Here is a 72089-nt window from a genome sequence, read left to right as displayed (position 1 = left end):
ATCTCGCTGGAGGTCCTCATCCCACCCCCCCCTCAAATAAAAAAGACCACAGTAAAGAACTTCTCGAAAGCCGACTTCACACTTCTAAAGACTAGTGTGGTCTCCTTTAAGGCCCCCGAGCTGGCGGAAAACAGTACTCAAGCCACTGAATCACTTACAAATGCCTTCTACCAGCACCTGCAGGACTGCATGGATAAGGCAATCCCAAGCAAAACAAAGACTCTTTGTACCAAAGGCAAGCGTCCAGTCTGGTGGACCCCAGCCATAAACAAACTCTACAACAAAAGGAGGAAGCTACTACAAGACAGAGCAAAATCCTTAAAAGGTAAGACACCTTTGATCACTATAAGTAAAAAACTAAGAGCTCTCATAAAATCATCCAAAGCAAATTTTGAGAGAAAAATAGCTAAAGACTCAAAAGACAATCATAAGGCCTTTTTAGCTATGTTAGAAACCTGGGAGGAAACTCCCAGATATGCTCAGAACTAGTTCAAAATGATGTGAAGATTACTGATCCTACAGACATTGCCAACATACTGGCTGACAGGTTCAGTGCAAACTCCCCTCCCCAAAGGAGAGATATCTATACCAAATGATTGCAGCCCCCCAAACATCTCTAACGCCCAAGTGAGAACTTCTCTCTCCAAGGCAAAAAACAGCATCCATGGGACCTGATGGTGTTCCCGGCTGTGTGCTCCATGAACTCAACGAGGAATTAAACCCACAGCTATGACAGCTGTTTAATCATAGTCTCACCTCTGGATACGTACCCAGGGAGTGGCGCACTGCGACTGTGGTCCCACTTCACAAAGGCGGTGCCTCCACCGACCCTGGAAATTACCGGCCCATTAGCTTGACAAGTCTTATCTGCAAAGCCATGGAGAGGATCATAATGGATCTCATAAATAAAGACATAGGGAATTTGCAGACTTTGGATCCAACCCAGTTTGGCTTTGTCAAAGGCAGATCATGCCTTTTAAACTTGGTTGACTTTTTCGAAACAGTCACCAAAGCCATTGATGAGGGAAAGGCAGTCCATACAGCCTACCTTGATCTGGCGAAGGCCTTCGATACAATACCCCACTCAGGTATCATTGAAAAACTCATCAGCTTAAATGTTAACCCATACATCACAAGATGGGTTGCAAACTGGCTGAGTGACAGAACCCACAGGGTCAGAGTTGCTGGCGCCATGTCAGACTCAAAGCCTGTCACAAGTGGTGTCCCACAGGGCTCAGTCCTGGGCTTACTCTTGTTTGGCATCTACTTTTCCGAAGTACAAGCAAACACAGGAGGGTTATGGCTGACAAAGTTTGCAGATGACTGCAAACTGGCCGTAGTCGAAAACACATCTGACACAGATATCCTTCAGAAGGGTCTCACAGAAATGGATAACTGGTTCCAGAGCCATGGCCTAAAGTTAAATGCCAAAAAATGCATAGTCATACCCTTCGGGAAAAACAAGGTTACCCCTAGCTACCATATAGGTGGCAATCCACTGAGCACAGAAGAAGTTATCAGGGACCTGGGGACCCAGGTTGACAGTAGCCTGTCATTCGACACCCATGTAGCTAAAGTAGTTAGGAAGACCTTCTACATTGCCCACCTTATCATGAAGGGATTCACATCTAGATCAAGGGAGGTCATAGTCTCCCTATACTCATCACTCATCAGACCAATGATTGAGTACAATGCCCCATTCGGAATGTATCTGACCCGACACTTGCAGCAGCTGGAGAGGCCACAAAATTTCCTCACCAAAAGGATAAAGGGTCTCAAAAATCTGTCCTATGCTGCCCGACTGGAAGAACTCCAGCTCTATTCAGTAAACACCTTGCTCAGAGGTGACCTGTGCCTGACATACAAGGCCATGTCAAACCCAGATTTGATGAATATGCTTCACCTCAAAAATCTAGATCCGTCAGAGCCACAAGGCGGAGACTTAAACCTCGACACGGCTATTAATAGGACGTGCTGGAGGGATAGATTCATCACCCAAAGACTCCCTATGCTGTGGAACAAAATCCCGGTATATGTGAGGCAGAGCACCTCGCTGGCCTTGTTCAAGAGAAATCTTGACCAATGGATGGGAGATCACAGATATACCCCAGGGATTACCTCAGTGTCACTGCTCGACAGAGGCACAGCAAAATAATGGGTATAGTTCCCCAAACTAAAGGGCTGGCGTAAGCCACAAAACTATGGGCTAGGCTTGTAAATGTCCTCGGGCAGATAGCCTAGTATGAACCTATGAACCTATGAACCTATAAAAAATGTGGTCGTCCTGTTGATGTAATCTATGAATTCCATTAAACTTTGTTCGTTTCCCATCCACATAAAGGAGATATCGTCCAGAAATCTTCTATAGTATAAGATGTCCTGATACCATGTACTAGTAAAAATATATTTCTTTTCCCATTGGTATAATACCAGATTTGTGTACATGGAGGCACAAGAGGCACCCATTGCCACACCTTTTTTCTGACGATAAAATTCCCCCTTAAAGTGAATGAAGTTATTTTCTAGAACTAATTCCATAAATTCCAGAATTAAATTAGTAAACTTGGCCCCCAGTTGGACTTCATTAGATAAGTAAGTTCCTAACCACTCCAGGCCTGTGTTGTGTGGAATACTAGGAAATAAGTCGACCACATCCACAGTGACCATAAACATTTCAGGTAAAATAAACTCTGATCCACTCCTTTGAGGTAGTCCCATGAATCCTTACATATGTGTTTAATTTTCTCTACATGTTGTTTTAAGGAGAAGTCGATAAATTTGGCTAAGGGTTCTGTGACACTTCCACCCCCTGAAACTATAGGTCTAAATTTCAGGGGGTTCAAATTCTTATGTGTCTTTGGAATTCCAAAAATCTGGGCAACCTTGGGTTTTTTTACTAATAAATAGTTATATAACTTTTCATTAATGGCGTTTTCCATTAAATGGTCATATAGTGAATAATTTATTTTAGCTTGAGCTATATTAATCTCATTTCTTGAGACAAGTTCATATTGTTCAGTATCCTGTAACACAGTGTGCAAGGCAGCCTCATAGTCCCAGGTGTACATCAAGACAGTACCTCCCCCCTTGTCCGTTTTCATAACCCTACACCCCTCCATTTTGAGCTTTTTAATTAAAGTCAACTCATCCTCAGTAATATTGTCAGTTGTTTTAAAATAATCTTTCTCCTTAAGTTTCCTAATGTCAGTCTCAACCAACTCCTCAAAAATTTTAATGGTGGGGTGGACAGGCGGGTTGAAGGTACTTTTTCTTGTAAGAGTCTTTTCAAAGTTTCGTTCATCTTTAAACAATAAGTTAAAATTGAGCTGCCTCATAAAAAGCTTTAAATCAATCAAGGTTTTAACCATGGGGGAAGGCCTAAGGGGAACATAATGAAAACCCTTGGAAAGTAAACTAAAAAAAATTGTCTGTTATTGATAGATCGGTGTAATTAAAAATAGTAAAATTGTCTTTCCGATGTTTAATTTGTTTCCCTTGAAATAATATTGTGCTATTGTCCTCATTCACTGTAGTTCTTGAAATTAGTTCGTCGGGTGATTCCAACTGTTGTATTGTTCCTTAGCCCCTCCCTCTCTTCTGGGGGTAATGAAAATCCTGGGTAGTTACATTCCTATTCTTCTGTGCTATTCTCTCACTTCTTCTGAGATTATCATTTCCTTCACTTGTAGGTTCCCCTTACCTATTACTTTCTCCCCTTTCATAAAAGACATTTTCAGTAGTGTTGTTGCTTCTTCCTTTTATAATTGGGAGGGGGTAGGCTCTACCTTCCTTATATTCAATTAGGTCCCTCTCTAATTTCCTAATTTTTCGATTAAGTACCCTAAAACAATGCTGGTCTACATCACTAAACAACTTATCATAGTCCCTCTTAACTGAGTTAAAAGTTACATCTTTTAACATATTTGCGTTGAGCTCATCTAAATCTTTTAACAGAACAGTCATTTTTTTCTCATAGTCCATCACCATGCATTTTAGCATGTCTAAACCTGCTTTGTTGAAAATTTCACAAAGTTGGTCATATAAATCAGAACCATATTGTACATTGTTAGGGAACTTAAAAAACCTCAAGCCCTTAGGAATTCTCTGTACATTAATACACTCATTTAAATAATCAACTTCCATCTGTTTGTTATTATAAGAATACAGTTTGTCTTTAAAATCAAAAAAGACATTATCAAGATTTTTATAATTATCATGAAGCACAGTACCTTTTCTAAAATTAAACTGTTGTTTTGTCCAAGATTTGAAGTCAAAGGACTTCCTCTTCTCATCTGACACAGGAGCAGTCTGGTTGTTTGATTTAACATAGTCAAAACAATTTGAATTCGAATTATTGTGATTGCCCCCTCTCTCAGCGTTCTTTGTAGCATTTCCAGACCCAACCACTTCAGCAAGTGTTCTGGGGGGTTTGTTGAATTGTTGTTGGTTCCCAGGTATCTGGGAAACTGTTAGTTGTGTCTGCTGTTGAACCATAGAAATCAATTGTGTCAATAATGTTAAAACCTGTTTAAATTCAGCCCTAGAAACTGGGGCTGTTTCAGCATCTTCACAATCGGCTCTCAGTACTGCCGGAGTGTGGGTGAAGCCGCTGGCTTCCGTTCCTTCTGCCATGTGTAAAAGTCGACAAAAAACACCAAAACTAAAAGCAAAATCAAACCAAGAATGAAAATCACTTGGCACCACAGGACCCGGAAGCACGTAAACAAAGGCTTTCAAAATAAGCAGATGAAGAAATCAAACCGCTGCTAGGTCTCCAAAAAGATCCTTTAATGTAACCAGGCAAAGTAAAAATCCACAATATCATCCAAGCGCTTTCACTCGACCACATGCGAGCTTTCTCAAGGCAAACAACATTGCTGGAAGTTCATTCACATTAAATACTTCCAGAATCATTACATGACTTCCTGTGAACCTTTCCCAACAGGAAAATCACCATATAAGGAAATTCTAAAATACATTCTTATTATCATTAAAAATAATTCATTTTCTAAAAATAATTAATTTTCTAAAAATTAGGAAATTAGAGAGGGACCTAATTGAATATAAGGAAGGTAGAGCCTACCCCCTCCCAATTATAAAAGGAAGAAGCAACAACAACACTACTGAAAATGTCTTTTATGAAAGGGGAGAAAGTAATAGGCAAGGGGAACCTACAAGTGAAGGAAATGATAATCTCAGAAGAAGTGAGAGAATAGCACAGAAGAATAGGAATGTAACTACCCAGGATTTTCATTACCCCCAGAAGAGAGGGAGGGGGCAAAGGGAACAATACAACAGTTGGAATCACCCGACGAACTAATTTCAAGAACTACAGTGAATGAGGACAATAGCACAACATTATTTCAAGGGAAACAAATTAAACATAGGAAAGACAATTTTACTATTTTTAATTACACCGATCTATCAATAACAGACAATTTTTTTAGTTTACTTTCCAAGGGTTTTCATTATGTTCCCCTTAGGCCTTCCCCCATGGTTACAACCTTGATTGATTTAAAGCTTTTTATGAGGCAGCTCAATTTTAACTTATTGTTTAAAGATGAACGAAACTTTGAAAAGACTCTTACAAGAAAAAGTACCTTCAACCCGCCTGTCCACCCCACCATTAAAATTTTTGAGGAGTTGGTTGAGACTGACATTAGGAAACTTAAGGAGAAAGATTATTTTAAAACAACTGACAATATTACTGAGGATGAGTTGACTTTAATTAAAAAGCTCAAAATGGAGGGGTGTAGGGTTATGAAAACGGACAAGGGGGGAGGTGCTGTCTTGATGTACACCTGGGACTATGAGGCTGCCTTGCACACTGTATTACAGGATACTGAACAATATGAACTTGTCTCAAGAAATGAGATCAATATAGCTCAAGCTAAAATAAATTATTCACTTTATGACCATTTAATGCAAAACGCCATTAATGAAAAGTTATATAACTATTTATTAGTAAAAAAACCCAAGGTTGCCCAGATTTTTGGAATTCCAAAGACACATAAGAATTTGAACCCCCTGAAATTTAGACCTATAGTTTCAGGGGGTGGAAGTGTCACAGAACCCTTAGCCAAATCGACTTCTCCTTAAAACAACATGTAGAGAAAATTAAACACATATGTAAGGATTCATGGGACTACCTCAAAGGAGTGGATCAGAGTTTATTTTTACCTGAAATGTTTATGGTCACTGTGGATGTGGTCGACTTATTTCCTAGTATTCCACACAACACAGGCCTGGAGTGGTTAGGAACTTACTTATCTAATGAAGTCCAACTGGGGGCCAAGTTTACTAATTTAATTCTGGAATTTATGGAATTAGTTCTAGAAAATAACTTCATTCACTTTAAGGGGGAATTTTATCGTCAGAAAAAAGGTGTGGCAATGGGTGCCTCTTGTGCCTCCATGTCCATAAATTTGGTATTATACCAATGGGAAAAGAAATATATTTTTACCAGTACATGGTATCAGGACATCTTATACTATAGAATATTTCTGGATGATATCTCCTTTATGTGGATGGGAAACGAACGAAGTTTAATGGAATTCATAGATTACATCAACAGGACGACCACATTTTTTAGTTTTACTTATAACATCAGTAAACACCAACTCGATTATTTAGACATTTCACTAGTGAAGGATTATTCAAATAGTTGTTTTCAGTCTAAGATTTACAGGAAAAGCACTTTTTCAAATGCATTCCTGAATTACCACAGTGGACATCCCTTCTATCAAAAGAAGGCAATAGTGAAGGGTCAACTAATTAGGGCTTCACGAATGTCCAGCACGGATGAACTTTTCAATGAGGAGGTTTCCATTTTAAAGGGATTCTTTATAGACAAACAATATCCGGAAGCCCTGGTAGAAGTACTAGTTTTAGAAATTTCTGAAAAGAGGGCAAATAAATATCCTTCTTTATTGGGGGTGGGGGTTAAGGAGATGTCCCCAAACCCTTCAAAACACATTTTACAAGGAAAAAATAGTTTTATACACACTTTCTCCAACAACTCAGATCAAATCGAGAAGATTATCAAGAAATATTGGCCCATTCTCAGACTTCATGAAGATCTTAAGAATTCTATGCCCAGTTACCCCTCTTTTGTTAGGAAAAGGGGCAGGAATTTGAAAGAACTTTTAGATATTAGGTTAGAGGATCCACAGAATCACAATAGAAAGAAATTAGGCACTTATCCCTGTGGGATGTGCAAGCAATGTCACGCTATGCTAACTTCGGGGTCCTACTACCTTCCCTCTAGAAGATTCAAGTTCCGTTCCAACAAACATTTTAATTGTGGATCCAAGGGTGTTGTCTATCTTGGTTCCTGTATTATGTGCCATGCTTTTTACATTGGGAAAACCGAAAGGATGTTTAGGAGAAGGGTTTACGAACACTTCAATGACATCAATGTAAGGAAGGAAAGTAATGCCTTTTATGAACACTCCTTGACGTGTAAGGACATGGACATAAAGTTTATGGTGTTGGAACAGGTACAACCGGATATAAGAGGGGGTAGTTGGGAGTCAAAAATTAGAATACCGTCAGCTATTTTGGCAGCTCCGGTTAGACACTACTAGATACCTAGGTCTGAATGACACCCTCAACATCACTAGTGTTTTGAAATTGAGACAAGCTCGTCTATAGCACAGTTTAGCAGAACATGACATCTATTGTTTTATTCAGTTTTGAATCCATAAGATTTTATAATATGATATATGGAATGTTATACATTGGCAACTCAGATAAGAAAGGTTTTACAATGCCAGTTAGTAACTCTAGGTTTTAAATTGGAGTTTTGATTTCACCCCCGATGGTTAAAAGGGGTTACTGCACTTATTTGTATTATAAAACTATAAAAATATTTTACTGAATTGTTTTATGACATATTTTAATAGTTTGTATTCAATTTCAAGTTCATTATGCTATTCAGTCGCCAAGACATTTTTAGAAAATGAATTATTTTTAGAAAATGAATTATTTTTAATGATAATAAGAATGTATTTTAGAATTTCCTTATATGGTGATTTTCCTGTTGGGAAAGGTTCACAGGAAGTCATGTGATGATTCTGGAAGTATTTAATGTGAATGAACTTCCAGCAATGTTGTTTGCCTTGAGAAAGCTCGCATGTGGTCGAGTGAAAGCGCTTGGATGATATTGTGGATTTTTACTTTGCCTGTTTACATTAAAGGATCTTTTTGGAGACCTAGCAGCGGTTTGATTTCTTCATCTGCTTATTTTGAAAGCCTTTGTTTATGTGCTTCCGGGTCCTGTGGTGCCAAGTGATTTTCATTCTTGGTTTGATTTTGCTTTTAGTTTTAGTAACAGGATAGATGATACATGATGAGCTTGGTAACTATAAGTGTCACTAATAGCACAGATGGCATTTGGTGGGATTGGTAACTATCAGTGTCACTAATAAGGTAGGTGGTAGCTTGTGGGATTGGTGACTGTTAGGTTCACTAACAGGATAGGTGTCACATGGTGGGATTGGTAACTACCAGTCTCACTAACAGGATAAATGTCACATGCTGGGACTGGTAACAGTGTCACTAACAGGATCGATGGCACCTGGTGGGATTAGTCACTATCAGTGTCACTAACAGGATAGGTGGGATCTAGTGGGATTGGCAACTATCAGTGTCACTTACAGGATAGGTGGGATCTGGTGAGTTTTGTAACTGTCAGTATCAATAACAAGATAGGTGGCACCTGGTGAGATTGGAAAGTATCAGTGTCACTAACAGGATAGGTGGCACCTGGTGGGATTGGCAACTATTAGTTTCACTAACAGGATAGGAGACTCCTGCTGGGATTGCTGTCAGTGTCACTGAAAGGAACAATGGCACCTGGTGGGATTGGTAACTATCCATATCATTAACAGGATAGTTGGCACATGGTAGGATTGGTAACTATCAATATCACTAACAGGATTAGTGTCACCTGGTGGGATTAGTAACTATCAGCATCACTAACAGAATAAGTGGCACCTGGTGGGATTGGTTATTATCAGTTTCCCTTACAGTATCATTAATACGATAAGTTATACCTGATGGGATTGGTAACAATCAGTATCACTAACAGGATAGGTGTCACCTGGTGGGATTAGTAACTATCAGCATCACTAACAGAATAAGTGGCACCTGGTGGGATTGGTTATTATCAGTTTCCCTTACAGTATCATTAATACGATAAGTTATACCTGATGGGATTGGTAACAATCAGTATCACTAACAGGACAGGTTTCACCTGGTGGGACTGGAAACTATCAGTGTCACTAACAGGATAGGTGGCACCTGGTGGGATTGGTCACTATCAGAATCACTAACAGGATAAGTGGCACCTGGTGGGATTAGTAACTACCAGTATCATTAAGAGGATTGGTGGCTCCTGGTGAATTTGGTAATAATCAGTATCACTAACAAAGTAGGTGGCACCTGGTGGGATTGGTTATTATCATTTTCCCTAACAGTACCACTCATATGATAAGTCATACCTGATAGTATTGGTAACAATCAGTATATGTGGCACCTGGTGGGATTGGTAAATATCAGTGTTACTATCATTGGTCACTATCATTGTCACTAGCAGGATAGATGATACATTGTGAGTTTGGTAACTATCAGTGTCACTAATAGGATAGGTGGCACCTGGTGGGATTGGCAACTATCAGTATGACTAACAGGATAGATGGCACCTGGTGGGATTGGTAACTATCAGTGTCACTAAAAGGCTAGATGTCACCTTTTGGAACTGGTAGCTATCAGTGTCACTAACATGATCGGCAGCACCTGGTGGGATTGATCACTATCCCTGGAGGGATTGGTAAGTATCAGCTTCACTAACCAGATAAGTGGTACCTGGTGGGATTGGTGACTATCAGTGGCAATAAGAGGATAGGTGGCAACTGGCAGGATTGGCAACTATTAGTATTACTAACAGGATAAGTGGTACCTTGCGGGATTGGTAAAAATCAGTATTATAACAGGATATGTGGCACCTGGTTGGATTGGTATTTATGAGTGACACTAACAGGATGAGCGGCACCTGGTGGGATTGGTAACTATCAGTATCACTAACAGGATTGGTGGCACCTTGGTAATTGGTAACTATCAGTGTCAGTAACAGAATAGGTGCACCTGGTGGGATTGTGACTATCAGTGTCACTAACAGGATAGGTGGCACCTGTTGGGATTGGTAATTATCAGTATCACTAACAGGATAGGTGGCCCTTGGTGGGATTGGTAACTACCAGTGTCACTAACAGGGTAGCTGGCACCTGATGGGAATGGTAATTATGAGTGTCACTAACAGGATGGATTCCACCTGGTGTAATTGGTTACTATCAGTATCACTAACAGGATAGGTGGCACCTGCTGTTATTGGTAACTATCAGTGTTAGTAACTGAATAAGTGGCAACTTTTGGGATTGGTAACTATCAGTGTCACTAACAAGATAAGTGAAACCTGGAGGGATTGGTAATTTTCAGTGTCGCTAACAAGATAGGTGGCACCTGGTGGGATTGGTAACTATCACTATCATTAACAGGATAGGTGACACTTTATGGGAATGATAGCTATCAGTATTATAACAGGATATGTGGGACCTGGTTGGATTGGTAGCTATCAGTATCACTAACAGGATAGGTGGCACCTTGTGGGATTGGTGACTGTGAGTGTCTCCATTCCCACCAGGTGCCACCCATCCTGTTAGTGATAGGAGGCACCTGGTGGGATTGGTGACTGTCAGTGTCTCTAACAGGGTAGATGACAAATGGTGTGACTGGTATTGATCAGTATCACTAACATGATTGGTGGTTCCCAGTGGGATTGGTAACTATCAGTGTCACTAACAGGATAGGTGGCACCTGGTGGGATTGGTAACTATCAGTGTCAGTAACAGAATAGGTGGCACCTCATGGGATTGGTAACTATCACTATCACTAACAGGATAGGTTGCACCTAGTAGGATTGGTAACTATCAGTGTCACTAATAGGATAGGTGGTACCTGGTGGGATTGGCAACTGTCAGTATTAGTAACAGGATAAGTGGTACCTGGTGGGATTGGTTATTATCAGCTGCACTAACTGTATCACTAATAAGATAAGTGGCACCTGGTGGGATTGGTAATTGTCAGTGTCACTAACAAGATAGGTGGCACCTGGTGGGAGTGGTAACTATCACTATCACTAACAAGATAGGTGGCACTTTGTGGGACTGATAACTATCAGTATCACTAACAGGATAGGTGGCACCCAGTGGAATTGGTAATTATCAGTGTCCCTAACAGGATAGGTGGCATCTGGTTGGATTGGTAACTATCAGTGTCACTAACAGGATAGATGATACATGGTGAGTTTGGTAACTATCAGTGTCACTAAAAGGATAGGTGGCACCTGGTGGGATTGGTATCTATCAATGTCACTAACAGAATAGGTGGCACCTGGTCGAATAGGTAACTATCAGTATCATTAACAGGATAGGTGGCACCTGGTGGGATTGGTAACTGTCAGAATCACTAACAGGATAGGTGGCATCTGGTGGGATTTTTAACTATCAGTGTCACTAACAGGATCGGTGGCAGTCAGTGGGATTGGTAATTAACAGTGTCACTTGCAGGATAGGGGTTACCTGGTGGAATTGGTCATTATCAGTTTTACTAACAGTATCACTAATATGATAGGTGGTACCTGGTTGGATTGGTAACTGTCAGTATCACTAACAGGATAGGTGGCACCTGGTGGGATTGGTAAATGTCAGTGTCTTTAACAGGGTAGATGACAAATAGTGTGATTGATATCTATTAGTATCACCAACATGACTGGTGGTTCTCAGTGGGATTGGTAACAATCAGTGTCACTAACAGGATAGGTGGCACCTGGTGGGATTGGTAACTATCAATGTCAGTAACAGAATAGGTGGCACCTGATGAGATTGGTAACTATCAGTATCACTACCAGGATAGGTAGAACCTGGTAGGATTTGTAACTATCAGTGTCACTAACAGGAAAGGTGGCACCTAGTGGCATTGGTAACTATCAGTATTACTAACAGGATAGGTGATACCTGGTGGGATTGGTTATTATCAGTTACACTAACAGTGTCACTAATACATTAGGTGGTACCTGGTTGGATTGGTAACTATCAGTATCAATAACAGGATAGGTGACACCTGGTGGGATTGGTTACTATCAGTGTCTCTAACAGGGTAGATGACAAATGGTGTGATTGGTATCTATCAGTATCACTAATATGATTGGTGGTTCCCAGTTGGATTGGTAACTATCAGTGTCAGAATAGGTGGCACCTGATGGGATTGGTAACTACCAGTGTCACTAACAGGATAAATGGCACTTGGTGGTGGTATTGGTAACTGTCAGTGTCACTAACAGGATAGGTGGCACCCAGTGGGATTGGTAACTATCAATGTCCCTAACAGGATAGGTGGCTTTTGGTGGGATTGATAATTATCAGTGTCACTAACAGTATCACTAATATGATAGGTGGCACCTGGTGGGATTGGTGACTATCACTGTCACTAACAGGATAGGTGGCACCTGGTGGGATTGGTCACTATCAGTATCATTATCAGAATAGGTGGCACCTGGTGGGATTGGTCACTATCAGTATCACTAAGAGAATTGGTGGCACCTGGTGAGTTTGGTAATTATCAGTATCACTAACAGGGTAGTTGGCACCTGGTGGGATTGGTTATTATCATTTTCCCTAACAGTATCATTAATACAATAAGTCATACCTGATAGCATCAGTAACAATCAGTATGACTAACAGGATAGGTGGCACCTGGTGGGATTGGTAAATATCAGTGTCACTATTGGTCACTATAATTGTCACTAACAGGATAGATGATACATTGTGAGTTTGGTAACTATCAGTGTCACTAATAGGATAGGTGGCAACTGGAGGGATTGGTAAATATCAGTCTCACTAACCGGATAAGTGGTATCTCGTGAGATTGGTGACTATCAGTGACAATAACAGGATAGGTGGCACCTGACGGGATTGGTAACCATTAGTATTACTAACAGGATAAGTGGTACCTTGCAGGATTGGTAAATATTAGTATTATAATGGGATATGTGGCACCTGGTGGGATTGGTAACTATCAGTGTCACTAACAGGATGAGCAGCACCTGGTGGGATTGGTAACTATCAGTATCACTAACAGGATTGGTGGCACCTTGTTAATTGGTAACTATCAGTGTCAGTAACAGAATAGGTGCACCTGGTGGGATTTGTGACTATCAGTGTCACTAACAGGATATGTAGAACCTGCTGGGATTGGTAATTATCAGTATCACTAACAGGATAGGTGGCCCCTGGTGGGATTGGTAACTACCAGTGTCACTAACAGGGTAGCTGGCACCTGCTGGGAATGGTAATTAAGAGTGTCACTAACAGGATGGATCACACCTGGTGGGATTGGTAACTATCAGTATCACTAAAAGGATAGGTGGCACCTGCTGTTATTGGTTACTATCAGTGTCAGTAACTGAATAGGTGGCAACTTTTGGGATTAGTAACTATCAGTGTCACTAACAGGATAAGTGGCACCTGGTGGGATTGGTAATTTTCAGTGTCACTAACAAGATAGGTGGCACCTGGTAGGATTGGTAGCTATCACTATCACTAACAGGATAGGTGGCACTTTATGGGACTGATAACTATCAGTGCCACTAACAGGATAGGTGGCAGCTGGTGGGATTGGTAACTATCAATGTCACTAACAGGATAGGTGGCACCTGGTCGAATTGGTAAATATCAGTGTCACTAGCAGGATAGGTGGCAGCAAGTGGGAATGTAATTATCAGTGTCACTAGCAGGATAGGTGGTACCTCGTGGGATTGGTTATTATCAGTTTCACTAAGAGTCTCACTAATATGATAGGTGGGACCTGGTGTGATTGGTAGCTATCAGTATCACTTACAGGATAGGAGGCACCTGGTGGGATTGGTGACTTTGAGTGTCTCTAACAGGTTAGATGACAAATGGTGTGATTGGTATCGATCAGTATCACTGACATGATTGGTGGTTCCCAGTGGGATTGGTAACTATCAGTGCCACTAACAGGATAGTTGGCACCTGGTGGGATTGGTAACTATCAGTATCACTAACAGGATAGGTTGCACCTAGTAGGATTGGTAACTACTAATGTCACTAATAGGATAGGTGGTACCTGGTTGGATTGGTAACTATCAGTATCACTAACAGGATAGGTGGCACCTGGTTTTATTGGTAACTATCAGTGTCAGTAACTGAATAGGTGGCAACTTTTGGGATTGGTGACTATCAGTTTCACTAACAGGATACATGGCACCTAGTGGGATTGGTAATTGTCAGTGTCACTAACAAGATAGGTGGCACATGGTGGGAGTGGTAACTACCACTATCACTAACAGGATAGGTGGCACTTTGTGGTACTGATAACTATCAGTATCACTAACAGGATAGGTGGCACTCAGTGGAATTGGTAATTATCAGTGTCACTAACAGGATAGGTGGCATCTGGTCGGATTGGTAACTATCAGTGTCACTAACAGGATAGATGATACATGGGAATTTTGGTAACTGTCGGTGTCACTAAAAGGATAGGTGGCACCTGGTGGGATTGGTAACAATCAATCTCACTAACAGGATAGGTGGCACCTGGTCAAATAGGTAATATCAGTGTCATTAACAGGATAGGTGGCACCTTGTGGGATTGGTAACTGTCAGTATCACTAACAGGATAGGTGGCATCTGGTGGGATTTTTAACTATCAGTGTCACTAACAGGATAGGTGGCAGCCAGTGGGATTGGTAATTAACAATGTCACTAGCAGGATAGGGGTTACCTGGTGGGATTGGTCATTATCAGTTTCACTAACAGTATCACTAATACGATAGGTGGTACCTGGTTGGATTGGTAACTGTCAGTATCACTAACAGAATAGGTGGCACCTGGTGGGATTAGTAACTGTCAGTGTCTCTAACAGGGTAGATGACAAATGGTGTGATTGGTATCTATCAGTATGACTAATATGATTGGTGGTTCCCAGTTAGATTGGTAACTATCAGTGTCAGAATAGTTGGCACCTGCTGGGATTGGTAACTATCAGTGTCACTAATAGGATAGGTGGCACCCAGTGGGATTGGTAACTATCAATGTCCCTGACAGGATAGGTGTCTCCTGGTGGGATTGATAATTATCAGTGTCACTAACAGTATCACTAATACGATAGGTGGCACCTGGTGGGATTGGTGATTATCAGTGTCGTTAACAGGATATGTGGCACCTGGTGGGATTGGCCACCATCAGTATAACTGACAGAATAGGTGGCACCTGGTGGGATTGATAACTATTAGTGTCACTAACAGGATAAGTGGTACTTGGTTGGATTGGTAACTATCAGTGCCACTAACAGGATAGGTGGCAGTGGTGGGTTTGGTAACTGTCAGTATCACTAACTGGATAGGTGGCACATGTTGGGATTGATAACTATTAGTATCACTAACAGGATAGGTGGCACCCAGTCGGATTGGTAACTATCAATGTTGCTAACAGGATAGGTAGCACCTGGTGGGATTGGTAATTATCAGTGTCACTAATAGTATCAGTAATATAATAGGTGGCACCTGGTGGGATTGGGACTATCAGTGTCTCTAACAGGATAGGTGGCACCCAGTGGGATTGGTAACTATCAATATCCCTGACAGGATAGGTGTCTCCTGGTGGGATTGATAATTATCAGTGTCACTAACAGTATCACTAATACGATAGGTGGCACCTGGTGGGATTGGTGACTATCAGTGTCGTTAACAGGATATGTGGCACCTGGTGGGATTGGCCACCATCAGTATCACTGACAGAATAGGTGGCACCTGGTGGGATTGATAACTATTAGTGTCACTAACAGGATAAGTGGTACTTGGTTGGATTGGTAACTATCAGTGCCACTAACAGGATAGGTGGCAGTGGTGGGTTTGGTAACTATCAGTATCACTAACTGGATAGGTGGCACATGTTGGGATTGATAACTATCAGTATCACTAACAGGATAGGTGGCACCCAGTCAGATTGGTAACTATCAATGTTGCTAACAGGATAGGTAGCACCTGGTGGGATTGGTAATTATCAGTGTCACTAATAGTATCAGTAATATAATAGGTGGCACCTGGTGGGATTGGGACTATCAGTGTCTCTAACAGGATAGGTGTCACCTGGTGGGATTGATAATTACTAGTGTCACTAACAGGATAAGTGGCACCGGGTGGGATTGGTAACTATCAGTATCAGTAACAGGATAGGTGGCACCTGGTGAGATTGGTAACTACCAGTATCGCTAACATAATAGGTGGCACCTGGTGGGATTTGTAACTATCATTGTCACTAGCAGGATAGGTGGCACCTGGTGGGATTTATAACTATCAGTGTCACTAACAGGATAGGTGGCTCCTGGTGGGACTAGTAATTATCAGTATCACTAACTGAATAGATGGCACCTGGTGGGATTGGTAACTGTCAGTATCACTAACAGGATGGATGGCACTTGGTGGGATTGGTAACTGTCACTGTTACTAACAGGATAGGTGCACCTGGTGGGATTGGTAACTATGAGTTATCACTAATGTGATTGGTGGCACCTGGTGGGATTGATAACTATCAATTTCACTAACAGGATAAGTGGCACCTGGTGGAACTGGACACTCATCAGTTTGATCATTGGGTATCAACACTAAATCTGTTTCTTTGATGAAATTACAGAGACACCGTGGGAATTTGCATCAATGAATGTCAGTAATGGAAGTATTGTCCCTACAGGACTGGATGCACCCTCGTTTCATTTTAAGAATGTATTTTGATAGGTAAGCACAGCATGTTTAATATTCAAGCCATACTTTCAGATAGTAGGAAATTGTTTTTTTTTTAATTTCAAAGACTGACTCTGATTTTGCAGTTTACATAACTCACTTTGACAAATTACTGGTGTTATGGAGTCATACTTGCCAATTTTCTGGTATTTGCTGGAAATTACCAAATTTCATAGCAAAATAACAGGATGCCTTGAAATTCTAGTAGCTGCTTTAAATCACAGTTTGTTTACATTTGTTTCCCTTCACCATTCATTGCATCATCAGTCTGCACCCACAACTCTGACATTGGCCATGATAATGATGTTATTAGAGACACAACCACAATGGATGAGCATGCTTAAGACTGAAAGCAATCTTTGTAAGTTAATCAATTGTGTTTATATATTGTATTTTCTAAAGCAAAAGTGTCATTGCAGCTATTTTTTGCATGTAGTGTGCAAGAAGGAAGGTATCCAAACATGTTTCCAGCAACAAACAAAAACTGAAGAAAATATTTTAATAACTGCTTTTATCCTATATAGCTTTTTAATGACAAATTGTTTAACTCCTACTCGTGGCCAGAATAACAAGCAACAGTCAATCAAATATATAAAAAAATTGTATTTAGTGCTTTCACCCAAATCTTACATATCACTTCATTAGAATATACATAACATTCACTTAAAAGTAATAACTTAGTAGCTGTCATTCAATAAATGATTGTTATAAAAGCATAAGCAAGCAGCCCCTTGAAGTCAAGAGGCAATAAATCCAGGCTGAGAATATATCCAAAGATATAAATAAAGTCCACAGAAGATAAATCAGGTACCAGTTTAATAGAAGACACAAGCGCTTTCACATAGCTTCATCAGGTGTAACCATTTCATCTAAAAACACACCTTTATACATGCATTAATTGATCACATGACTGAAACTTTTAAAGAGACAAAACTCATTTCATACTAATATAATATAAACAAATAACTAAATACAAATAACAAATACAAATACAAATAAAAATGTATAAACAGATGAATTATATATATATATATATAAATATAAATATGAGTACTACTATTAAAACGTAGCTTAAATAAAACTCAAGTGCCTAAAAAGTACATCTCCTATTTAGTGGTCTGTTATGGGCTTGATAGGAACACATTCATTGAGACCATGTCCTATATGGGATCTCAGTCTAACTATCCATTTTGCTTCTGTCTCTTCAGTTTTAACTCTCACATCACCCCCTCTATTATTCTCATAGATAACAGATAGAACTCTGAAAGTAAATTTATGATGTTCACCCATGGTGCCAATATGTTTTGCCAAAGCATTGATTCTAGACTTCTTTCTAATGTGATATAGGTGCTCTCTCATTCTCTCTCTAAGAGTTCTATCTGTCTTGCCTATATAGAAGCAATGACATTGTTGGCACTCAGCCAGATAAACAACATGTATGGTCTCACAAGTGGCACTTACCCTGATATCAAATGTTCTTGTTGTGTCAGGGTGATGAAATATTATAGTTCATGTGGCCACATGAAGATGTGGCCTGATGAGAAATCAGAACGATCTCTCTGTAGTTTTTTCAATTTAATTTGTAGCAGTTTGCGCTTGTAGGTGTCTACATTGCTTATAGTATCTATCATCAGTCTAGTGAGGGAATCACCATTGTAGTTGTTATTCAGGTATGCATACTTATTCTTAATGTCATCAAGGAGTTTAAACTCACGTCTCTCAGCAGCTGCTATTAGGAGCTTACCTATGCTAGAGATATCAAGTACTATACAGACATTATTAATAGAAACTGGCAGGTATTGGTTACTGAACCCACAATTTCCTCTTTAATTGGTGCTAGACCCCAATATACATTCAAGAACAAAAAGAACTTGTATAGGAGATTATGTGGGGTAAGAACAGAGAAACCTACCATGGAGTTTAAAGGCACACAACCTTGTGGTCACTGTCCACAGTGCCCACACATAGATACTTCTATAATATTTCATCACCCTGACACAACAAGAACATTTGATATCAGGGTAAGTGCCACTTGTGAGACCATACATGTTGTTTATCTGGCTGAGTGCCAACAATGTCATTGCTTCTATATAGGCAAGACAGATAGAACTCTTAGAGAGAGAATGAGAGAGCACCTATATCACATTAGAAAGAAGTCTAGAATCAATGCTTTGGCAAAACATATTAGCACCATGGGTGAACATCATAAATTTACTTTCAGAGTTCTATCTGTTATCTATGAGAATAATAGAGGGGGTGATGTAAGAGTTAAAACTGAAGAGACAGAAGCAAAATGGATAGTTAGACTGAGATCCCATATAGGACATGGTCTCAATGAATGTGTTCCTATCAAGCCCATATTACGTAACAGACCACTAAATAGGAGATGTACTTTTTAGGCACTTGAGTTTTATTTAAGCTATGTTTTAATAGTAGTACTCATATTTATATTTATATATATATATAATTCATCTGTTTATACATTTTTATTTGTATTTGTATTTGTTATTTGTATTTAGTTATTTGTTTATATTATATTAGTATGAAATGAGTTTTGTCTCTTTAAAAGTTTCAGTCATGTGATCAATTAATGCATGTATAAAGGTGTGTTTTTAGATTAAATGGTTACACCTGATGAAGCTATGTGAAAGTGCTTGTGTCTTCTATTAAACTGGTACCTGATTTATCTTCTGTGGACTTTATTTATATCTTTGGATATATTCTCAGCCTGGATTTATTGCCTCTTGACTTCAGGGGGCTGCTTGCTTATGCTTTTATAACAGTTGTTCTTTTGGCTCTGTTTTTATCAATTCAATAAATGATGTCATAAAATGAACAATCAACTATAAAAGTAAAAAAAAATTACAATTTTGCTGTTCTACTATTCTAAACATGAATTATTGAAACTGGCTCATATAGCTGCAGGGTCAAACTCAAAAAAGCATTTGCATTTAAAAATTTCCACAAGGTAAGCTCACAATATTCTAATAATTTTTTTTCCAGTTGCCTCCCCTGTAACTTCTGTTTACTTTTTCCAAAAAAATGTACATTTTGTTAAGACCCTTAAAAGCAAAGTGTGCTTGTCCAATGTATTGTTTTTATCAGAATTCGACTCAGAATAAAGATGTTCATAAACTCTTTCTTGTCAGCATTCTGTTTTCCCCGAGTGACTGGCTTCACATACTAAACACTTAGGCAGGTAACCACTCCTGCTGTGTCATCTTTAAATTTGGCACCACAAGGAATAAGGTGAATAACGACGTTCTCATGTTTGGTCCTTCATGTATATAAATGCAAAATCTGTATTTTCCACCTTTTTCTTCTGAAGATGAAAGTGATAAAAATGTAAAACAGATGCAGTCATTCTGTTTTTTTTTAATTTGTGGCTTTAATAACACAATGCTCCAGAATTTTCTTTGTATGTAGACAAATGCTGACATAATGTAAAAATTGTATATAGTACAAAATTAGTCTTGATTTTTAATGACGTGTGTGGCTAGGCATACAAATTGTGTGTTGCCTAACAGACTAATTTGTCACTGGGCAGTGCCTTTAAAGCTTATATATATATATATATATATATATATATATATATATATATATATGTGTGTGTGGGGGGGGGGGCACTGCAGATTGTGTTGTATAGTCCAGTCTTTTGCATCTAGACAATCAGCCAAAGTTTATTAATTAGCGTCCAAGGTATTTTCTGTCACAGCGGAAGTAATTTTTCTTTTTGATACGTAGTAAGGGTTGAGCTAAGATCGATAATAAGTATTTAATTAGCTTAGTAAGTGTGGGTAAACTGAGTGTGGAGCAGGTGTGAAGAGTCAGTTTTTTATTATTATTATTATTTGGTACTACAGTGTGGGGAAACTTTGGGTCAGGGTCATATTCTCCTCCCATCAACCCTCCCCTTTTCTGTGCAGAATCTTACAGAAGGCTCTGATTTCTGTCTGGCACACTTGATCTGGTCATTATGGACTTTGTGGTTTTGGTAATCTATGGGGGAGTGAGTTGCATTTGCGTTTTGCACCTTGCGTCCCTCAGAGATACATGTGGACAAACTCTACGTGTCTGGTTGCTTTTGTAAGTTTATAGCAGCAATGACTGGGAGAGGATGGTGGTATTTGGGGAGGTGGAGTGTGCTTGAATTTTGGATTATTTTGAGTAGATTGTGTGTTGGTTTTTATGGTTGAGACAGGGATGATTTATTCTATTGTTTTGACTTGTTGTCATTGGACAACAGGGTGGTAGGCCTGTATGCATCCTGACATCTTGGATACTGTTGGATCTGTGCATGGAATTGCTAGGTAATGACAAGCATCTTTTTTGGCAGCTCCTATATGTACAGTATAGTGCTTGGCTGTTTTTCCCTGCTACCTGTTTCATTGGGGGTATAAGCCACATTGTAGAGCAGATCGCAGGATTTTAGCTTTTAAATAAAATGTGAGTTAATGCAGATGGATACATAAGGAATGGCAGTGAGGGGGGGGGTTCGAGACAGCTGCACATTCTTACTTTATTGGCCACACAATCTTACGGTCTGACAAATTAATTCACAAGGTAGGATGATGGCAGAGGGTCAAGGCAGTTGCTGGGTACAAGATTTGATGCCCTCAGGCTTTAAATAATAAAAAGGAGAAAACAAACATCAGTTGATGCATGCAGACTAGCACAGAACTAATCATCAGAGCAACCTTTCAAGTCAGACTATGTCATTAGCTCAATAGGTAGTATACTGCCCTTAGATATAGATGTTTGTGAGTTCTATTACCACACCAGCTAGTCTAATTAATTTTAATTTTGAGCACAAATTCAAGGGATGGCTTTATATATATATAAATAGAGAGAGAGAATGAGAGAGAGAGAGACAGTGTCTGTATTTTTAAGGAGGAGCCATATTTCAATCAGTTTCTATTGTAGGGCCTTTGCCCCCCAGGTAGGATGGACATCAGCCTGTTTTTTATAAATAAAAAAAATAAGAGGAAGGATCATAATTAAAAGGGACTGGCAGTGGGGAAAGTCAATCTCAACAGCTAGGGTGCTGGCCTTGACAGCACTTAGACCATTAGGGTGTGGGGCTGCTGGGAAAAGCGAGAAATAAAATATAACAAAAAAGTGGAATGAAAAAAAAAAGTTGGCTATGGCTGACCGAGTTTGCAGATGACTACAAGCTGGGCAATGTCATCAATTCCCCTAGTGATGTGGACATCCTCTAAGAGGGTCTCACCCAAAAAAAAGACTGATGCCAGAAACATGGCCTCAAGCTAAATACCAAAAATGACATCATCATCTCCTTTGGGGAGAGTGATGCCCCCACAAATTATCACATTAATAACAATGTCCTAAGCACACAATCAGTTGTGAGGGATTTTGGCACCCAGATTGATAGCAACTTGACTTTTGACCACCATGTTACTTCCATTGTATGGAAAACCTTCTACATGGCCCACCTCATAAGTAAGGGTATCTCATCCAGGGACAAGGAAGTCATAACATCCCTGTATTCTTTCCTTATAAGGCCCATTATTGAGTACAACACCCCATTTGGCATGTACCTCACAAAGCACATGCAGCAGCTGGAGAGACCACAGATGTTCCTCATGAGGAGAATCCAGAGCCTCAAACATCTACCCTACACAGATAGGCTAAAAGCCCTGTCCCTCTACTCAGTTTCATACAGATCCTCAGAGGTGACCTCTGTCTGGCATAAAAGATGATCTCTGACCCTGCCTTGATGGGGATGGGACTGCTGCATATCTGCAAGTCAACCTCCACTTGACTAACCCACACGTGTGGCCTCAACCTAGTCTGTCACAACAAAAGGACTTGTTGGTGGGACAGATTTGTGTCCTAGAGACTCCCCCATCTGTGGAATAGACTCCATCTCCATGTCAAGCAGACTACCTCTTTACCCCTTTTTAAGTGCCACCTGGGTAACTGGATGGGAAATAGAAAATGCATCCCTGGGATTCCACCCGTGTCCCTGCTGGACAGGGCATCAGGTGCTGATTTGTCTAAACATGGGCTAAACTCTTGGCTAGGCTTATAAGGGCCTCAGGGCCAATAGCCTAGTAACGTCCTATGATCACTCAAATCATAGTCTCACATCAGTCTTTGTGCTCAGTGAATGGCACACAGCAACAGTTAGCCCACTCCACAAAGGGGGAGCCACTACTGATCCCGGGAACTATCGCCCTATTAGCCCGATGAGCCTGGTCTGTAAGGCCATGGAACATATCATCATGGAACTCACAAACAAAGACACAGGTAACCTCCAAACTCTGGACCCCACCCAGATCGGATTTGTGAAAGGCAAATCATGCCTCCTGAACCTGATCGACTTCTTTGAGGCAGTCACCAAAGCTGTAGACGAGGGTAAAGTTGTTCACACAGCCTATCTTGACCTTGCCAAGGCTTTCAACACCATCCCCCATTCTGGAATTATAGCTAAACTCACTAAACTAGGTATAAATCCCTACGTCACAAGATGGGTTGCCAATTGGTTCACTGACAGAACCCAATATGTAAAAGTTGCAGACTCCAAATCTGACTTCAAACCAGTGACAAGTGGAGTACCACAGGGTTCAGTCCTGGGACCTCTCCTGTTTGGTATCAATTTCTATAAAGTACAGGCTAACACAGAAGGCCTTTGGTTAACAAAGTTCGCAGATGACTGCAAACTAAGAGCCATAGTTGAGTCCCCAAATGATGTGGACATCCTACAGAAGGGCTTCATTAAGACAGATGCCTGGTGTCAGAGCCATGGCCACAAGCTGAATTCCAAAAAGTACATTGTCATCCCATTTGGTAAAAACTCTGTACCCATGAACTACCACATAGACAGCAGTCTTCTTAATGCCAAATGTGTGATAAGAGACCTGGAGACCCAGGTGGACAGTAGTCTCTCCTTTGATAATCACATGGCAACAGTAGTCAGGAAATCCTTTTATGTGGCACACCTCATCACAAAAGGGTTCTCATCCAGGAAAAAAGAGGACATTGTTCCCCTCTACTCGACCCTCATTAGACCCATTATAGAGTACAATGCCCCTTTTAGAATGTACCTCACAAGACATCTGCAGCTGCTAGAAAGGCCACAGAAGTACCTCACAAAGAGGATTACTGGCTTCAAACAGATGCCCTACACTGACTGTCTCAAAAAACTCCAGCTTTTCTCTATAGGATATCACCTAGTCTGAGGTGATCTCTGCCTAACATATAAAGCTATGTCAAACCCAGAGCTGTTGGAGATGCTACACCTAAAGAAATCCCAATCCCTCTGAGCTACATGCTCTAGGGACCTAAACCTTGTCACCACAATAAACAGGACAAGCTGGAGGGATAGATTCCTGTCCCAGAGACATCCCATACACTGGAACAAGCTACCCATCTATGTCAAGCAAAGTTCCTCATTAGCATTCTTCAAGAAAAATCTTGATAAGTGGATGGGAAATAGGAAATACACCCCGGGGATCACTTCTGTGGCTCTGCTCGACAGGGGCACAGGAAAATAACTTTCTTGGGTGGCATAAGCCAGGGAACCTTGTTGGTTAGGTTTACTTAAGCCCTTGGACCGATAGCCTAGTACCTAGCTATGAACCTATGGGATAGTATTTTGTATTCTGCAGGTTTTCTGACTCACTGCTGTGTTTATTTTATTGCACAATGGTGCAGAAATAGGATTGAGCTTGGACGTGGCAATTAAATATGTTAAATGGGATCTGCTTTACAAGAATGAAATTTTACTTACCTGAAACCCATAACACCAAGACAAAAAGGCCGATGACTGCACAACACCGACTTACCACTCCAGGTAAGTAACTGCTTGGCCACCCTAAACAAAAATGTGAACTGAAGAAAACCAAATCCACCCACACCCCGCTAACTAAATATATCAACTCTCAGATCACACTACCATGGGGGTAAGGGGCAAAGTTCAACAGGGTGGCCAAGTGGTTACCTACCTGGAGTGGAAAGTCAGTGTTCTGGGATGTCAGTGTTGTGCAGTCGTCAGCCTTTTCTTCTCGGCTTTTTAAAAAGTTGTGTAAATGAACATTCAGGTTTCTGAAGGGGACCTATTAAACGAGTAGGCAAACGGTGTAGTAATTCAGCAGCATACATTCTAAAAGAGTAAACGACCTAACCACCTTGCAATAAATTTTTATACATTTACCAAAAAGAAAAGTAACATATTTAATTAATCACATGACTGATTTAAGGGTATTTATTGTAGTTGTATTTAATTTAATTTTACTTTGATGAAGCCCTAGTGGTAGGACGGGTGAAAGCACCTAGTTTTTTTTATATTTTCTACATTAAATTGTGGTTCCCGCTATACTGCAGTCTGGTACTGTTTGTTTCTTTTTTGAATTACCTATCTTGTGGATTAATACTATGTCAGATGTTGAGTTATTTACAGTATTGCATGATTTGAGTTCAGGAGATAGGTTCAGATTGCAGAGTTAGCTTGGACTAAAAGCATTGGAGGGCACTTGGGTGATGGGCCTGAGGCACTACAAGAGGTCCTAGAGTTGAAGGAGATTGATAGTGCACTGGGGAGTACATGGATGTTATGCTTTTGCCCACAAAGAGGGTGTTAAGCATAGAAGGTCAGAGATGGTTTTACATTCCATTCTGTTAAGTGGGTTAATTGGTAAGTCAGTTTTTACTACAGCACACATCCTGTGAGACTTAAAACAGAATATTTGGCAGGGAGACTTTGTCAAAGTTCTTGATCACATAGATGCAAATTGTGTTCAGTAGGTGGCAGAGGTGGAGTCACCTGGTGACTTACGGCAGCCTGGGTGCACTGGGGAAGAGGGGCACAGGGAGATACTGGGGGGGCTGGGGTATTTGGATTTGAGGGTTTGATTATTTCATGGCCATTATACTTGAGAAGGAGCCCCAGAAATCATTATCTCTGTTGTTTTACTTTTTAATGCTTATGGAGGCACAGAGGCTTGGGGGTGGTAATGAACAGCTATTGTATGATCAATGTATTTTTGTAAGCTCAACACCATGGATAAGTCCTGTCTGTGGGAGCACAGATATCCTAATTCTTGGATGGAGACCATGCTCGATAGGTCAAGCAATGTGGTCCAGGATCAGTTGGAAGGAATGGAACCAAGGTGAAAACTTCTTGGGCTTTCAGTTTCCTACATGTGAGTTATCATTGTACAGAGCAACATCTTGAAATCCATTGTTGGAGCAAGGATGTGTTAAGTGGAATGAGAGTTGATGGTGCTGGGACAGGGCAAGGTATGGAGACTGGGGGAAGAGGATGGGAGGGATAGATGGGTACTTGGGGGTATCCATCCTTTCATGCTGATACCAGTCAGGGGACTAGTGCATTCACCTGTTAATGTGAGTCAACTAGAGTATCTGCTTCAGGGCTACCCTAACAAGGAGGTGGTTCATGAGCTGGGGGGGGCACTGAAGGGGTTCATTGTGGGGTTGTGGTAAAATCTGAGGTTGGTGGTTCAGTTAATATTTGTAAGAATTTGAAGTCTCTGTTAGGGAGGGAGGAGACAGTATAGACATGGTTATACAATGAGCTGGTTGCAGGTAGGTTATTAGGTCCCTTTGAAGTTATCCATTTAGCACATATCGAATAGCCCCATTGGATTTGGTGCCCAAGAAGTGCCCAGGGGAATTTAGAGTAATACATCACTTGTCTTTCCCAGAAATTGATTCAGCCAGTGTGCATGTTGACAGAGCATATGTTAAGGTTCAATATTTATCTTTGGATGAGGCAGTGAGGATGATCAGTGTATAATTTGGACAATTTTTGAGGATCAGAGAAGGAAAGAAAGGAAGTTCCTAGGTTCATAGCTTCATAGATTAGTATAGGCTAACTGCTCTTATAGACCATTTCAAGCCTAGACAATTACACCATGTGAGAATCAAACCCTGCAACCCACCTCATTATGCCAATGTGCCATTGTTGTGAAAAGGCTGAGTTTCTTCAAGCAGTTGTGTGCAGAGCTTGGAGTGCCATTGTCTAAGGACAAAGTGGAGGGTCCAGCTAAGGCTCTATCTTTTTTTGGGTTTAAGAGTTTGACTCAGTCCTAGAAATGTTCAAGCTGTCATATGCCAAGGTGGTAAAAGTCTGGAAATGTTCAAGCTGTCATATGCCAAGGTGGTAAAAGTCTGGAAATGTTGAAGCTGTCATATGCCAAGGTCGTAAAAGTCTGGAAATGTTCACACTGTCATATGCCAAGGTAGTAAAAGTCTGGAAATGTTCAAGCTGTCATATGCCAAGGTGGTGAAAGTCTAGAAATGTTCAGGCTGCCATATGCCAAGGTGGTAAAAGTCTGGAAATGTTCAAGCTGTCATATGCCAAAGTGGTAAAAGTCTGGAAATTTTCAAGCTGTCATATGCCAAGGTGGTAAAAGTCTGGAAATGTTCAAACTGTCATATGCCAAGGTGGAGATAGTAAGAGACAGGGTGGACTCAGTGGTCAAAATGGGAAAGATGAGGAGTAACAGATGATGAAGGTTTTAGGGCTCCTTAATTATGCATGCAGAGCAGTAGGGCTGGTAAAAGATTTACAAGAGCTGTGACCAATTTGTTGAGGGGTATGAGGTGAAAGCATTATTGGGTAAGGATAGACAGGCAGGTCAAGAAAGACATTTTTGTTTGTATGTGGTTTCACCAGTATTTAATGGAGTGACATTATGGCAAGATGATAGGTTCATAGGTTCATAGGTTTATACTAGGCTATCTGCCCTAGGGCATTTATAAGCCTAGCCCAAAGTTATGTGGCTTTCACCTCCCATTAAGTTTGAAAGGTACTATGCCCATTAGTTTACCGTGCCTCTGTCCAGCAGTGACACTGAGGTGATCCCCAGGGTAAACCTGCGATCTCCCATCCATTGATCAAGATTTCTCTTGAACAGGGCCAGCAAGGTGCTCTGCCTCACATGTACCGGGATTTTGTTCCACAGCTTAGGGAGTCTCTGGGTGATGAATCTGTCCCTCCAGCATGCCCTATTTATAACTGTGTTAAGGTTTAAGTCTCTTCCTTTTGTATTTCTTATGGATTTAGATTTTTTAAGGTGGAGCATGTCCCTCAATTCCAGGTTAGACATGGCCTTGTACGTTAGGCACAGGTCACCTCTGAGCAGACAGTATGCGACTGAATAGAGCTGGAGTTCCTTCAGTCGGGCAGCATAAGACATATTTTTGAGACCCTTTATCCTTTTGGTGAGGAACTTTTGAGGCCTTTCCAATTGCTGCAGGTGTCGGGTAAGATACATTCCGAATGGGGCATTGTACTCAATCATTGGTCTGATGAGTGGTGAGTACAGGGGAACAATGACCTCCCTTGATCTAGATGTGAATCCCTTCATGATCAGGTGGGCAATGTAGAAGGTTTTCCTAACTACCTTGACAACGTGGGTGTCAAATGAAAGGTTACTGTCAACCTGGGTCCCCAGATCCCTGATAACCTCTTCTGTGCTTAGTGGATTGCCACCTATATGGTAGCTAGAGGTAACCTTGTTTTTCCCGAAGTGTATGACTATGCATTTTTTGACGTTTAACTTTAGGCCATGGCTTTGGCACCAGTTATCTGTTTCTATAAGACCCTTCTGGAGGATATCTGTGTCTGATGTGTTTTCAACTATGGCGCCCAATTTGCAGTCATCTGCAAACTTTGTCAGCCATAATCCTCCTGTGTTTTCCTGTACTTCTGAAAAGTAGATGCCGAACAAGAGGGGGCCCAGGATTGAGCCTTGTGGGACACCACTTGTGACCGGCTTGGAGTCTGACATGGCACCAGCCACTCTGACCCTGTGGGTTCTGTCACTTAGCCAGTTTGCAACCCATCTTGTGACATATGGGTTTACATTTAAGTTGGTGAGTTTTTCTATGATACCCGAGTGGGGTATTGTGTCGAAAGCTTTTGCAAGGTCAAGGTAAGCTGTGTGGACTGCCTTGCCCTCATCAATGGCCTTGGTGACTGTTTCAAAAAAATCAACCAAGTTTAAAAGGCATGATCTGCCCTTGACAAAGCCAAACTGGGTTGGATCCAGTGTCTGCAAGTCCCCTATGTCTTTATTTATGAGTTCCATTATGATACTCTCCATAGCTTTGCAGACTAGGCTTGTCAAGCTGATGGGGCAGTAATTTCCAGGGTCAGTGGCGGCACCGCCTTTATGAAGTGGGACCACAGTTGCCGTACGCCACTCCTTGGGTACGTATCCTGAGGTGAGGCTAAGATTAAACAGCTGCCCTAACAGCGGGTTTAATTCCTCATTGAGTTCATGGAGCACACAACCGGGGACACCATTTGGTCCCATTGATGCTGTGTTTTTTGCCTTGGAGAGAGCAGTTTTCACCTGAGCATTTGAGATGTGTGGGAGGCTACAATCTGCTGGGATAGATATCTCTCCTTTTGGGGAGGGAGGGGGGGAGAAATTAGCACTGAACCTGTTTGTTCAACAGACATTGACCTTCTTACAAGTGCAGTAGGACAGCTAGAAGGTGTTGGGGCATATTTTGGTGGCAGATGGTTTGCTGAAACCTGACTAGAGAGCTGGGTTGATGAGTGTCAAAAGGTATCACTTTCTTGGATCTGATGCCAATTTGGGCATCACTAGTGGTGTGGGAGAATGACTTTCAGAACAGAAAGGTGATATTTCATTCAGATAACTTAGCAGTACTGCAGGTGTTGGCTAAGATGATAATGAAATCTAGGTGGGTGGAAGGGTTAATCAGGAAGAATGTTTTGCCTTATTTAAACATTAACCTTTCCTTTTCAGCTCAAAATATTCCTCACCATTCCAATGTTTTTACTGATAGCCTGTCCTGCTTTCACTTCCACAGGTTTCATCAGCTGGCACCTGAACTCAGGTAAGCTGCACTATACTGCCTGTCATGCAGTGACAGACTGGGTAAGTGTGGAAAGTTGCCTGGTTAGGCAATCCTGGTCCAGGACTACCTAACAGGAAGGCACAGAGTAAGGCTTGGGTGCTTTTTTGTTAGTAGTTTGCCAATAAACACAAATAGATTTATTGAGATAGTCTTAGGATATTTAGTAGAGAGGTGGTGGGTTGATGAGACAGACACGATAGCTTGATTAAACCTCACAGTATTGAATGCCACAGTGAAATTATCAGGATGTTACTAAGGACCGGAGGATATTGAAGTTGACAAATGGAGAAATATGCAACCAAGGAAAAGGAGATAGGAGGCTACAATTAGGTGAGCATATCCCCACCTCTTGCATCATGTTGTTGTTGTTGTTGTTGTGTCTTTCGGCTTTTCCTGGTTAGCGGTCGCCACAGCGGAACTCCGGTCCGCTAATAATTGGTATATTAACTCTAAAACCATGAATTTAAAGGCATGTCCTTTATTTTCCATAGCATGGCAAGCTTGCACATTTGTTTTAACATGGTTCTTAATGTCAAGTAAGTGACGAAGAATCCTTTCTTTGAATAATCTATTCGTTTTTCTGACATAAAAGGCAGTACAGTAATCACAGGTCACCACATATACTAGATTTCTACTATTACAATCTACATATTCTCCAAAACAGTGAGCCTTTTTGGTAACCGGATGCCAAAATTGATTAGCAGTGTTAATAAAAGTGCATGCCTTACATCTACCACACTTAAAAGTGCCTTTCCTCAAGGCAAGTTTTTGTTTCTGTGTACCATCTTTAAGACATAAAAGTCTTTTCAAATTCTGTCTGTTCTTAAAGACGAATCTAGGGGCCTCCCCCACAACATGTTTCAAGTTGTCATCAACTGTTAAAACAAACATGCTAGCATGCCATGCTATGGAAAATAAAGGACATGCCTTTAAATTTATGGTTTTAGAGTTAATACATGAAGATGCAAGAGCTGGAGAGATACAAAACAAAACTGAGATTGCAGAAGTAGAATAGAAAGCTGATTTAAGAGCTGATCGCTCACTGGGATTGAATGGGGTAGTTCCATTGAAACCAATTTTAAAAGGGAGATGTCCCTGTAAGTTAATTTGATTGGTTGAGAAGGAAAGAGATGGCACGTAACTCTGCTGATGATTAGACTACTCCCAGTTAATCAGATTGGCTGAGAAAGAAGGAGCTGGTCTGGAACTCTGATGATGATTGGACTACTCCCAGTTAATCAGATTGGCTGAGAAAGAAGGAGCTGGTCTGGAACTCTGATGATGATTGGACTAGCCTTTGATAAAACTAAGGAAGTGGATTTTGGCAACAGGATCTGAGGAAGGCTACGGCTGAAAGTGCTTATCTCATTTGTAAAAAAGCTTTGAGCTTTGAATACAGCTGTAAGTTACTGCACCACTGCTTTTAAGGTTTTATGTTAAAGGAAGGTTCTAACAGTTTCGTGGTGGTACGTATGAATTTTTTTCTCTCTTTTAGTTCCCAGGCTATGATTAAAGAGAACACCAAGTGGCTCTGCTAGGTCCTGTTTTAGAATGCTTAATAAGCTACCTGGAATGTTGTCTGGTCCTACTGAGGCCATGTTTTTGGAATTGGTGGGTGCAGATATGACCTGATCTCTAGAGACACTAGGCAGAAGACTGGTGTTAGGTATGCTTTGAGATATGGCTGGTGGGGACATGGGGTTGAAATGTGCACCAAATCTGTCAGCTAGCAGGTTGGCAATTTCCTATGGTATAGCAAGAACAGTACCATCTACTACCAGTTTGGCACATAGCTGGGCATTCCCTTTTAGATTTCAGGAGTAGTTAAAGAAAGCCTTATAATTATCCTTAGCTAGGGATGCTATTTTACCTTTGTAATTAGCTTTAGAGGACTTTACAAGATTTCTAATTTGGTTGTTCAAGTTGTGGAGGGAATTCTTTATCTGGTTAGAATAAGAGAAATAAGGTCAGAAAGTATAGGAGTATTTTTTGGTTGGTAAAATATCCTATGAACAAAGGTAAGTTGGGAGAGTAATAGTGTATTTTTTAGTTCAAGCCAGTCTAGTTGTTGTAGATTCTGACAGTGGTGAGTTCTAAATGGGTTTCCGGTGGCAAATCTATCAATGCTATAGTATGCATTTGCTAGTTTAGTGAGGTTATTTTTCTTTAGGTTAGTGTATATGGATGAAGCATAAAGAAGAGTAGAAATAAGATGAGAGTGTGCAAGTGTGATTTTGGCCTGTGGAGTTAAAAAGGTTTTAATTCTATATAAGGAGCCGAGTTTTCTATTTATAGTTTTAATAGTGTTATTAATGCGATTATCAAAAGTGAGGTTATTGTCAATTATAATACCTAATAGCTTAGTGGTAGAGTCAGGGGCTATACGTGTGCCATTGTTGGAAGTAATAGAGAAGTCTATGAGGGGAGACTTAATATTAGGCCTAAAGAGCAGGAGTTTGGTTTTATTGGCATTCAAAAGGAGGCAGCGTTTCAAGAACCATGCCTCAACTGTGCTAAATACATTCTGTGTTAGGGTTTGTAGTTCAGGGGAAGTGTTTGCAGAGCATATGAGTGTTGAGTCGTCTGCATATTGAATACATGTAGCTTGAGGTATTGCTGCATGTAAGTCATTTATGAATAAAGAGAAGAGGAGAGGTCCTAGGATGGACCCCTGTGGGACTCCAAGAGAGACTGGTACAAGGGATGAAAGAGTATTATCCCAGAGAACTGCCTGTTGCCTGTTATTAAGGTAGGAAGTGAACCATTGAATAGCTTTGGTATCTAGAGAGAGGGATTCAAGGGTTTTTATGAGCATATTATGGTTTACCATGTCAAAGGCTTTTGACAGGTCTATAAAGAGTGCTGATGACAGAATACTATTATTGTGGTTTCTATTTATACACTCGGTAAAAGATAGGAGAGCTGTTGTAGTACTATGAAATGGCCTAAAGCCATGTTGGCAGTTGGCTAGTAAGTTATATTGAACTAAGTGGTGCATTAGCTGATAATGAATACATTTCTCCATAATTTCTGCTAAGGGTGATGAATGCAATAGGCCTATAGTTAGAATAGTCATTTGAGCTACCTCCTTTATATAAAGGAATTATGTGGGAAATTTTCCAGATAACAGGTATGGTACCCTCACTGATGGTTCTATTTATAAGGAGAGATATGGGATAGGCAACTTCTTCAGCTGCTTTTTGAAGGTATTCAGATTGTAACTGATCTGCAGAAGGGGTACAAGGTTTAAGTTTTTGGATGAGTTTTAGGATGTAGGAAGTAGAGATGGGTTGTAGTTGGAATATAGGGAGGTTAGTAGATGTACCAGTAGGAAGGTTAGATTTGTCTAGTGTGAGATGACTTGCTAGTGAATTAATAATGTCTGTGAAAAAGGAGTTGAAGGCATTGGCAGTTTGATGTGAGGTATTATTTCCGGGCCCTGAAGGTGAAGGTGTACTAGAGTGGCCTGGGTGTAGGAGTGAATTTAGGGTTGACCAGAACCTTTTGGGGTTGTTATGATGAGTTTGCTGTAGTTTACAGTAATAGTTCTTTTTATCTGTAAAAACAGCTTTTTTAGTGCTATTTCTTAACTGTCTAAAGGCTTGTTGGTCTGAAGTTGGTTTTGTACTTCTCCATTTAGCCCAAGATTTATTCCCAAGTAGTATTTTCTGTTTTGTCTCTTTGGACAGCCAGGGGGCAGGTTTAGATTTAACTCTGATAGATCGTTTTGGAGCATGTTGGTCAAGGATTGATAGGAATTTGGTATTGAAATATGCAATGGCATCTTCCAGGGTTAGGGTTTTTAGAAGATTCCATTTACAGGCTTTTAATTCATTTTTGAATAATAATGTGTTGAAGTGTTTCTTGCTATGTGAAACCCTGTAGGTCGGGGTGTAATTAATGTCACTCTTTTGTCTTATGATGCAAGTTAAGGAATGATCACTTACATCATTAGGCAAAGTTCCTATTGTATATGTTTGTTGCTGTTTGTTAATAAGAATCCAATCTAAAATACTTTCTTTGTTATTGGGTTTATTGATTCTTGCGGGATTAGTGATTAGCTGAGTAAAGCCATGAAGATTAATGTGAGATGAAGGGTTATTTGTATTAATAGAGGACCAATCACAGTTAAAGTCTCCTAAAATGATTGTTTCTTGTGGGTAGGAAGAAGATATCCAACTTAAGATATTCTCAATTGTAATGTAATTATTGCCAGGGGTAGGTAGATACAGATGATATAAATAGATTTTTTAGGGTTAAGTTGTAGTTTAGAGGTAAGGATCTCAGCTTTAACATCTTTTAGTGGGTTGGAAGGTTGTGCAGTGATTTTTAGTCCATTTTTAAACAGAAGTGCTACTCCTCCACCCTTATGTTTTATGCGGTCCATTCTCAATATGTTATATCCATGGGGAAGTATTGCATTATCTTTAGTACTAGGTTTCAGCCAAGTTTCAGTGAGACAGAAAATATCAAAGGAGTGAGTATCAAGGAGGGCATGGAGATGGGCAATCTTACTGTTAATGCTGCGGATATTGAGGTGTCCAATAAGTAAGGCATTAGAGACAGTGGTAAGTACTGAGGGGATAGTGTATGAGTTGTTGTGAGGTAAATTAGTAGAGTTATCAGTTGGTCCTGGATTGGGATGTATGTCTCCATCGCTGAGAGTTGGTGTTTTTAGTTCAAATGATGGTTTGCAGGAGAAGTTGGTTAGATATTTTATCCTCCTTATGTTTGGATTATTGAAGTTAATGTGTGTAAGTTGATGGTATTTGGGTAATAGGTAGTTGGGGGTACATGTGATGTTTAAATGAGCATAAGTTTGGATAGGATGTTGGAAGGCTGTTTGTCTACGACAGTAACTAAAGTGGTAATAGTTAGATGTTTCATAAGAAGTAAGGAGATAGATGGTGATTAAGCCTAGAGAGCATATGTATAAAAATATTAGTTTGGTTAGTGTAGTTTTAGATGTAAGAGACATATTGCTAAGAAGAGTTGTAAAGCCCTTGGATATAGAGTTAATAAGTAAAAAAGAAAACAGGTTAAAGTATAGGAAAGGTATAGTTTACTTGAGAGGAGTAATTAAGAGTATAAGTGGAAGGTAGGTGTTAGGAGAGAAGGATTAGATAAAGTAAGTTAGGAGGGATAATGAGGCGTTATAGTAAGAGAGAGATTTAGTAGTGCAGGAGGGAAGGGGATGGAGTTGTACTAATAAGCAATTACAAGGGATAGGAAGGCTCAGGAAGGGGGTGTGGTTAGGGAGGTATAAGTGTGAGAGCACTGGGAGTGGGTGGGATATAGGGGTATGGTAGGGGAGCGGTGGGATATGGGGGTAGGGTAGGGGAGCGAAGCAGGGCAGAACCAGTCAGTGGATTGTGTGGTGCCAATCAGACCTTCCAAAGAGCCTATTTCCAAAGTAAGTCAGGCAGATAAGACACTGCTTAGTATGGAAGGTTTATGGCAGTAAATTTAAACAAAACCAGTTTGCAATTTAGTTTAGACAAAACCAGTTTCCTATTACTCTGTAAACCAGTGTCTGCTATAAACGTTTTAATGGATAAATTCAGTTGCCAAAAGAGTTAGTTAAGCAGAGATGAATAACAAACCTCAGCTGACTATAGAAAACTCAGACACTGTATTGTGCTGCCATCTAGTGGCGTAAGTGAGTAAAGACCTCAACTTTAGGTTAGCAAGGGAGTATTTTATATGGGAGGTAAGACGGCCTAGGTAAGTTCCGCTAGTGTGCTGGCCCAGCTTAGACAAGGTCTTAGCAAATGTAAAAGGAAAAATAGAGACACATACATAAAGATTCTTAGGTCTCTCAGCTATAATCAATGTTGGGAAATAAAGGGATGCATCCAGGTGTTCACTCTTTGGGAAGCTGCAATGTAGCTTCTGTAAAGAATAAGTTACTTTTGGGACGTCCAACAGCAGAGGGGGACAACCCGATTAGCAGCACTTGGCTTCCAAGGTAAAAATTCTTAGGGCTCTCAGCTATAATCAATGCTGAGAAATAAAGGGATGCGTCCAGGTGTTCACTCTTTGGGAAGCTGCGATGTAGCTTCTGTAAAGAATAAATTACTTTTGGGACGTCCAACAGCAAAGGGGGACAACCCTATTAGCAGCACTTGGCTTCCAAGATAAAAATTCTTAGGGCTCTCAGCTATAATCAATGCTAAGAAATAAAGGGATGCGTCCAGGTGTTCACTCTTTGGGAAGCTGCGATGTAGCTTCTGTAAAGAATAAGTTACTTTTGGGACATCCAACAGCAGAGGGGGACAACAATTCATATGAGTTTACAATTTTTAGTCTCTATAATCACTAAAATAAATGTTACATCGAAGACAATAGTGAGTAAGTATGTACAGAAGAATTAAACATAAGCAGTTATTTACACTATGTATGTTCTCATAGGGGGTGTGATTGTAGGCTAAGGGGGTAAGGTAGTGGCTGGGATGTTAAGCAGGATGGGAACATGAGCATTCCCAGAGAGATAAGTGTGAGTGGAGGAGAGTTTTAAAGGTGGGGAGGCTACTGGTGCTACAAATATGAGGTGGGAGGGAGTTCCAGAGACGGGCTGGGGAAAAAGAGAGTAGGAGTCTGCCTGCAGGATGGGAGATTTGTGGGGTTCAGTCAGGTTCTGAGTGCTGGTTCTTAGGGGTCTGCTAGGTAGGTGCATAGTGAAGGTTGAGGCAAGGGAGGGCCAGAGGGAGGGCTTGAAAATGAGTTTATGAGCATGAGTTAGCTGAGTGTAGATAAGGTAGTTGGGAAGCTCTAGCCAATTTAGTTTGTGGAGGGCAATACAGTGATGGGAGGAGGATCTTTGCCCAATGGTGAATTTGGCAATTTTGTTATAGCAGGAGGAGAGTTTTGTTTTGATAGAGGATTGTAGGTTGGTTAGGAGTGGGGCACCATAAAGGAGAGAAGGGATGAGGTATGCGGTAAAGACATGTATTTTGTTAACCAGTTTGAGGGATATTTTCAGTGGTGGGTAGGGTGCACTGAACAATTATGGGACTTGCTTAGAGTCTCACAGTATGCAAATAGAGACTGATGGAGTCAAACACAGAACTACAGGATGAAGCTTGTTAGCATCTTATAGCCTTAATCCTCTGTACTGAATTGCCAGATGCATAGATAGAGCACTGCATGACAATAAAACTTGATACTAACTTAACTTAACTTAACTTAACTCGCACCAAGCACATGCCAGTAACTGACCCACAGACTGCTTATTCCAAACAGAACTCTTACAGGGTTCCTGTCCAAATGTTTTCTGCTGGGTGTTCATAAGTTTATCAGGTATGTGATTTAGCCTGTTGTCTGGCCAAAACATGTAGCATGGCAAATGCATTGACATTTTAGGAGAAAAACATTTTGTTTTAATTTTCTTTGAAATATTGCACAAAAGTACATTTTTATATCTGAAACACCATAATATGATATAAAAACACAAGTACTTATTTATAAAATTTAGTCATTGTTTTGGTAATAAAGTGAAGACATTTTTTCCCCATTGGTGGAAGGGATGGTGTGTCCTGACAAATTAACTGTCATATCTCCCATTTTGGGAATCAGAAAATGTGTCATCATAAACTAACTAACTAAATAACTAATTATATATAACTATAAAAGGCCTCAGCTGAATTTCAGTCCTTGACACCCCCATCACGTGCTGATTAAAGGAAATGATACTTATGTATTAAGGTATCCAGACTCTTTGCAGTAGCTCTTTTCCAGGAATAAGTATAAGAGACAGTTAAAATACATTTAAGTGAAAAAATGCTAACATAGCGATATCAACATTGTTATGGTAGAATATTCCACAGGTGACCCAGGATTCATTAGTAACCTTAGAAACCAGAGGACTGGCTATGGCAGTAGGCATACATCGGTGATGGCCAGTATGTCTGTGTCATAGGAGAAGTGGATGGTCGACACTCAGCTGCTGTGTCAATCACTGGTGGGACCATGGAGCAGTGCAGCATTGCATCGCAATGTTCCTAAGCTGCTCAACTCACATTTTTGTCCTGCATGGATTGTATGTGTGTGTGTGTGTGTGTGTGTGTGTGGGGGGGGGACGACAATCAGTGCAAATGGCCCTAAAGGCAAAACAAGTAGTTTGTAAAGGGTAACATCTCATCCTATCACAATGTGATACACTCAATGTGCATTAATAAAGGGCAAAACCTCATTCTATCACAATGTGACACATTCAGGGTGCACTCATAAAGGGCAAAACCTTATCTTATCACAATATGACACATTTGGAGTGCACTAATAAATGGCGAAACCTCATCCTATTACAATGTGACACATTCATAGTGCACTCATAAAGGGCAAAACCTCATCCTATCACAATGCGACACACTCAAGGTGCACTAATAAAGGGCAAAACCTCACCCTGTGACAGTGCGACACATTTAGGGTGCATTCACCCTCATCCTATCACAATATGACACATTCAGGGTGCACTCATAAAGGGCAAAACCTCATCCTATGTTGTGGAAACCATTCAGGGTGCACTCATAAAGGCAAAACCTCATCCTATCACAATATGACACATTTGGGGTGCACTAATAAAAAACAAAACCTCATCCTATTACAATGTGACACATTCAGGGTGCACTCATAAAGGGCAAAACCTCATCATATGACAGTGCGACACATTCAGGGTGCACTCACTTACCCTCATCCTATCACAATGTGACACATTCAGGGTGCACTCATAAAGGGCAAAACCTCATCCTATCACAATATGACACATTTGGGATGCACTAATAAATGGCAAAACCTCATCCTATTACAATGTGACACGTTCATAGTGCACTCATAAAGGGCAAAACTTCATCCTTTCACAATGTGACACACTCAAGGTGCACTAATAAAGGGCTAAACCTCAATCTATCACAATGTGGCACATTCAGGGTGGATTAGTAAAGGGCATAACCTCGTCCTATCACAATATGACACATTCAGGGTGCACTCATAAAGGGCAAAACCTCATCCTATGACAGTGCGACGCATTTAGGGTGCACTCACCCTCATCCTATCACAATATGACACATTCAGGGTGCACTTCTAAAGGGCAAAACCTCATCCTATCACAATATGACACATTTGGAATGCACTAATAAAAGGCAAAACCTCATCCTATTACAATTTGACACATTCAGGGTGCACTCATAAAGGGCAAAACCTCATCCTATGACAGTGCGACACATTCAGGGTGCACTCACCCTCATCCTATCACAATGTGACACATTTGGGGTGCACTAATTAATGGCAAAACCTCATCCTATTAAAATGTGACACATTCAGGGTGCACTCATAAAGGGCAAAACCTCATCCTATGACACTGCGACACATTCAGGGTGCAATCACTTACCCTCATCCTATTAAAATGTGACACATTCAGGGTGCAATAATAAAGGGCAAAAATACATCCTATCACAATGTGACACATTCAGGGTGCATTAGTAAAGGGCAAAACCTCATCCTATCACAATATGGCACATTCAGGGTGCAATAATAAAGGGCAAAACCTCATCCTATGACAGTGCGACACACTCAGGGTGCACTCACTTACCCTCATCCTATCACAATGTGACACATTCAGGGTGCACACATAAAGTGCAAAACCTCATCCTATCACAATATGACACATTTGGGGTGCACTAATAAAAGGCAAAACCTCATCCTATTAAAATGTGAGACATTCAGGGTGCACTCATAAAGGGCAAAACCTCATCCTATGACAGTGTGACACATTCAGAGTGCACTCACCCTCATCCTATCACAATGTGACACATTCAGGGTGCACTAACAAAGGGCAAAACCTCATCCTATCACAATACAATGCATTTGGGGTGCACTCAAAGGGCAAAATCTCATCCTATCACAATATAATACAGACAAGGACGGTGCAGTGGTGCAGAGGTTTGCATTGTCTCCTCACAGCAAGAGGTGCTCTGGTTTGATTCTCAGCTGGGGGGCCTACTGTGCTGAGTCTGCATGTCCTCCTTGCATATGGGTGGGTTTCCTCTGGGTGCTCTGATTTCCTTCCACGTTACAAAGACATGTGTCTGGAGCGTTTCTCCCTGGGCATCTGCTGAAAATTGGCTTGTTCCAGGTTGGACTTTCCTGGTAAATAAATGTTAAATAAATAAATAAAAATTCAGGTTGTACCAATAATAGGCAGAACCTCATTCTATCACAATGTGACGCATTCAGTGTGCACTCACTTACCCTCATCCTATCACAATGTGACACATTCAGGATGCACTTACTTACCCTCATCCTATCACAATGTGACACATTCAGGGTGTACTCACTTACCCTCATCCTATCACAATGTGACACATTCAGGGTGCACTCACTTACCCTCATCCTATGACAATGTGACACATTCAGGGTGCACTCACTTACCCTCATCCTATCACAATGTGACACATTCAGGGTGCACTCACTTACCCTCATCCTATCACAATGTGACACATTCAGGGTGCACTCACTTACCCTCATTCTATTACTGTATGACACATTCGGTGTGTACTCATTTACCTCCCTGGCACTGGGGTAGCCCAAGCCCTGAGAGTTTAGATGTTGTGTTTGTGGAAAAGAAAAACATGCTGAGTATTGCTTGGTGTAAGTATGAGCCCAGGGATGATCAGAGCATGGAGAACCAGGCAGAGAAGCAGATGTTAGTAGAGATGCGACAAAATATATGACAAAATAGTAAAAACTTAAGACAACAACATTTTGAATTTAATAGATCATAGAATGTAAACCAGTGGCATATAAATGCATTATTTTATTTGGTAACTTAGTAAATGTACTGATTTCATGCAGATCATGTTTTCAAACACATCCCTTTACAGTTAATGACTGAAATTTGACTAGAACCTCAAGGATATGTCCCTTTTCTTATCTTTACAAAAACTACCACTAACACAGGCAGGTGAAATCAAAGTTAATATATCATTACAGGGACAGAATTCTCATTCGGGCTTACAACATTAGTACTGGAACACAGGACAATCCAAGTGCAGGAGAGGGGGAATAGAACTCACAGCCTTCTCACTAACAGTGACAGTGAGTAGGAACGTCTGAGTCAAATTAAAGTCCTGTTAACCTGCTACTGAACCTTTAAACCAATTCTTATTTCTGAGTTCATTTCATCTAACAGGACATTATAAAGTCCACATTATATTTTTCTTTAATTTGAATACTTACGCATGTATCAGATCTTAAACATCTGTAAACATATTGACAGCCTAATTGTATTGAAAGCTGAGTAACTTGTTCATATCTTAGAATCCTCTAAACTGTATGCCGAGATCAGTATTTAAACACAGCATTACGTAGTAATGTAGAGTAAGGCATGAAGGCATCCAAAGGGTTTATGATTATTTATATTCTTTGCTTTTTTTAAGTTGATCTTCATTATTTTTTCACTAAAATCATGTTAAAATTATTTATGAGTGAAGCAGCCATCTTTTAGAAGTACAGTGTTTTATTTTGGAAAGTTACAGAGTCTGTATGATATTGTAACCCCAGCTTTCAGCAAATCAGATGTAATTCATAGAATGTACTTCAAATAATGCAGAAAAGTAAGTACAGCACAGTTCCTGTGGTAGCAACCTGTTTATTTTTACAGACATTATTTGCAGCCATGTAACATATAAACAAGTCTCCGTCGAAGCTTTGCAATACCAAAAATTAAAATAATGGGACTTCCTGCTGAGAAGCTTAAAGCTGCCATGGTGGCAGTGAAGAAGATAACAGTGCTGTTCCCCATCTCTAACTGACTACATACAATCACTGAGGTTACACATGCTGTGTCCAGGCACATAAAACCTACAATCATCTTTCCTACCCTCAGGTGGGTGGCACTGCGTGGGGAACCCACTGATGAAACTGACCTGTTTATCCTTCTGGTGTGCTGGATCAGTGACAGAACGAGAAAAGAACTGGAAATAAGTTCAAAAAGAAGGGGTGATACATATGCGAGAACCCCATGAATAATACTGTAGACTTTGTAGCCATCTGATCCATCATAATATGCAAGGCACTCACTGCTGCTGGTTTCATTCAGATGGGGTGGGTGAAAGAAGAAGATACCTGGTGCAGATACGGCACAACCCCCCAGCACTGTCCATGCAATGAGATGAGGTATCAGGTCAGAGGACTTTGTTTTCAGAGTCGACCAAAACTCAGCTTTGAAGGTGACAATCTTAACCGAGTAGAAGGCACAGAGCCAGGCAGCAAGCCAGAAGGTAATGCAGCACAGCGTCATAGAGACGATATCTAATGTCATTTGGAGCCTGGACATCGTGGGGCTGCATGAGATCAGTAGTGCAAGCAGTAAATGGGAGAATTGGCAAAGGCTGTTAACTAGGTTCAAGACTGTCAGAGGACCTGTGATTTGCTGACTTGGTTTCAAAGCCCCTTTCCTGCAGAAATCAATGAGGCCAGAGATCACAATGAATGTGTTTCCGAGAAGACTGAGCATTATCATAATTCCTCCTGTGAGGATCAATGCGACCACTTTAATATGCTCCATTTTCCCAATCAAAAGACAGAAACCATGTCAACCACAGTCTGTAAATGATGCATCTGGCTGCAATATTCTGATTCAGGAGTTCTGGCTTTAGTATTTTAATTGTGTTATTCTGCTAATACCCACATGCTGTTTCTGTGGTCTTTGTCAAGTGGAATTTAAAATGTATTTAATAATCCAATGGTACTTTGCTTTCTGGTTTCTCTGTCCCCTTCCACCAACTATTATTTTCCATTTGTGAAGTGGATGGACAATTTGAGATAAGTAGCCTGTAAACAGACCCGGAAGCCTGATAGCAAAGGTTCATGGTTCATGGAAAGTTTAATCACATCACACCGGACTATGAAAATATTAAATGTATTCATGCAAAACAAATCCCGAGCATAAAGCATGGATGCTAGCAATCTGCTTGTTTTTATGTCATTCTTCAGTTCTGAAAACAAAAGTAAAGGTGAGGGTGGAATAAAGCCTTCTGTTTATTGACTGATGATGCATACTAGATTCATTGCATCATTCAGGCTGTGCTCAGGTATGGCCTCTTCATTATAGCATGACATTTTGACATCAAGAAGGAGAGTTACTGTCTCTTAGGAAGAAAATGGTGCTCATAGTTTCTGTTTGTCATCTAAAAAAGATAGACAAGTGTTGAAGGCATCATTCATTTATACTTTGTTCCATTAGTGTATACTGACCACAAACGTTTTGAATCTTAGTGCAGTTTGGTGGACAGAAAGGGAAACCTCCATTTACACACTGTCTCAAACGTGCACTTTAGCTTTTAACTGGATGTTGTACAAATGAAAGAATTTCAATTTGAAAAAAAAAAAAAAACAGGAGATTTCAGGAAAAGAATGTTATGAAAGTAAACCGCAGAACAGAGTTTATGGTTAGAAAAAAAAAAAATTGTCCCTCTGTCTGTGGGGCAGTTTCATTGCTTTCTCTCCAACTTAAATGTACTAACTTGGAGGTTGCACACCTCAGCATAACCAGAAATAGCTAGTTTGAAATTTAACAAATCTCCCCATTTCACTGTTACTATACAGCTCAGCAGAGGAACTTTGATTTCTGGAACTTCCAACTTGACACCTGTATTTTTTGTAATTTTTTTTAACAAGATGACATTCACCAAATTCCTGGACAGCATCTGGGTGGACGAATTATTTATGATAGTGAAAAATCAGTAAAGAATGCAATTAGGCTCAGGCCATACAAACATACATACAAACACACAAATATTTTAGACACAGGAAATAATGCCTTTCTAGCCTGCCAATAGGCTGAAACAGTTGTTACCATAATAAGTGCCCTGGTTGTTCTTAAAAATATCTAAACTAGTACTTGCTTTAATGTAATTTGGTAGCTGTTCCGTGCATCAGGTGCTCTGTCAGACAACCAATTAGTACACTTCTCATTCCTATAGAATCTTCTTCCTAAGTTGGCCGATGATTCTCTAGTAGTTTTTGTTAACCCCAAACATTCCCAGAGGTAGTTGTCTCTAAATGCCCTATATACATGAATATGATCTCCTCTTAAATATCTAAATGAGACACTGTACAAGTTCAGATATCGTAGTCTTTCATAATAACTTAAATTTTCACATCCAAAGATGCCCTTGGTATATTTCCGCTGCACCCTTTCCAATTTACTCAGCTTGTTTTTTTATAAGATTTGTTATTTCATATTCAGATTTGGTTCTAATGTAACTAACAAACAATAATTTCATCATTTCTGATTTCCTATATGTTATAAATCATTTTATACAATCTATAGTTCTATCATTAACCTATTGGTAGATAGGATTAGAAAAACCTAAAACTGGATTTACCCATATACCCAGATCCTTAAATAATTCTACAGTTTCATTGACTGAGTGCTGTATTAAATATTCACCTTTCAATTTATGTCTCCCAAATCTCATATGCTTAGTTTTTTGAAGTATTTATGAGCATATTATTCTCCTGTGCCCAAATGATCAATTTAGTCAAGTTGTTTTGCAGATGTGCCTTATCTGTAACACTTGTAATCAGGTTACTTATTTTCAGGTCATCTATACATAGACTAAAGAACACCTCAGATGAAAAATTTAGGTCTGAAAGATACAGCCTAAACAAGTAAGGGCCTAGGATAGAGCCCTGTGGGACACCCTGACTGCAACCAAGAATTTTACCTGTCTAATTGCTGTATGATACTTGCCATGTCTTATTTGTAAGCCATGCAGCTATCCATCTTATCAAGATTACATCAATACCTAGTTGTACTGATTTATTGATCAGTCTTTTGTGTATGACCCTATCAAATGCTGAAGTTAAATGATATAAATTACATCACAGCACATTTTTTATTCATAGTCATTACTATATTGTTATAGAACATTATGTTGCAGGTGGTTATAGATCTGTTTTCGCCATATACATGCTGATATACGGTTTCAAGTCCAACATTTCCAGTTCTGATGATAATTTTTCCAAAATACCCGTCTTCATTATTTTTATGCAACATGAAAGTAAATGTATGGATATGCATGACTCTAGGTTTATCATATTCCCCTTTGCCTTAAATATAGGTTTACCAAGTAGATGTATCTAATCTTGAGGAATCTCCCCCTACTCAAATGACCTAACGACTAACAGATATAATGGTATGTCACTTTTTAAATTTCTCAAGTCTTTTGGGTTTCTGATACCATGATGAGAATGGACCCCATTCCCAAGTCAACGTATAATAAAAGTTGATGAAATGAGTATTGTATCAGTCTTAATGTCAGCCAGCAGTGCTCTTCGCAGTACCCACAATGTGCCCAGTAATAACTCCTTCTGCAATTTGTATGGAGTTATATGTATCGGTAACATACCTAATTATGATAGTAAATTCTTTTTTATAAGATAGGTTATAGGTTCATTCCAGGCTAACTGGTCCTGTGAGCAATTTTAAGCTTAGCCAATTACCCTATGTGAGACTCAGGCTTGCACCTTGTGTCTGTAAGGTAAACACCGTTATGCCAACCTCTCACCCTAAATGTACAGACTTCATGCAATGGCTGGGAATTGAGCTCAAGTCAACTGCTGGGAAGGCAGCTATGCTCACCACTATACCACCAATGCTACTACCGGAACTGTTTGGGTATCCATGTTCCACAAGACTGATACAATACTCATTTCATCAACTTTAATTATACGTTGACTTGGGAATGGGGTCCTCCCACAAAACACAAATACATGCAAGAGATGCAACTATATAGCCAAACTGGAGGCTGAGCTCTCTCAACTCAGGACTGGCAAAGCCAGACAGGAGGAGAAGGTAACCACACACACCATAAACCCAGTCTCACATAGAATTATCACAACTACAAATCAAACACATAAACACACAAAGATATACTCGGAGGCACTGATCAAAAATCTACCAAAACAGCAGAGGCCTCCAAAGCAGACACCGAAACAACTGCCACCTCATGACATAACACAAGCAACACATAGATCACAAAGTCAGTGAGCAAATCAGTCACAGCCCTTAAGGCCAAACACAATGCCAGACACACTTGTCATAGGTGACTCCATAGTCAGACACACTGACATCCCACTCACCAGACTGAACAAGGAGAGGGTTACAGTAAGCTGCCTGTCGGGCGCTAGAATCCGCCACATAACACAAGCACTCAGGTCACTCCACAGCAAGTACAAGTATGACTCAGTCATTGTCCATGCCGGTGTGAATGACCTGAGATGTACCTCCCTGGACTACATGAAAAGAGACATAAAGGAGCTCTCAGATTATGTAGCCCAGGCTGGTATGACCCTGACCCTGAGCAGTATCCTACCTTCACCAAGAATGATGCCACAATACAGAGACAAAATGATCAGTTTTAATAATTGGCTTAATTTCTGGTGTCATTCTAAGGGGATCCAATGTCTGTCTGCCTGGAATGACATGCTTGACAAGCCACGCTGCTTCGCAAGGGATGGCTTGCACCTGTCACCCCTGGGTTTCCGGATATTGGCAAAGGCTCTTGCCACCCCCATAGTGCCTTTTTTAGACAAGGCTCAAATTCTAAACCCACCACCCTAGAAAACAATAATGGAAAAAAACTAAGGGTAATGCTGCTCAATGCCAGAAGTCTAAATCTCAAGATGCATGCCCTCGAAGCCCTCCTCAATATGGAGAACATTGATGTCTGTGCTGTGACTGAAACCTGGTTCAAGGCTCCTGAGAGCACCCCGGCGCTATCAGGTTTTACCTCATATCATGCGTTCCAGCCCCAAAACCCGGACCGTACCACAAAAGGAGGGGGTGTATCCATATTCATCAAGGATACCCACACCTCCAGGCTGGTGGCAACTCACGAAGCATCAGAGACCATTCAGGTGCAATTAACCATAGGCAAAACTGCTCTACAGTTTGTAGCATATTACAGGCCACCCTCTCAAACTCAGGAACCCCACACAGCCTTCCTGAAGACACTGGAGAGTATAAATGTCTCTCCAAACACCATCATATTGGGTGACTTCAACCACCCAAACATAGACTGGGAACATTACTCAAGCCCCAATACCCTAGCCCAAAGGTTCCTGGAGTTCATAAACTCAAATGCTATGGAACAACTTGTCACCATTCCCACAAGAGGTGAAAATATACTAGACCTGATCATCACAAACATGGGGACAAAATGCTCCACACCGGAAGTATATCCCTCATTGGTGAGATCAGACCATAAACTAATCTCACTGGAGATCCACATCCCGCCTCCACCCCCAACAAAAAAGACCACAGTGAAGAACTTCTCAAAAGCCAAATTCACACTTCTTAAGACTGGTGTGGTATCCTTCAAGGCCCCTGAGCCATTGGAAACCACAACCCATGCTGCTCAATCCCTTACAAATGCTTTCTACGAGCACCTCCAGGATTGCATGGATCAAGCAATCCCAAATAAAATCAAGACCCTTTCCACCAAAGGCAAGCGCCCGATCTGGTGGACCCCAGCCATAAACAAACTTTACAACAAGAGGAGAAAGCTACTACAAGATAGAGTAAAATCCCTAAAAGGGAAGACATCTCTGATCATTACTAGTAAAAAACTACGATCACTCATAAAATCATCCAAGGCCAACTTTTGAGAGAAAAATCGCCAAGGACTCAAAAGACAATCATAAGGCCTTCTTTAGCTATGTTAGAAATCTGGGTGGAAACTCCCAGATATGCTCAGAATTAGTCCAAAATGACACAAAAATCACTGAACCCACAGACATTGCAAACATACTGGCAGACAGGTTCAGTGAAAATTTCTCCCCTCCCTCCCCCCCAAAAGGAGAAATATCTATCCCAGCAGAGTGTAACCTCCCAATCATCTCAAATGCCCAGGTGAGAGCTGCTCTCTCTCTAAAGCTAAAAACACAGCATCAATGGGACCGGATGGTGTCCCCGGCTGTGTGCTACACGAACTCAATGAGGAACTAAACCCACACATAAGGCTGCTGTTTAATCTTAGCCTTACCACAGGATATGTACCCAAAGAGTGGCGTACGGCAACTGTGGTCCCACTCCACAAAGGCAGTGCTTCTACGGACCCTGGTAATTACCGCCCCATAAGCTTAACAAGCCTGGTCTGCAAAGCTATGGAGAGGATCATAATGGAACTCATAAATAAAGACATAGGGGACCTACAGACATTGGATCCTACCCAATTCGGCTTTGTCAAGGGCAGATCATGCCTCTTGAACTTGGTCGACTTTTTTGAAACAGTCACCAAGACCATTGATGAGGGTAAGGCAGTTCACACAGCCTACCTTGACCTTGCAAAAGCTTTCGACACAATACCCCACTCAGGTATCATAGAAAAGCTCACCAGCTTAAATGTAAACCCATATGTCACACGATGGGTTGCAAACTGGCTCAAGGACAGAACCCACAGGGTTAGAGTTGCTGGTGCCATGTCAGATTCCAAGCCGGTCACAAGCGGTGTCCCACAGGGCTCAGTCCTGGGCCCCCTCTTGTTCGGCATCTACGTTTCAGAAGTGCAGGCAAACATAGGAGGATTGTTGCTGACAAAGTTTGCAGATGACTGCAAACTGGGCGCCATAGTTGAAAATCCATCAGACACAGATATCCTTCAGAGAGGTCTCATAGAAACAGAAAACTGATGCCAGAGCCATGGCCTTAAGCGAAACGCCAAAAAATGTATAGTCATACCCTTTGGTAAAAACAAGGTAACCCCAAGTTACCACATAGGTGGCAATCCATTAAGCACAGAAGAGGTTATCAGGGACCTGGGGACCCAAGTTGACAGTAACCTTTCTTTTGACACTCACATTGCCAAAGTGGTTAGGAGGACCTTCTACATTGCCCACCTGATTATGAAGGGATTCACATCCAGATCAAGGGAGGTCATTGTTCCCCTGTACTCTTCACTTATCAGACGAATGATTGAGTACAATGCCCCATTCGGAATGTATCTTACCCGACACCTGCAGCAATTGGAAAGACCCCAAAAGTTCCTCACCAAAAGGATAAAGGGGCTCAAAAATATGCCATATGCTGCCCGACTGAAGAAACTCCAGCTCTATTCAGTCACATACCGTCTGCTCAGAGGTGACCTATGCCTGACATACAAGGCCATGTCCAACCCAGAATTAATGGACATGCTCCACCTCAAAAAATCCAAATCCACCAGAGCCATAAGAGCAAGAGACTTAAACCTCAACACGGATATAAATAGGATGTGCTGGAGGGACAGATTCATCACCCAGAGACTCCCTATGCTGTGGAACAGAATCCCGGTCCATGTGAGACAGAGCACCTCGCTGGCTCTGTTCAAGAGGAATCTTGACCAGTGGATGGGAGATTGTAGGTTTACCCCGGGGATCATCTCTGTATCACTGCTGGACAGAGGCACGGCAAACTAATGGGTATAGTATTCTTCAACCTAAGGGGTGGTGAAAGCCACACAACTCTGGCTAGGCTTATAAATGCCCTAGGGCAGATAGCCTAGTATGAACCTATGAACCTATGAACCTATGAACATTGCCCTTGTTTCTGCCTGCAAATCCTGGTATTTTCTGACTTTCTGTCTCTCTGTATGTAAGACACTGTAGTCATTGGGTGTAGCAATTTCAATGACCACTGTTTCTTTTTTTTCTTGGACTACTATATCTGTTTTTTTCACATTACTTTTTTTGAACTGTTGATAATGAATGATCCCATGTGATACAAACTTTCATCATTTTCTATGATGTTAGGTAAGTCATGTTTCTAGCATTTTTCATCTACCTCAGTGTTATAATGTTAGGACAATCCCCAATGCAACAGTCTTGCCACATTATTATGCCTTTCAGTATACAGTCCTTTTACCATTAGTATGTCACAACCAGCAACGAGGTGTGCAACTGTTTCCAATTATGTTTTACAAAACTTACATTTGTCTGTTTCTCCCATTTGTTCAATAGACTTTGTAAATCAATGTGTATGTAGTCCACTGTCTTGGGCTGCAAATATTAACCTTTTATCTCTTGACTTGAATTTGCCTCTCCTTAACTATTCCTGTGTTCGTTCCTGATCAACATGTGGTTCTTCCAGAAGTTTTCTATATTTGCAACTATGTTTATGCTTTTTCCACATTTCTTGCCTTCTCATCTGGTCCTTTACCTTATATTCTTTCTTTTGTTTTTCGGCACATTCAGTTGCTGCCTGATTTTTATCTACTTCTGGTTTGATTTCCATTCCTGCTTTATTCCGATTCTTCTGCTAGGTTAAGCAGAAAGTCATCTTAGATTTATTCTCCTCATGTTTCAAAACTTTCACTACATTTGGGTCTTGTGAGGTTAGCAGATATGTGTGTAGTCCCATAATAGCAGATCTATACATGTAATGAATTTCAAGGAGACCCATCCCTCCTTCGGAAGGGGGAATATATAATCTTGGTATACACCGATTTATATAGATATTTGGTGAGCATTAAGCATCCTTCTTGTTTTCCTGTCTAACTTATCCAACACCTTTTGGGGCCAGTCAGTCACTCCAAAACTGTTAGGACAGGAAAAGCAAATTGGTTTATAGATTGGACTTTTTTCCTCTATGTCAATGCTTTTTTCAGTATTAATTTAAGTCCTCTAAAATATTCCTTACTAAGTTTTATTCTCATTTGTTCATGTTTTATTGTTGATCCTTCATCAGTTCCCAATGCACTCCCTCTTGCTCAAGTTCTTTTATATCACATTCTTGCCCCAAACTGATGTTTTCCTGGTGTTACAGTTTTCCAGCTTTAAAGGTTGCCTTTGCACATTTATCAGAACCAAATGTTCTTACATCATCTGAAGAAATTTTGACCACTTGCACTTGTGCTTTCAGTTCCTCATCTGATGAGCTATACAGTTTTAAATCATCCACAAAGAGAAGATGAGAAGTCTTTACACTTTGTTGTTTTCTGGGAGCCAAACTGTAGCCTTTGCCTAAGCTGTTAAGTAGACAGCTTAATGGATTAAGGACAAGACAAAAGAGCAGCAGTTACAGAGAGTCACCCTGGAATATCCTCCTTTGAATCTTTATCCCTGGTATAACAATTTGTCCTTTATTGTGGCTTAACTGCAAAATGGTTTCTCACTGTTTCATGGTCACTGTAATGTAATCAATCAGTGCAGAGTGTATCTTATACATTTTTATGCACTTTTCTATCCATGAATGTGGGATACTATCAAATGCTTACTTTTCTATCCATGAATGTGGGATACTATCAAATGCTTTTTTGTAGTCAATCCATACCATACTTAAATTCTTCCCGTTTTTGCAGTTCTCCATTATGACTTTATTTATCAACAAACGATCCTTTGTTCCATATGACTTCCCTTTATTACCATTTTGTTCTATTGCCATGACTGAGATTTCTTCTACATGACTATAAACTCTGTTGGCATCACTTCATAGGTTCATAGATTAGTACTAAGCTAACTGCCCTTGTGAGCCATTTTTTAAGCCTAGCCAATTATCCCTTGTGAGACTCAAACCCTGCACCTTGTGTTTGTAAGGCAAACACCTTAACCATTAGGCCACCCTCCCAACCCTTCCAGTATATACTTTATATATCGACGGAAGGCACGTTATTGATCTATAGTTTTTAGGATAATTTGCAGGTTCACTCTTAAGTAAGTGCATTGTTTTGCTTTTTGTTAGCCAGGTTGGTGTCTGTTCAGGGTGTGCATATAAATAGTTCTCACTCATGGCTAAATCTTCATGCAAAGATGTTAGTACTTTTAACCAGAAGTCAGGTACTGCATCTAGGCTTAGGATTTTTCTAGTTAAGAACTTTTCTTAACTTTGTTTCAATCTCTCTGGCTGTTACTTCATCCCATTTCATATCCTGTACCTTTAAACTTCTTATTCTTTCTTTTACTTCTTCTATCCATTTAGTATCTTTGTTATGTTCCACAGGGTCTTCATAGATATTTCTCCGAAATGTATCTATTTCTTCTTTTTCAGTGGTGTTTCAATTTCTTTCATCTTGTTTCCCACTTCTCTATAAAACGTTTTTTGGGTCATCAATAAATTGCTTATTTTGTCCTTTTCTTTTATATTTATCTGCAAATTGTCTATGTTTTTCTGCCTGTGCTGACATTTTTAGTTTATTATTTGCAATAGTGAACAATAAAGCCTGATCTGTTCTAATATTGCGCATTGATTTTATGACATCTATCATTCTGAGTATTTTTATAGGTTCATATGGTCATAGGATGATACTAGGCTATTGGCCTGGAGACCCTTATAAACCTAGCCAATAATTTGGCCCATGTTCCTTCAAAGTCAGCACCTGTTTCCCTTGTCCAGCAGGAACACAGGTGGGATCCTTGGGGCATATTTTCTGTTTCACATCCAGTCATCCAGGTTCCTCTTAAAGAGGGCTAGAGAGGTACTCTGCTTGACATGGATTGGGAGTCTACTCCACAGACAGGGGACTCTTTGGGACTCAAATCTATCCCACCAACAAGTTCTATTTATATCACAGAGCAGGTTAAGGCCTTGTGTGTGGGTTTTGTTAATCTGTTTTCTCTTCTGTACTCTTCTAACAGTGACAGTTCTGGTCTTAATTGCTTTACATTTTTCCATTTCATGATGGAATTTGATTTCTCCCCTTCCTTTCCCTTACTACTCTGTGTTTTTATTGTAAGACTTTATCTGTTATTAATTTAGCTGCGGAAAAAATATATCCTATTTACTTCTGTAAAATCACATGACTCTCTATGGACAGTCCTAATCACTGTGTTCATTTATTTTATCAAACTTCTAACTTTTTGGGTTTTATTGACTTTTTGTAGTCTATTTTTTTCATTGATCTTAATATGTCTGTACATCTCTATTAAATCCAGCAGCTCTTCTCTTAGATCATTTCTTCTAAACTATGGACACATTCTTTGTTCTCCATTTCCTGTGGGTCTTCTACAGGAAGTTCCGGAGCATCTTCCGGTGCCACATTCTCTTCAGTTTCATCTTGTGTCATCCATTACTCTTTCATATGGCTACTCAATGGCCTATCATTCCACAACATTGGCTGCGTCAGAGTTTCCACAGTTTCCTGTTCCTCCCCTTGCTGTGCAATTGCAACTGAACATTTGTACTGGTTTCCTATGGCAGGCTCAAAGGTATCCTCATCTGGCAACTGATCAGATGTTTCCTGCTCCACTGGTTTGCCTTAATTTGGAGATCCATTGCTCTATCCTGTTTTCTGAATTATATTTTCTACACTAAATCCTTCACTTCACAGGTAATCCATAACCACAATTTCTATTTCTTTAACGTCTGCATCACTAATCCTCTTTTCTACTTTTCCTCTTTGTTTTCTTATTTTTTGTATTGTAAAATTTTCCATGTCCAGATGCCTTTGTCTATATTTCTCTTCAAACATCTTTGGTGCTGCTTTTTTGTATTGATTAGTTTTTCTTTCTCCTTTGCATAAATATTGCACTATATTAAATCTCTTTTTCTTTCCCATGTGCATATTTCTTCTTCAGATGTCTCCTGATCCTCCTGTTTCTCCTTACTTTGGAGACTCATTATGTAATGGTACTGTAAGTTCATGCCAAAGAGTTCTCAGGTCATTGTTATTAATTCTATCTCCTCCCTATGCTTCAATTAGGTCCAGTTTGATTAGTTCATTTTCAATATAATCTAATTTAGCTTTGATATCTGAAGTTACCTGAATGCCACTAAAACAATTTATCAGCCCATTTGTGGAGTCAAACTGATTTGCATAAGATTTTGTAAATATTTGTAATCTGCTGTGTTTGAGAATAAATTTTAGAATCTACACACAGTTTATCAGTTTGTATGTCTTTACTCCTTCCACGTCTTATCTATCTATAAAATGTTTTCCTATTATGTGTAATATCTTTATACAAGTTTTCTTATAGGTTCATAGGTTCATAGATGTTTACGAGACTAACAACCACAAGGGCTTTTTTAAGCCTAGCCATGCATCCCAAATCTCTGATAAGTTCTGATACCCTTGATAAGTATAAAAAGGGGCTTGGGAGATGAAACATTTATAAGCAGGGGCCTGTGAGATGAACCATTTACAGGTTGAATGTGTCCATTGCAGACAGGTGCCAACCAAGGATGAATTTCCTGTTCCCCATCTACTTGTCCAAGTTGCACTGGAATTGGGTTAGGGAGAAACTCTGCTTCACATGGATGAGGAGCCTGTTCCAGAGAGGGGGTAGTCTCTGGGATACATACCTTTCTGCAGAATACAAGGATGGGGCACAGGACATTTTGCTTATAGGTTCATAGGTGGCATTCAGGTAACTTCTTGTACTTTCTGCATTATGTATTTGTATTTTTCTGGAGCTTTTCTCCCCAGGACTCCATTGAAAATGGGTTCTTGTTGCCCAATGGACTATCCTGGCAAACAAACTGCAAATAAATAAATAAACAAATTATGCCCTGCATTCTTTTGGTGAGGAAACTCTGTGAACATTCCATTTGTTGGATGTGCCTGGTTAGGTACATACCAAAGAAGGCATTGTACTCAATGATAGGTCTGATGAATGCCGAATACAGTGGTACAATGACTTCCTTGGTCTTAGATGCCAAACCTTTGTTTATAAGCTGAGCAACATAGAATGATTTTGTCAGTACAGTAGACATGTGATGATCAAAGGCTAGATTACTATGTGTGTCCCTAAGTCCCTGACTACTGGATCAACTATAAGGGGTGTGTTGTCAATATAATAGTTACCAGGGGTGGATGACTTCCCAAAGGATACTATTACGTATTTCTTGACATTTGGTTTTAGTCCATGGCTCTGACTTGCAATCATCTGTAAATTTAGTCATCCAAAGACCACTGACATTGGCCTTGACTTCAGAGAAATAAATGCCAAAAAGGAGCGGTCCAAGGACTGATCCCTTAGGGACTCCACTTGTTACTGGCCTCTTAGTAGAGGGGGACTCCCCAGTTTTAACTTCCTGGGTCCTGTCTGTGAGCCAGATGACTATCCACTGGGTGACATATGGGTTTTTACCTAACATCTTGAGTTTGTCAAAAATGCCCGTGTGGGGTATTGTGTCAAATGCCTTGGCCAGTTCCAAGGTAGACAGTGTGAACCATTTTGCCCTCATCTATTGCTTTGGTGACCTTCTCAAAGAAGTCCATACAGGCACCAGGCTGAGTAGGCATGACCTGCCCTTGACAAAACCAAACTGGGTTGGGTCCAGTGTCTAGAGGTTTACTATATCACTGTTGATCATTTCCATGATAATTCTTTCCATGGCTTTGCATATAAGACTAGTGAGACTTATGGGTCTGTAATTTCCAAGTTCTGAAGATGGCCCTCCTTTGTGGAGAGGGATGACTGTTGCTGTTCTCCATTCATGAGGCACAAAACCTGTCTGGAGGCTACAGTTAAACAGAAATTCCAGAGGGCCTGATAGATCATGTTTCATGCTATTTAGAAGGCATCCTGGGATACCATACTTCTCAACTATACAGATTTTTGCAGAATGTCCATATTTTTGTCTCATATTTTGGGCCTGTTTCTCATAAAATTGTGTTTTTCTGGCAAATTGTTGGAACATCATTGAGGGTTGAAGTCAGAAAAGAATGACAGACATTTAAATTTCATACTTCACACCCTTCAGAAAATCCATGCTAATGCAAACCCATCAGTCTATCAACTTTCTAAGTTTGTAAGAGCAATATTTAAAAAGTGTCCCAATTTTTGGGCCTTTGTCCCTCCAATATTTATAGCTTTGTCCAGATTTTTTGATCTAAGAGGTGGAGAGGTATGTGGGATACTGTCTGGGCCCACTGATGTAGTGTTCTTGGCCTTAGAGAGACCATTAAGGGCCTGTTCCCTAATGATAGCAGGGTGAGTTATATTTGATGGTATTACCTGAAGGAAGGTTGAGGGGGAGAGAGGGGTAAAGTTAGAGCTGAATTTATCGGCCAGTAGGTTTGCTATGTCTTCTGACTCAGTATAGGTGGCTCCATTTACAATAAGCTCTGCACACAATTGTGTATTGCCTTTGAGGGTGTGGACACAGTTAAAGAATGCCTTGTGGTTGTCCTTGTCTGATAGGCCAAATTTACTTCAAGTGTAACTTTGGTAAATTTTATTTGTCCTCTGAGTTATTCATTTAGTTTGATGAGAGTGCTTTTATCCTGCTGGGTGCTGCACCTCCTAATTGTTGTCATAATTTTCTTCCTTCTGTTATACAGCCGATTGATTTTCTGATTCCACCAGAGTGGTTTGTTTTTTGTGTTAGTTCTGTACTTCCTCTTTGTGGGTTCAGCTGCCTCTATGCAAATATTAACATGCTTGTATGGGGTTTCTGTGAGCAGTTCTGCATAGGCAGCAGTGTTCTCAGGGTTTATGGGGGTTTGAAATTTTTCCAGGCTCTCATTTAATAGCAGGAGGTTAGCCTTAGAATAATTCCCGAATATTCCAGGTTTAGCTGGGGGTCCAGGTTTTATTTTTACTTCAAAGGAGACCATTTTGTGGTCTGATCTTACCAGGGAAGTCATTAGAGTAGGGGTTGTGCAGCCCTCTCCCATATTAGTGAGGACCAGATCCAGTATGGTTGCACCCCTGGTTGATGTATTAACAATCTGGTCCAGGGAGTTTGTGTTTACAAAATCCAGGAATCTATGTACATGTACATTTGTTGTCATATAGGATTCACAGTTAATAGTGAGGTAATTAAAGTTACCCATGAATAGGGTATTGGGTTGGATCTTGGATGGTGAGTGTTTTCAATACGTTTAAGTACATTGTATGGGTTTATTGGGTCACAGAGGGGGACCTATAGCTTGAAAGGAAGTGGTATTGGATTTTGTCTATGGTGATTTATTTGAACATGGAGCAGCTCAAGTGCATTGTCCTGTTTGATCAACCTTGAGGTATATTTATATCTGATGTGAATCAAGACACCTCCACCTTTATACCCTGTCTGTATAGTAGCTGGTCTAAATGTGTGGAAAGCATTATAACCTTGCACTGCTGGTGTGCTCTCTGCAGCTTTAAGCCATGTCTCAGTGACCGCATAGATGTCAACATTCTCTAGGGTGAAGAAAGCTTCAGGGAGTGGAATGTTTTTGTTTAGACTCAGAGCAGTGAGCAGTAATATATTTATATTTTTTGAGTTTTGATTTGCTATGTCAGAAGTGCCTCAGCATATGTCAGTCTTTATGTCTGCTTTGAATGGTGTGTGATGGGGTGAGTCTACTTCACATAATTGAACATTCAAATGTTTGACTTTCATATGGCTGAGACCATATGATCAAACATTTGAATGTTCAAAAATGTAAAAAAAAAAAATAAACAAACAAACAAAAAAATAAACAGTACTAACAGTGGGGCAAGCAACCCTGAACCCCCACACCCCCTGCTATTTAATATGCCAAGTCTGAGATCGCACTACATTGTGGTAAAGGGAAATCTCCCCGTTCTGTGCTCTATAGAGATCCCCATTCAGACCGTTCAAACTTTTAAAGGTTTGATCATATGGTCTCAGCCATATGAAAGTCGAGCTTTTAAAAGTTTGACCATCTGAAGGGGGCCCAGTGTGGTACAGTGTGTGTACTACTGACAACTTTATTGACATTAGGAGTACTTTTATATAAGAGCTTTACCTCTAGTGCCATTGTGTAAAGACATCTCTTACATAGCATATCAATTTGTTTGAGAATTAATTGGTTATCAGTAAACATGAGGCAATTTCTACATTGCCTCAGGATGCCCATATCCACCAAGCTGCTAACAGAGATAGTGAGAATGCTTTCTTCATCTTGTCTCACACTGTGTTTAATTTGTCTGTTCAGCTTGTTTGTTTCAGTTTTCAAAGATACAGTCCAAACTATTTTCCATTTCTTCTTTTTTTTTGTATCTCACCTTAATCAAGTATCTTGTTCTGACGTAAATATATTCTCCTAATCGTGTGTGCCAAGATCCTGATGTTAAACATGTTTATATTTATTTTAATTCAAACAATTTCTGTTTCAAAAATTTCTGCATAACATATCACCATGTTAGTTTTATATAGCGACTGTTTTGCTTCCATATAGTCTATTATTAACCTTCTGCGCATTGGTTTAGATTTCAGTTTGGCAGAATTATCTAGCAACAAATTAACCTTCATAACCCCATGATCACTGCACATCAATGGTGTTAAAACTTGATAAGAAGTAGCATTCATTATGTTAGAAACACAAACAATGTGTAGTGTGTCCAATCCTTGGTAGGCTTTTTTACAATTTGAAGCATTTATTGTTCCTGTATATACATTGTGAATAATTTCCTTACTAATGTTGTAGAATCGATATTATTCCAGTCTGTTTCTGGTAAATTTAAGTCCCCAGCCACTATAATTCTTCCCTCCTGTGTTTCATGTAAGAAATGTATGAATTCCTCTAGGCCATCAGCCCTTGACTTTGGTGGTCTACACATTCCAATTGTTACATGTTTCAGGGTTTTCTTTACTGTCACACAATCTGCAGCATAGATGTTATCACTGAACATGTTATAATCACAGGCCTCATAGCAATCTTTAATCCCTGTCATAACACCTGATTTTTTTTGTTAGAATGTCTGTCACAAGAAAATCATTTAATCTCTGACAGAACTGGTTGCAATCATTGTTTTTAACCACTTTTCACAAACAGTAACAATATCAATCTTGTGGGAATGTAGCAAATTTTCCAATTAAAAAAAAACTGTATTACTAACCATCAGAGATACATTAGATTTTGCTATTGGTGAACTGTTAAATTTTGACATGATAATGTAAAATAAATGCTAGCCACATTAAATCAGTAGAGAGCTGTCCATCCATCCATCCATCCATCCATCCATCCCTAACTCCCTTTTCCCATTTTTGCACATGGAGTTGGGGTGTGGCTTCCATAGTGACAATGTTCACACCACCAGATGCTATCCCTGCTGGAGATGTTCTTCAATATCATACAAACGTGTGCACACATACATATCCATGGCCAATTTAGAGTGTCTAATTCACATACTGCATGTCTTTGGAATGTGGAAAGAAACTGAAGCACCCAGAGGAAACCCACACAAACACAGGGAGGATGTGCAGACTCCACATATAAGGCACCCTGTCTGAGAATTGAACCAGAGTACCTTTTGCTGTGAAGCCACAATGCTACCCACTCTACCACTGTCCCCAAAAAGCTGTGATTGCCATTGAATACTTATTCCTATACTCTGTGCCCATGGCACAGACAGTTGGAGCCCTAACTGTCACCCATGTGACCTAAGGTTGATTAGCAGTTCAGACATTGGACTATCTGAGTAGGAGGATCTAGGAAAGAGCATCAATTGTCATTTCACCCATGTTGGGAGGGACAGTGGGAGCTCTGCCTGTGATCTTGCACTCTGCAGAGATAGGGGTGGTGCACATGGCTGGTCACCATTGAATTTGCCAGTGATACAAGTGATATCAGCAGTTCTGCCCAGCTAGGGCATAACAAAAACTTCTGTAATACAGGACAGCATATCCCAACCAATCAATGAATATGGTAGTCCTTGCCTCGGGGGGAGGGGGGGACTAATACAAAAGACACAAAGTTAGGAGCAAATGGACCAAGATCAGGTAGCTGATGATCACCTGAAAGTTAAATAAAAAGGGGAACATTTATTCATAAAAAATATACTAAAAAAATGGATTTAATGAACCAAAAGCAATCTGCAAAAAAGAAGGAGCGAAGACACTTCTTAGCGCTTTTGTCCAAGTTTATTCCTCATGAACTTCTTCAGAAAATGTTTAACCTCTCAAAACACACCCCTTTTATGTTACATAAATCATCACAAAACTTTGCATATCAATCTTTGTTAAAGACAAAAAATTATACCATAACATTATTGCCATAAAAATAGTTATGACAATAGTAGAGATATATATAGAACATATTATACAATTTGAAAATACAGAATCATATCCTGTCAAATGTTGTTAATAAAGATGTTTTTATTTTAGTGTTAATCCATTTTAAAGTTTGGTGTGTGTTTTTAAAAAAAAAAAAAATAGCACATGCTCTCATTAGCAGAAATGACCTACCCAAATATAAAAGTACAGCATTAATGTGCTTACAACCCAAATATAGCAGTACAGCGTTAACGTGCTTACAACCCAAATATAGCAGTACAGCGTTAATGTACTTACAACCCAAATATAACAGTACAGCGTTAACCTGCTTACAACCCAAATATAACAGTACAGCGTTAACGTACTTACAACCCAAATATAACAGTACAGCATTAACGTGCTTACAACCCAAATAAAACAGTACAGCATTAACGTGCTTACAACCCAAATATAACAGTACAGAGTTAATGTGCTTACAACCCAAATATAACAGTACAGCATTAACGTGCTTACAACCCAAATATAGCAGTACAGCGTTAACGTACTTACAACACAAATATAACACTACAGCGTTAACGTGCTTACAACCAAATATAACAGTACAGCATTAACGTACTTACAACCCAAATATAACAGTACAGCGTTAACGTGCTTACAACGCAAATATAACAGTACAGCATTAACATGCTTACAACCCAAATATAACAGTACAGCGTTAATGTGCTTACAACCCAAATATAACAGTACAGCATTAACGTGCTTACAACACAAATATAACAGTACAGAGTTAACGTGCTTACAACCCAAATATAACAGTACAGCGTTAACGTGCTTACAACACAAATATAACAGTACAGCGTTAACGTGCTTACAACCCAAATATAACAGTACAGCGTTAACGTGCTTACAACCCAAATGTAACAGTACAGTGTTAATGTGCTTACAACCCAAATATAACAGTACAGCATTAACATGCTTACAACCCAAATATAACAGTACAGCGTTAACGTGCTTACAACCCAAATATAACAGTACAGCATTAACATGCTTACAACCCAAATATAACAGTACAACGTTAACGTGCTTACAACCCAAATATAACAGTACAGCATTAACGTGCTTACAACCCAAATATAACAGTACAGCATTAACGTGCTTACAACCCAAATATAACAGTACAGCATTAACATGCTTACAACCCAAATATAACAGTACAGCGTTAACGTGCTTACAACCCAAATATAACAGTACAGCGTTAACGTGCTTACAACCCAAATATAACAGTGCAGCGTTAACGTACTTACAACCCAAATATAACAGTACAGCGTTAACGTGCTTAGAACCCAAATATAACAGTACACCGTTAACGTGCTTACAACCCAAATATAACAGTGCAGCGTTAACGTAGTTAGTACCCAAATATAACAGTACAGCATTAACGTGCTTACAACCCAGATATAACAGTACAGCTTTAATGTGCTTACAACCCAAATATAACAGTACAGCATTAACGTGTTTACAACCCAAATATAACAGTGCAGCGCTAACGTACTTACAACCCAAATATAACAGTACAGCGTTAACGTGCTTACAACCCAAATATAACAGTGCAGCGTTAATGTACTTACAACCCAAATATAACAGTACAGCGTTAACGTGCTTACAACCCAAATATAACAGTACAGCGTTAACGTGCTTACAACCCAAATATAACAGTACAGCGTTAACGTGCTTACAACCCAAATATAACAGCACAGCATTAACGTGCTTACAACCCATATATAACAGAACAGCGTTAACGTGCTTGCAACCAAATAAAACAGTACAGCGTTAACGTGCTTACAACCCAAATATAACAGTACAGCATTAACGTGCTTACAACCCAAATATAACAGCACAGCGTTAACGTGCTTACAACCCAAATATAACAGTACAGCGTTAACGTGCTTACAACCCAAATATAACAGTACAACGTTAACGTGCTTACAACCCAAATATAACAGTACAGCGTTAATATGCTTACAACCAAAATATAACAGAACAGCGTTAACGTGCTTACAACCAAAATATAACAGTACAGCATTAACGTACTTACAACCCAAATATAACAGTACAGCATTAACGGGATCACAACCCAAATATAACAGTACAGCGTTAACGTGCTTACAACCCAAATATAACAGTACAACGTTAACGTGCTTACAACCCAAATATAACAATGCAGCGTTAACGTGCTTACAACCCAAATATAACAGTACAGCGTTAACGTACTTACAACCCAAATATAACAGTACAGCGTTAATGTGCTTACAACCCAAATATAACAGTGCAGCGTTAACGTGCTTACAACCCAAATATAACAGTACAGCGTTAACGTGCTTACAACCCAAATATAACAGTGCAGCGTTAATGTGCTTACAACCCAAATTTAACAGTACAGCTTTAACGTGCTTACAACCCAAATATAACAGTGCAGCATTAACGTGCTTACAGCCCAAATATAACAGTACAGCATTAACGTGCTTACAACCCAAATATAACAGTACAGCGTTAACGTGCTTACAACCCAAATATAACAGTACAGCATTAACGTGCTTACAACCCAAATGTAACAGTACAGCATTAACGTGCTTACAACCCAAATATAACAGTACAGCTTTAACGTGCTTACAACCCAAATATAACAGTACAGCATTAACGTGCTTACAACCCAAATATAACAGTTCAGCATTAACGTACTTACAACCCAAATATAACAGCACAGCGTTAATCTGCTTACAACCCAAATATAACAGTACAGCATTAACGTGCTTTCACCCCAAATATAACAGTACAGCATTAACGTGCTTACAACCCAAATATAACAGTGCAGCGTTAACGTGCCTACAACCCAAATATAACAGTACAGCGTTAACGTGCTTACAACCCAAATATAACAGCACAGCATTAACGTGCTTACAACCCAAATATAGCAGTACAGCATTAACGTGCTTACAACCCAAATATAACAATACAGCATTAATGTGCTTAAAACCCAAATATAACAGTACAGCATTAATGTGCTTAAAACCCAAATATAGCAGTAAAGCATTAACGGACTTACAACCCAAATATAACAGTACAGCGTTAACGTGCTTACAACCCAAATATAACAGTACTGCTTTAACATTCTTACAACCCAAATATAACAGTACAGCATTAACGTGCTTACAACCCAAATATAACAGTACAGCGTTAATGTACTTACAACCCAAATATAACAGTACAGAGTTAACGTGCTTACAACCCAAATATAACAGTACAGAGTTAACGTGCTTACAACCCAAATATAACAGTACAGCGTTAACGTCCTTACAACCCAAATATAGCAGTACAGCATTAACGTGTTTACAACCCAAATATAACAGTGCAGCGTTAAGTTGCTTACAACCCAAATATAACAGTACAGCGTTAACGTGTTTAAAACCAAAATATAACAGTACAGCGTTAACGTATTTACAACCCAAATATAACAGTACAGCGTTAACGTGCTTATAACCCAAATATAACAGTACAGCTTTAACATGCTTACAACCCAAATATAACAGTACAGCATTAACCTGCTTACAACCCAAATATAGCAGTACAGCGTTAACGTACTTACAACCCAAATATAACAGTATAGCGTTAACGTGCTTATAACCCAAATATAACAGTACAGCTTTAACATGCTTACAACCCAAATATAACAGTACAGCATTAACGTGCTTACAACCCAAATATAACAGTACAGTGTTAACGTACTTACAACCCAAATATAACAGTACAGCGTTAACGTGCTTACAACCCAAATATAACAGTACAGCATTAACGTACTTACAACCCAAATATAACAGTACAGCATTAACGTGGTTACAACCCAAATATAACAGTACAGCGTTAACATGCTTACAACCCATATATAACAGTACAGCATTAACGTGCTTACAACCCAAATATGACAGTACAGCGTTAACATGCTTACAACCCAAATATAACAGTACAGCGTTAACGTGCTTACAACCCAAATATAGCAGTACAGCATTAACGTGCTTACAACCCAAATATAACAATACAGCATTAATGTGCTTAAAACCCAAATATAACAGTACAGCATTAATGTGCTTACAACCCAAATATAGCAGTAAAGCATTAACGGACTTACAACCCAAATATAACAGTACAGCGTTAACGTGCTTACAACCCAAATATAACAGTACTGCTTTAACATTCTTACAACCCAAATATAACAGTACAGCATTAACGTGCTTACAACCCAAATATAACAGTACAGCGTTAATGTACTTACAACCCAAATATAACAGTACAGAGTTAACGTGCTTACAACCCAAATATAACAGTACAGAGTTAACGTGCTTACAACCCAAATATAACAGTACAGCGTTAACGTCCTTACAACCCAAATATAGCAGTACAGCATTAACGTGTTTACAACCCAAATATAACAGTACAGCATTAACATGCTTACAACCCAAAATATAACAGTACAGCATTAACGTGCTTACAACCCAAATATAACAGTACAGCGTTAACGTGCTTACAACCCAAATATAACAGTACAGCGTTAACGTGCTTACAACCCAAATATAACAGTGCAGCGTTAACGTACTTACAACCCAAATATAACAGTACAGCGTTAACGTGCTTACAATCCAAATATAACAGTACAGAATTAACGTGCTTACAACCCAAATATAACAGTACAGCGTTAACGTGCTTACAACCCAAATATAACAGTGCAACGTTAACATGCTTACAACCCAAATATAACAGTACAGCATTAATGTACTTACAACCCAAATATAACAGAACAGTGTTAACGTGCTTACAACCCAAATATAACAGTACAGCGTTAACGTGCTTACAACCCAAATATAACAGTACAGCGTTCACGTGCTTACAACCCAAATATAACAGTACAGCATTAACGTGCTTACAACCCAAATATAACAGTACAGCATTAATGTGCTTACAACCCAAATATAGCAGTACAGCATTAACGTGCTTACTACCCAAATATAACAGCACAGCATTAACGTGCTTACAACCCAAATATAACAGTACAGCGTTAACGTACTTACAACCCAAACATAACAGTACAGCGTTAACGTGCTTACAACCCAAATATAGCAGTACAGCGTTAACGTGCTTACAACCCAAATATAACAGTACAGCATTAACGTGCTTACAACCCAAATATAACAGTACAGCGTTAATGTGCTTACAACTCAAATATAACAGTACAGCATTAATGTGCTTACAACCCAAATATAACAGTACAGCGTTAACGTGCCTAAAACCCAAATATAACAGTACAGCATTAAAGTGCTTACAACCCAAATATAACAGTGCAGCGTTAACATGCTTACAACCCAAATATAACAGTACAGCGTTAACGTGCTTACAACTCAAATATAACAGTACAGCGTTAACGTACTTACAACCCAAATATAACAGTACAGCTTTAACGTCCTTAACACCCAAATATAACAGTACAGTGTTAACGTGCTTACAACCCAAATATAACAGTACAGCATTAACGTGCTTACAACTCAAATATAACAGTAAAGCGTTTACGTGCTTACAACCCAAATATAACAGTACAGCGTTAACGTGCTTACAACCCAAATATAACAGTGCAGCGTTAAGTTGCTTACAACCCAAATATAACAGTACAGCGTTAACGTGTTTAAAACCAAAATATAACAGTACAGCGTTAACGTATTTACAACCCAAATATAACAGTACAGCGTTAACGTGCTTATAACCCAAATATAACAGTACAGCTTTAACATGCTTACAACCCAAATATAACAGTACAGCATTAACGTGCTTACAACCCAAATATAACAGTACAGTGTTAACGTACCTACAACCCAAATATAACAGTGCAGCGTTAAGTTGCTTACAACCCAAATATAACAGTACAGCGTTAACGTGTTTAAAACCAAAATATAACAGTACAGCATTAACGTATTTACAACCCAAATATAACAGTACAGCGTTAACGTGCTTATAACCCAAATATAACAGTACAGCTTTAACATGCTTACAACCCAAATATAACAGTACAGCATTAACCTGCTTACAACCCAAATATAGCAGTACAGCGTTAACGTACTTACAACCCAAATATAACAGTATAGCGTTAACGTGCTTATAACCCAAATATAACAGTACAGCTTTAACATGCTTACAACCCAAATATAACAGTACAGCATTAACGTGCTTACAACCCAAATATAACAGTACAGTGTTAACGTACTTACAACCCAAATATAACAGTACAGCGTTAATGTGCTTACAACCCAAATATAACAGTACAGCATTAACGTACTTACAACCCAAATATAACAGTACAGCATATAACAGTACAGCATTAACGTGCTTACAACCCAAATATGACAGTACAGCGTTAACATGCTTACAACCCAAATAGAACAGTACAGCGTTAACGTGCTTACAACCCAAATATAACAGTACAGCGTTAACATGCTTACAATCCAAATATAACAGTGCATCGTTAACGTACTTACAACCCAAATATAACAGTACAGCGTTAGTGTGCTTACAACCCAAATATACCAGTACAGCGTTAACGTGCTTACAACCCAAATATAACAGTACACCGTTAACATGCTTACAACCCAAATATAACAGTGCAGTGTTAACGTGCTTACAACCCAAATATAACAGTACAGCGTTAACGTGCTTACAACCCAAATATAACAGTACAGCGTTAACGTACTTAAAACCCAAATATAACAGTACAGCGTTAACGTGCTTACAACCCAAACATAACAGTACAGTGTTAACGTGCTTACAACCCAAATACAACAGTACAGCATTAACGTGCTTACAGCCCAAATATAACAGTACAGAGTTAACTTACTTACAACCCAAATATAACAGTACAGCGTTAACATACTTACAACCCAAATATAACAGTACAGCATTAACGTGCTTACAACCCAAATATAACAGTACAGCGTTAACGTGCTTACAACCCAAATATAACAGTACAGCGTTAACGTGCTTACAACCCAAATATAACAGTACAGCGTTAACGTGCTTACAACCCAAATATAACAGTACAGCGTTAACGCTTACAACCCAAATATAACAGTACAGCGTTAACGTGCTTACAACCCAAATATAACAGTACAGCGTTAACATGCTTACAACCCAAATATAACAGTACAGCGTTAACGTGCTTACAACCCAAATATAACAGTACAGCGTTAACGTGCTTACAACCCAAATATAACAGTACAGCGTTAACGTGCTTACAACCCAAATATAACAGTACAGCGTTAACGTACTTACAACCCAAATATAACAGTACAGCGTTAACGTACTTACAACCCAAATATAACAGTACAGCATTAACGTGCTTACAACCCAAATATAACAGTACAGCGTTAACGTGCTTACAACCCAAATATAACAGTACAGCATTAACGTGCTTACAACCCAAATATAACAGTACAGCATTAACGTGCTTACAACCCAAATATAGCAGTACAGCATTAATGTACTTACAACCCAAATATAACAGTACAGCATTAACGTGCTTACAACCCAAATATAGCAGTACAGCATTAACGCTTACAACCTAAATATAACAGTACAGCATTAACGTGCTTACAACCCAAATATAACAGTACAGCGTTAACATACTTACAACCCAAATATAACAGTACAGCATTAACGTGCTTACAACCCAAATATAACAGTACAGCATTAACGTGCTTACAACCCAAATATAACAGTACAGCGTTAACGTGCTTACAACCCAAATATAACAGTACAGCATTAACGTGCTTACAACCAAAATATAACAGTACAGCATTAACGTGCTTACAACCCAAATATAACAGTACAGCATTAACTTGCTTACAACCCAAATATAACAGTACAGCATTAACGTGCTTACAACCCAAATATAACAGTACAGCGTTAACGTGCTTACAACCCAAATATAACAGTACAGCATTAACGTGCTTACAACCCAAATATAACAGTACAGCATTAACGTGCTTACAACCCAAATAAAACAGTACAGCGTTAACGTGCTTACAACCCAAATATAACAGTACAGCATTAACGTGCTTACAACCCAAATATAACAGCACAGCATTAACGCTTACAACCCAGATATAACAGTACAGCGTTAACGTGCTTACAACCCAAATATAACAGTACAGCATTAACGTGCTTACAACCCAAATATAACAGTACAGCGTTAACGTGCTTACAACCCAAATATAACAGTACAGCGTTAACGTGCTTACAACCCAAATATAACAGTACAGCGTTAACGTGCTTACAACCCAAATATAACAGTACAGCATTAACGTGCTTACAACCCAAATATAACAGTGCAGCGTTAACGGGCTTACAACCCAAATATAAGAGTACAGCATTAACGTGCTTACAACCCAAATATAACAGTACAGCATTAACGTGTTTACAACCCAAATTTAACAGTACAGCGTTAACGTGCTTACAACCCAAATATAACAGTACAGCGTTAACGTGCTTACAACCCAAATATAACAGTACAGCGTTAACGTGCTTACAACCCAAATATAACAGTACAGCGTTAACGTGCTTACAACCCAAATATAACAGTACAGCATTAACGTGCTTACAACCCAAATACAACAATACAGAGTTAACATACCTACAACCCAGATATAACAGTACAGCGTTAACGTGCTTACAACCCAAATATAACAGTACAGCATTAACGTGCTTACAACCCAAATATAACAGTACAGCATTAACTTGCTTACAACCCAAATATAACAGTGCAGCGTTAACGGGCTTACAACCCAAATATAAGAGTACAGCACGTTTTACAACCCAAATATAACAGTACAGCGTTAACGTGCTTACAACCCAAATATAACAGTACAGCGTTAACGTGCTTACAACCCAAATATAACAGTACAGCATTAACGTGCTTACAACCCAAATATAACAGTACAGCATTAACGTGCTTACAACCCAAATATAACAGTACAGCGTTAACGTGCTTACAACCCAAATATAACAGTACAGCGTTAACGTGCTTACAACCCAAATATAACAGTACAGCATTAACATGCTTACAACCCAAATATAACAGTACAGCATTAACGTGCTTACAACCCAAATATAACAGTACAGCGTTAACGTGCTTACAACCCAAATATAACAGTACAGCGTTAACGTGCTTACAACCCAAATATAACAGTACAGCGTTAACGTGCTTACAACCCAAATACAACAGTACAGCATTAACGTGCTTACAGCCCAAATATAACAGTACAGAGTTAACTTACTTACAACCCAAATATAACAGTACAGCGTTAACATACTTACAACCCAAATATAACAGTACAGCATTAACGTGCTTACAACCCAAATATAACAGTACAGCGTTAACGTGCTTACAACCCAAATATAACAGTACAGCATTAACGTGCTTACAACCCAAATATAACAGTACAGCATTAACGTGCTTACAACCCAAATATAACAGTACAGCATTAACGTTTACAACCCAGATATAACAGTACAGCGTTAACGTGCTTACAACCCAAATATAACAGTACAGCATTAACGTGCTTACAACCCAAATATAACAGTGCAGCGTTAACGTGCTTACAACCCAAATATAACAGTACAGCATTAACGTGTTTACAACCCAAATTTAACAGTACAGCGTTAACGTGCTTACAACCCAAATATAACAGTACAGCGTTAACATGCTTACAATCCAAATATAACAGTGCATCGTTAACGTACTTACAACCCAAATATAACAATACAGCGTTAACGTGCTTACAACCCAAATATAACAGTACAGCGTTAACGTACTTAAAACCCAAATATAACAGTACAGCATTAACGTGCTTACAACCCAAATATAACAGTACAGCATTAACGTGCTTACAACCCAAATATAACAGTACAGTGTCAACGTACTTACAACCCAAATATAACAGTGCAGCGCTTACAACCCATATATAACAGTACAGCATTAACGTGCTTACAACCCAAATATAACAGTACAGCGTTAACATGCTTACAACCCAAATAGAACAGTACAGCGTTAACGTGCTTACAACCCAAATATAACAGTACAGCGTTAACATGCTTACAACCCAAATATAACAGTACAGCGTTAACGCTTACAACCCAAATATAACAGTACAGCGTTAACGTTACAACCAAAATATAACAGTACAGCGTTAACGTGCTTACAACCCAAATATAACAGTACAGCATTAACGTGCTTACAACCCAAATATAACAGTACAGCGTTAACGTGCTTACAACCCAAATATAACAGTACAGCGTTAACGTACTTAAAACCCAAATATAACAGTGCAGCGTTAACGGGCTTACAACCCAAATATAAGAGTACAGCATTAACGTGCTTACAACCCAAATATAACAGTACAGCTTGAATGTGCTTACAACCCAAATATAACAGTACAGCGTTAACGCATTTACAACCCAAATATAACAGTACAGCATTAACGTACTTACAACCCAAATATAACAGTACAGCATTAACGTGCTTACAACCCAAATATAACAGTACAGCATTAACATGCTTACAACCCAAATATAACAGTACAGCGTTAACGTGCTTACAACCCAAATATAACAGTACAGCATTAACGTGCTTACAACCAAAATATAACAGTACAGCATTAACGTGCTTACAACCCAAATATAACAGTACAGCATTAACTTGCTTACAACCCAAATATAACAGTACAGCGTTAACGCTTACAACCCAAATATAACAGTACAGCATTAACGGGCTTACAACCCAAATATATGAGTACAGCGTTAACGGGCTTACAACCCAAATATAAGAGTACAGCATTAACGTGCTTACAACCCAAATATAACAGTACAGCTTTAATGTGCTTACAACCTAAATATAACAGTACAGCGTTAACGTGCTTACAACCCAAATATAACAGTACAGCGTTACAACCCAAATATAACAGTACAGCGTTACAACCCAAATATAACAGTACAGCATTAACGTGCTTACAACCCAAATATAACAGTACAGCATTAACATGCTTACAACCCAAATATAACAGTACAGCGTTAACATGGTTACAACCCAAATTTAACAGTACAGCGTTAACGTGCTTACAACCCAAATATAACAGTGCAGCATTAACGTGCTTACAACCCAAATATAAGAGTACAGCATTAACTTGCTTACAACCCAAATATAACAGTACAGCGTTAACGTGCTTACAACCCAAACATAACAGTACAGCGTTAACATGCTTACAACCCAAATACAACAGTACAGCATTAACGTGCTTACAACCCAAATATAACAGTACAGCGTTAACGTACTTACAACCCAAATATAACAGTACAGCGTTAACATACTTACAACCCAAATATAACAGTACAGCTTTAATGTGCTTACAACCCAAATATAACAGTACAGCGTTAACGTGCTTACAACCCAAATATAACAGTACAGCGTTAACGTACTTACAACCCAAATATAACAGTACAGCGTTAACGTGCTTACAACCCAAATATAACAGTACAGCATTAACATGCTTACAACCCAAATATAACAGTACAGCGTTAACATGGTTACAACCCAAATTTAACAGTACAGCATTAACGTGCTTACAACCCAAATATAACAGTGCAGCATTAACGTGCTTACAACCCAAATATAAGAGTACAGCATTAACTTGCTTACAACCCAAATATAACAGTACAGCATTAACGTGCTTACAACCCAAATATAACAGTGGAGCGTTAACGTGCTTACAACCCAAATATAACAGCACAGCGTTAACGTGTTTACAACCCAAATATAACAGTACAGCGTTAACGTACTTACAACCCAAATATAACAGTACAGCGTTAATGTGCTTACAACCCAAATATAGCAGTACAGCATTAACGTGCTTACAACCCAAATATAACAGTACAGCGTTAACGTGTTTACAACCCAAATATAACAGTACAGGGTTAACATGCTTACAACCCAAATATAACAGTACAGCATTAATGTGCTTACAACCCAAATATAACAGTGCAGCGTTAACGTGCTTACAACCCAAATATAATAGTACAGCGTTAATGTACTTACAACCCAAATAAAACAGTACAGCATAAACGTACTTACAACCCAAATATAACAGTACAGTTTTAACATGCTTACAACCCAAATATAGCAGTACAGCGTTAACATGCTTACAACCCAAATATAGCAGTACAGCGTTAACGTACTTGCAACCCAAATATAACAGTACAGCGTTAACGTGCTAACAACCCAAATATAGCAGTACAGCGTTAACGTGCTTACAACCCAAATATAACAGT

The sequence above is a fragment of the Protopterus annectens genome, chromosome 8.part0, assembly GCF_019279795.1.
Source record: "Protopterus annectens isolate FY-2018-M chromosome 8.part0, PAN1.0, whole genome shotgun sequence".
Taxonomy (NCBI): domain Eukaryota; kingdom Metazoa; phylum Chordata; order Ceratodontiformes; family Protopteridae; genus Protopterus; species Protopterus annectens.
Note: the sequence above shows the minus strand (reverse complement) of the source record.